The 71,886-nt window shown below is 42.5% G+C and overlaps 1 protein-coding gene across 2 annotated transcripts; it reads left to right on the top strand.

The window, feature by feature from the left end:
- The first annotated feature begins 18,425 nt into the window (after positions 1-18,425).
- On the top strand, positions 18,426-55,009 carry LOC134531102 (breakpoint cluster region protein). Of its 2 annotated transcripts, none has more exons than XM_063366663.1 (16): positions 18,426-19,061; positions 26,866-27,046; positions 27,763-27,931; positions 29,689-29,796; positions 30,550-30,735; positions 30,830-31,036; positions 31,304-31,423; positions 33,690-33,812; positions 34,134-34,307; positions 35,143-35,322; positions 35,975-36,164; positions 40,116-40,312; positions 43,126-43,292; positions 43,761-43,900; positions 45,882-46,119; positions 49,809-55,009. In XM_063366663.1, the coding sequence occupies exons 1-16, from the start codon at positions 18,644-18,646 to the stop codon at positions 50,008-50,010; spliced, it is 3,000 nt and encodes a 999-aa protein (XP_063222733.1). In that variant the 5' UTR covers positions 18,426-18,643; the 3' UTR covers positions 50,011-55,009. The 2 variants fall into 2 exon arrangements, with proteins under 2 accessions (XP_063222733.1, XP_063222724.1); XM_063366654.1 differs by having other exon boundaries at positions 45,882-46,276.
- The last annotated feature ends 16,877 nt before the right edge of the window (positions 55,010-71,886 follow it).

Genomic DNA, 71,886 nt, shown 5'->3' with positions numbered 1-71,886 from the left:
GGTAATGATCCACTAATAGTCAGGCCACAATAAATGTTATGCATTTATCAGTAAGTCAAACATGGGATTATGCACAAAAATATGTAAATAGCACACCATAAAAGAAAGTAGTGAGACGTAAAAAGATTACATTTTTCCCGAAACTGAAAAAAATTCTAATTTATTGTGCCAGGTAAATGCTCATGATGTCCTTTAGATGAATGAATGCCCTCAAACATCGGTGAACATAGCAGTAAAGAAAAGTATCAACAGCACAAATTTTCGTACTCAAATGTTCACAAATTTTTACCAAAAGATTAGATATGTATATCCCAATTACAAAAATTACCGTAAGGGGGGAGAACTCACTGGCTCTAGCACAAAGATTGACGTTAATGAAATTTATGCTATAGGTGGTGATCAAAATTATGAATAAACTGGTGCACAGACTTATTTTTATGCTAATGTGCAGCTAGCATGCTCAAATAAAAGATGTTACTCGCAAAGAATAAACTTAACCATGCTGACCTTGGGTTCTCATTGCACAGGAAAAATTAACACTAATATAAATGATAGAAACATGGCTGCGTGAAAATTTACGTTAAGACTGAAATTAAGTAAACTGTACAGAAAAATAATAGAATATGACAGAGGAACGAGCGCCCAATAATTTAATAGGTTTCGCTCCTACACTGCACATGCGCATTGCAACTGGCAAGACGGGGCTAGCCGTCGCACAGGCGGATTAAATGGTGGAGAAACCACTGCAAACCACCTTCCCTAAACAAGCCCTAACCTGAAAGCAATACTCGGCACACCCTCTGCTAATATTCAATGGATTCATGTTGGAGTTACTTCTGTGCCGAAGTAGGTAAAATCTTGAGGTAAACAGGAACAGTTCATACACCAGATGGAATTGTAAGGCGACAGGCATCTTGAGTCAGCAATCGGCAGCAATGTTCAAAACTGGAAATTGGGATGCAGAAGTTATTTCTTCAGCCAGAACCGAAAGAGCGGGAGCTGCACTCCTAGAAGACAGACCACTGCTTGACCCAGCAAGTCACACAGCAGCCCCAGGCGCGGTAAAGCTGCTCCAAGCTCAGTCAGACCAATGCACGAGTGACAAACTCACGTCACCAGCAGCAAAGGAAGGACAGCTGAACGGTCGTTGAACGGTTGTTCAGTCCGGTTCCAGCGAGAGCGAACACAGTGTTAAGGTTTCTTTCAACTGAGAGGCGAGCTAGTAGTCAACTTGTCATTGGCATTCCAAGGCATGCCACACTGGCGGCCTCCAGCAGTAGTATGACTTCAGATTCAGTGCTGCAAATCCACCCTTCGGTCTCTGGGTGAGCAAACCACTCGCCACTTGAGAGTGCTGCATCACTCGGGACTTGATGGGCAAGTTACTTTGCTACGAGGAGTTCCGACACCAGGGGGTTAGCAATGGCGTCTTCTAAGGCGGGCCCTGCCATAAACACGTCAGCAACCGAATCGGTGCCACGCGTCCAGAAGTCAGTATCAGCAGCGGTCAGCCAGACAAGCAGGTGTACGAGTATCAGCCCATGTCAGAACGCTCGGGGGAGTGTCCGCTATCCGGGACCAGCAATCGGCAGAAAGACGTAGACATCCAGGGCATCGTGCGGCGTAGATCAGCGCCCGTGCGCGACTTCTCAGGAAGTGCAGGGAAGGGAACACCGATACGCTCCAACCGTAAACTATGTACATAACTAGGCGAGCGAAATGGTAAACAATAGACGCACGAACGACTGAAAAAAAAAAATATCGAGATAAAACACGATGACTTATTCACATGACCAGATATAAATATCTAACACCCACAACTAGTGGTGCACCGATGCGGATACCGATGAATCGTAATCGGCGATTATGGGTACTTACCGATTAATCGTAATCGGCGATTATCTTAACGATTACTTTTGACGCCGTCCCCGCTACCTCTGATTATTTAGACGTAATTTTTGTTCGGTTCGTGTTCTCAGGGAAGGTTCGGCCTTGTGGCTAGAGGTAGGGGTCAACGCAGTAGGGCCCCCCGAGTTGTTTTGGCCACTCGGGACGCCTGAATAATAACACAAAGTTTCTGAAGATAGTTGGTGAATTTAATACAGCACAGCCCAATACATGGTGCTGCCCGTTCTGGCCGTAACGGTTTGCCCGACGCGACTAGTCACACGCGCAGCTCACTTCCTCAGTGGCGGCTCACGACTTTTATGCACGTGAGGGGCAGACTCGTACACGTGATGCGATAATTACAAAACACACTCTGGTATGGCACATGATTTCTTGACGTACAATACACTACACTATTCCCTAACTCTACATAAACTGGGCTAGCCGCACGTAGGCCCGTGTCTCCGGCGACTCTACGTGGTGTCTAGGTGTGTCCCAGGGACTGAATCGTTATTAAGTTTGATGGCACGTGTCGCCTGCTGGCTGCCCCGTGCAGGCCAAAACTAAGTAGCCGATAGGCTAGGTTGGGCGTGAAGCGCCGACGTAAAACCACATAATCTCCCCACAGTACTTACGTATGACGTAGAACACTCATCTCGGAGCTCTGATTGAATTAAGTTAAGTACCTCATGGTTAATTTAGGCCGACCGCGGAACTGTACAAAAAGGTTGAAAAGAAATTACACTATTGAAAAACTACATGTCTGTGAATGCAAAGGTTGAAGGTTCCGCGTTGCGCGCAGGCTGCCGGCCTGGGTGAGCTCTCGAAGGACACTGACGGTGTCGCCGCGCGCGACCCTCCTCCCCCGCCCGACCACACGCGGAAACGTGTGAATTTCGCGGGAAACTGAACCGGCCAGGTGAAACATGATTTTGCAAAGACTTAATTATTAATAAATGGAAAATAATGTTTAATAAAACCTGTGGAAAACATAATTAAAATAATTTGTTGTAGTGCGGCGGAGGGACATGCCACACCCGGCCGGATCCTTCCGCCGGCGCAGCACTCGTTGCATGGTGTTCGCCTCGTCGCACGCACTGCACTTTGCTGCGCGCACGATCGCGTTCGGTGCACACGTTTTTACGAGACGTTGATGAGGCATAGCGGTCTATGCGACAGAGGAGCATTGGCGGTCGGCGTCACTTTGCCGATTATTTACGTCCCGGCGTAATTAAGTAGGTTTTTACCGTGTAATATTTTGTTACACATATTAGGACGAAATACCGTAATATTTGTATATATTACAAAATTCATGTAACTCCGTCATATCATAATTGCAGATATTTCGTTAAGTTTAATAAATCTTATTGCCTCGAACAATAAAAAATACGTTTTTCCTGCACGTTTAATTACGTTTCGTCTTTTGTTTGTTTAGTGGCCTTGTTCATTACCTATAGCCAGAGACGTAAAATAGATGTCACACAATCAAAATACCACAAACAGTTGCAGTGGATTCTATGACAATCGATCTTTTCGAGTCGTAGTAGCGGTTCAAAATCGTGGTCCCGATACCTTCTAGAGTTTATCACTGCATTTTACCAACTCGTTATAGGCGTCTTTGGTAACATTATCCGTTGTTGTGTTATTTGTATGTGACGTGAAAAGTGAAAAGTATTTATAATTTTATATATTCAGTCAACATAAATAAAATAACATGTGCTAGAATTGGTTTTTAGTCATTTTTATATAATTATAGTGAGATGGCAAGTAGGGAGAAAAAAAGTGAAGTGTGGAAACATTTTTCTATAAACTCAAGTGAACAAAATAAAGCAGCATGTTTACATTGTTAAACGGTAATTTCTTGATGCAACCTTATGTGATAGTCGATAATAACGCTAGTTTTCCGCAACAAAAACTTACCCATTGTAAATTACAATTATTAGACTGTAGTTCAAGTTGTTTACAATAAATATTTAAATAGAAGTTAATTTAATTTACACTTTGCAATGACTTAATAGTGTATTCTATATATTTTTATACTGTTAATATAACTGTATTCTCAATTTTACCTAATCCTGTTATTAAATTCACATGGGAATAAAAAATTTTGTGTGCAAGCATATTTAAAGACGTATTCACGTCAAAATAAATGCTGCTCACCTGGAATTCATCGGGATTGAACATTCTTGACAAAAAGTCTGCTTCAACATACTCACTTCAATTAACGTGATGCAGTTTGAAACAAAAGTGTGAGAGGCAGAACACTCGGCGCCCAAATTTATCTAGCTGGTCAGGATAGTGGTTATATAAAATAAAATAAAAAAACTTTGCCTGGTTATTAGTAAACATATCAAATTCCACACAATCAGGGTACGAGGCAAATTTCTCTACTCCGAACAGGCACACGAGAGTCTCATAAGTACTAACGGTACCCTTTTCTCCGCATCATACTAGGTGCGAATCGCGAAGGCGATTGGACGTAAGACGACATCCTCTAAGTGGCCTAACAGAGCGCCCAAGGCAATTGAGGACGCATACACTTTCACGGCAATACTCCAAAGTAGGGCAAAAATTAAAACGGGCCTTGACGCCATTAAGGTTTGTTTTTAAGGTTTCAAAGACTTTAATTTGATCGGCTTCCCAAGTGAAAACAGCATTTGTTTTGCGAAGACCATTAAGCAGCGCACTGATTTTTGCAAAAATTTGGGATGAATCTGGTAAAATAATCTGGCATATCAAGCAAATGTTGTATCCCCTTGCCGTCGTCCGGGGTCTCGGGCTCGAGTCCCGATGCGGCTCCTAGCGGGAATGGCTGTTGTCGATGTAGTTTTTCCGGATGGGCGCCAAACTAGCTCTGTTTCTAGTCGATAGGTGGGTCGTGGGATCGATTTCCCCTACGTGGCCCACTAGGACCGTCGGCGGTGTTGCGTGGGATATGAGGAATTCCCTACTTGGTGGTGTTTGGGAGTCGTATGGCTAATTGATTAGGCGCTGAAGTAATGCAACAAATTGACGCCGTCCCCGCTACTTCTGACTATTTAGACGTGATTTTGGTTCAGGTTCGTGATCTCAGGGAAGGTTCGGCCTTGTGGCTAGAGGTAGGGGTCAACGCAGTAGGGCCCCCCGAGCTGTTATGGCCACTCGGGACGCCTGAAGAATAACACAAAGTTTAGTTGGTGAATTTAATACAGCACAGCCCAATACATGGTGCTGCCCGTTCTGGCCGTAACTGTTTGCCCGACGCGACTAGTCACACGCGCAGCTCACTTCCTCAGTGGCGGCTCATGATTTTTATGCACGTGAGGGGCGGACTCGTACACGTGATGCGATAGTTACAAAAAATACACTCTGATATGGCACACGATATCTTGACGCACAATACACTACACTATTACCTAACTCTAAATAAACTGGACTAGCAGCACGTAGGCCCGTGTCTCCGGCGACTCTACGTGGTGTCTAGATGTGTCCCAGGGACTAAATCGTTATTATGTTTGGCGGCGCAATGCCGTACGACGGTGATACATAAGCCCTTACATGACAGATAACACTTGAGCGGACAATTATTTCACTAATACATTACACTTAATAAACTGGGCTAGCGACACGTAGGCCCGTGTCTCCGGCGACTCTACGTGGTGTCTAGATGTGTCCCAGGGACTGAATCGTTATTATGTTCGATGGCACGCGTCGCCTGCTGGCTGCCCCGTGCAGGCCAAAACTAAGTAGCCGGTAGGCTAGGTTGGGCGTGAAGCGCCGATGTAAATCCACATAATCTCCCCACAGTACTTACGTATGATGTAGAACACTCATCTCGGAGCACTGATTGAATTAAGTTAAGTACCTCATGGTAAATTTAGGCCGACCGCGGAACTGTACAAAAAGGTTGAAAAGAAATTACACTATTGAAAAACTACATGTCGGTGAATGCAAAGGTTGAAGGTTACGCGTTGCGCGCAGGCTGCCGGCCTGGGTTAGCTCTCGAAGGACACTGACGGTGTCGCCGCGCACGACCCCCCTCCCCCGCCCGCCCTCCCGCGGAAACGTGTGAATCTCGCGGGAAACTGAACCGGCCAGGTTCGGGACAGATCGCACAGTGAAACATGATTTTGCAAGGACTGAATTATTAATTAATGAAAAATAATATTTAGTAATAACCTGTGGAAAACGTAATTATAATAATCTGTTGTAGTGCGGCGGAAGGATATGCCACACCCGGCCGGATCCTTCCGCCGGCGCAGCACTCGTTGCACGGCGTTCGCCTCGATGCACGCACTACCCTTTGCTGCGCGCACGGGCGCGTTCGGTGCACACGCTTTTTCGAGACGTTGATGAGGCATAGCGGTCTATGCGACAGAGGAGCATTGGCGGTCGGCGTCAAAATGACGTGCGTCGTTTATTCATGCGACTGTGGGTTTGGTGTAATTCCGTTGATTACACACCACGTCGTACAGAGGGTGACGTCACACAATACATAAGTTTCACATTTACACAAAGTTATTCTGAAAAGTTACGTAATGAAGGCGTGGCACAAGTTTACTGAAATGTTACGTGGTGGCGCGTCGCACAAGTTAACTCAAGGATGTTCCAGGTTCAAGGCGTCGCACAAAATTACTAAAATGTTACATATTAGCGTGGCACTAGGCGGTTCTGAGCCTGGTTACACAAAAGAGGGGTGAGGGCGATTGGAGGCGGCCAATCCCGTATATCAATGTCTCGAGGCAGTGTTCGCGTCCACTGTAGTGGAGCGCGGACCGCAGCTAAATTCGTCCAAGTTTCCTTACGGGGTGGTATCAGCGCCGGGGCGACTGGTTTTAGTTCAAGTTCTGTGGTTCGGGAGGCGGCCCGTGCTGTATACTGAAAACTACCCCGCAGACCAAGTGTGGTGCAGGGGGTTTTAAAATTTATGCGGCCGGATTAAGTCCTGGACCGATTATTTTGACTGGGTACGCACGGAGAGATTAATAAAAAGAGGTTTCGAGGAAGTGACTATAATTACAAGAAGTGAGTTCAATGCAGACAATGGATGATGTCTCTCCGTGGGACGTGCGTCCGCCCCAGTCCACGAGTCGCGCTGTACTCCGTTGTGTCATGGCGTCCGGCCGAGGCTCGGTGTCCCTCGCGCCAGGGTTGACCTCATTACGTTATTTAACAATTTAACACGTTAATAAGAGATTTTAAGGGCGCTAAATTCCTACATTAATTATTAAGGCTAAATTAACATTACTCATCCCTTCTACCATTTAGAGTTAGTATGTTTACGAATTATGTCTTTTAAACTATACGTCACACCAGAGACTGTTCGTATCTTGCCGGACTGCTCCGGTGGGGGGTAATAACGAAACACAAGGGGTTAATAATTATGTCACATGAAATACTTAACTAATTTAGGTAGAAGGCCGCCAGGGGAACACTCACACACGTATCGACACATTTTCACATGTGAGTGCCCGGGCACTCCTACTTCGCAATTTCATTTGCCGTCACCCGACCTATGTGAAAGGCCCGGGGGGTACCTGACGGGCGCTACGGGCGTCACGGTGCTCTTGTTGTCCGGAGGGGCGCCAGGCTAGCGGGCTGCTAGGCCGTTGATGTTGGGTCGTGGGAACTCTGCCCCCGCGTGCCCCGCCAGGTACACGGCTTGAATCTACCCTGAATGGCTCTCCCTTGATTGTGAAGGCCGCTCGGCCGTGTGGAGGACGGGAGACTCCAGAAAATTAGTATACACGAGTTGGTGAGAATTACCTTTAATCTAGTCCCGCTACAAAACACTCTCACCAACACTTGGCGACGTCTAGCCGTTACACAATTAACACAGAAAAAACATAACACTACGCGACACTAATGGTTACCGCGGCAGTCTCGCGGGACGCGGGTCTATGCTCGCTGGAGACGGCCAGCGCCGAACATTAACGGGTGCAGGGGGGGCTCTATGAGCGGGCTCCTAAATTCGGCGAAACACTTACGTGAGTGATACGATCTTCAGCGCGGTATCACGATGAAGACGGTCGGGATAGGCCCGGTTCCGTAAAATATGCGCCGAGTCGACGTGGGCAGCTATAAATTAATAAGAGGTTTAAATTTAAATATTTAGTACAGAATAAAATAATCAAAGAGAGAAAACTTGGATGCTGCCCACGGACACACGTCTGTTCCCGGCGCGGAGTGGTTCGAGACTGCCGGACATGGCCGCCTCGCAAGGAAGAGAAACTTTCTCTTCTTTGTTAGTCGGCGTCAAAAAACTTATATTAATTGAATTTACTCTATGACCAGTTAAAACATGTTCCAGGTGCCCAATTAAAATGTAGCACCTGGTAATTGGGTGCTTATAGCTTAACAATGATTGAATGTATTTAATTATTTAAATTGTGACATCAAGTTGGCGACTGTAAATTTACTAACATATTGTCCCACTGTGAATTGTTTTAGAGGGATTTCTCCTATTCTGACTTGATCATAGTCACTGGCATTTTAATTAAGGCCAGTGGCCGCGGTGACTGTTAATGAGGTTTGTTGTCTATTGGGGTCACGCCCGGGGCGCTCGCCTGACTCAATCCGGCTGGGCAAGGGGCGCGCTCCGAAAATGGGATACGGTACTGGCGGTGCGGAGCACGGGCTTAAAGGCCATGGTCGGTACGACGTCACATTAAGCGAACGTTTAATTTATAAGTAATGTTGTTTATATTCTGTGTGCGTTTTATCAAAGTGGTCGACTGTAATGTCGGTCTGTTTATTGTGGGGCCGGATTCTACCTTGTCTGTTGGTGGCTCGCCTGACTCGGGTGGGCCATGGCTAGGGGCGCTTTCCGTTAGCGGGGTCGAATACTGGCGGTTGCAGGTCGGGCTTTAGGGTGGCCTTCGGTTGGACGACGTCACCCTTAAGGCTTTTAGACGGAGGAAAATTTACGATGGGCACAATTTTCTCCAGGTCTATTGTGAGTTTTCCCTGTGCAATGATAAATCCCAAAAATTTTACATTATCCCTCCCCAATTTGATTTTTTTAGAATTGAGAGTTAAATTAGCACCTCATGCAACTAAAAACTTGTGCAAATGTTCGACATGTTCCTCTACTGAGTAACTGTAGACAATATCAGAGTATTTGAAAACATACTGTTCCAATACGCGACTGAGGGTTTTACTTCCAAAGCTGACGCCTGTTTGGACCCGATTAAACTGAAAGTGGCCCCACAGGTCGAAAAGGCAGTGTACTTTCTACGCTCACAGTGAAGTAGTCACTCGTGGAAGCTGGCATTTAAATCAATGACCGAGATAATTTTGGCCTTAACAAGATGTTGCAAGACGACATCTACAGTCGGGAGTGGAAATATATTGACCCCACTCCCGCTGCCTGTCTGAGTTTTTAAATTGATTATTAATGTTGAAAGTGATCTCAGGGGTTTTAACGGGGGTTCGGCCTCGTGGCTGCAGGCAGGAGTGCGTCGCTGTTCGAAACCTACCCGAGCTGTTCAGGCCACCCAGGACGCCTTATAAATAACTGGTAAACTATTTGACACGACACTGCACTTTATTCAGAACCGATACACTTATTGGTCCAGGTACTGGCCGCTTCTGTTGTCTAACCGCTGCGACACGCGTATCTCTCTACGTAAACGGTACGCGCGACCAGGATAGGTTGCCAAGTGGTGTACACGGACTTATACAGTGGCCGATTATAAATGAGAATGGCGTGGCGGATAGCCACAGATCTCCTGCGCTGCAAGAACTTCTACATGCAGTTACGTTAACATGGAAAACAGCACATACAAACGGAAGTACCAAATATATTTGCAATCTAACCTATGGCGAAATATTAAGGTCCCGAAAAGTACGTAACCCGGTACGCTGGAATCATACACGTTACAGTCACTTATTAACCAGAAAATACTCGGTTAGATTGCATATTACAAGTTACACATTTACAGACGATGAAAGTTAAAAGGCGAAAGTTAGCGAGTAAGAACTCGACACACGTTGCTAAGAGTCTTCGATGATAACAATTAAGTGGCTGTGAAGCCGAAACTGCGTAACTCAATTACGCTGTCCTTAATCTCTGGACACGAAATTACGTAGAAAATGTAAAGTTCCCTGTTGGGATAAAATTAATTAATTACGAGTCGCACGAAATATCGTGCGACTGGGTGGGGTCGGCGCAGAACTGGTAAAAGGATTTTAAAACTTACACTATTGCTGATATGTTGATGTAGTGCGAAAGTTGATGGCTCTGCATTCGCGGAGCGTCCGACCCCTGCGAGCTCCCGACGGTAACTGAGTTCGAGACCGCCCTGCGGCCTCGTGCCTAAACGCGTGGAGCGCGGGAAAACTGATCCGGCTAGTTTTGGGCTTAAAAGACATGTTACACAAAATATGATTATAAAACAATTAGACATAATTTCCCTTGGTCTAGTTATCTTTTAATTGTTAAGGTGGGTTTACGATTGAAACTTAAAAATTAAGACTTAAGACTTAGTCGTGTACTTACTATATGACTCTATGTAAACTAGTGGAATGGTTTATGATTGTCGTGTGTGAATTTTGACGGGTCGTGTGCGAACCACATGATGACTTAAGACTTAACAGAAATGGTTAAATTTTATATTTTTCGTTATGACTTAAGGGAAGCGACCAATCACAACAAACCGGAACCTTTCAACCGGAAGTTTATGTCTTATTATTGAACCGAGCGAGGCAGTATTTTGGGTTAGAATTCGTATATTTGTCATTTGTAATCATCATCTATTTCGAAAAATAGATATCCCATTTGTCAATAACCTATTTCAAACCTGCTTCTCCGTTTCGAACAATGGCCGACCATGTGTTTTGTGCTGTTGAAGGACCCTTCAACCTGCTAATCAATATAAAGGGAAGGGGGGGTTCTTCTAGTAGAACCTGTTGCAGCTAGTTTAGAGGTGTACTTAAAAATTGAAGGGATCATAAGGATTATGAGACTCGTATATTAATACGTTGATCCATTTACACACAATGTATATATTCTTTGTTACAAAAGTACAAGTTGAAGGGATCATAAGGAACACGAGACTCGTATATTAATACGTTGATCCATTTACACACAAATGCATATATTCTTTGTTACAAACAAGTGCGCCACAAGCGATATTACTGAGCGAGTTATAAGTTAAATTAAAGTTAAACGTAAAATTAAAGTGAGCACCTACGCTCGGACCAGTTCCTCCTCTAGAATATTGGGATCGGCATGGCATGGCCCAACGTAACGTAACGTAACGTAAGCCCCCTGTACAAGGGCAAGAAACAGTAGAGCCCGCGACCCCATACCGGGTAATCAAATAGGGGAAGGGGTGGCCAGCCAGGAGGCTAATGAAAACCACACTTTACAACGGCACAGAACAAAATTAAACAGAATGTCAATGCAAAACCATCCTGTAACACCCGGGTCGGCAAGCGACGTGTGTTTCCATGCAAGGAGCAAAGGTCAATTTCAAAAGGTGACAGCAAAAAAAAAAAAGTTACAGTTAAAGTATGGAAACACACGCTTAACTTTACGCAGGTTCCACAGTCACCTCGTGGACAATCAAAGCACCCAAATACATTACCGACCAGACGAGAGAGTGGACGACCGCCACACGCATGACCGACCCCAACGAGAGCTAGAGGGGAAAAAGGCCCAGAGGCGATGAGCCTCGGTCGCACCTCGACTTGTCACTGGAGGCGCCACCATCGCAGCGCGGGGAGAAGGGGAAAAGAAGCGCTACGTCACAGACCCAGGAGTGGAAAGAGGGGAGGGGGGGAAGGCGCGAGGCGTGACGTTTAGGTCTAATAACCGAAGAGGTTCTCCGGGCCTCTTCACTGTGATTGGATAGAATTAACGACTTCTATGTCAATCATAAACTGGAAAAAGGTAGTTTTGACTTAATCGTGTGTTCGATGTTAAATTATAATTCTTAAGGAAATCAATCGTAAACCCTGCTTTATTATTAAGTTGTTTTTGATTTAAAAGAAAAATTGCATTTTTAATTCGGCGCATTGCCACACCCGGCCGGGCGCTGTCGTCGCTTTGGTGTTCGTCGCGGCACACTTTTATACACTCGGCGGACATCATGCTCGGGCGTGTTCGATGCACTTAAGAGGTGTTGTTGTGACATAACGGCCTGTGCGAACCAGAGGGAGCACCGGCGGTCGGCGTCAATATCTGGTATGACTTTATCGTTCAGCGGCTTGAAGTTATGGACAATGTGCATGTCACAGGTATCCTTCTTGGGTATTAAAAACGTGGGCCAACTAAAATCGGAATTAGACGGCGTAGTCACATCCGCGTACAACAGTCTATTAATTTATTAATTATGGATTCCGTTGCCTGAAATTTGGGCGGGAAGACTTTATTATATTTGACACATTGACGCCGTCCCCGCTACCTCTGATTATTTAGACGTGATTTTGTTAGGTTCGTGTTCTTAGGGAAGGTTCGGCCTTGTGGCTAGAGGTAGGGGTCAACGCAGTAGGGCCCCCCGAGCTGTTGAGGCCACTCGGGACGCCTGAATAATAACACAAAACTTCTTCAGATAGTTGGTGAATTTAATACAGCACAGCCCAATACATGGTGCTGCCCGTTCTGGCCGTAACGGTTTGCCCGACGCGACTAGTCACACGCGCAGCTCACTTCCTCAGTGGCGGCTCACGATTCTTATGCGTGTGAGGGGCAGACTCGTATACGTGACGCGAAAGTTACAAAAGACACTCTGACATGGCACACGATATTTTGAAGCACAATACACTCAGGGCCGGTGCAAGGAGTTTTTTCGGCACATGCGAGATCTGGATTTGGCACCAATATATATATATATACACACACACACACACACACACATATTAGTGACTTCATATATTGGTGCAAAGGCACACACATATATATATATATATATATATATATATATATATATATATATATATATATACTTATACACACTAGCCTACTGTAGTAATAAAAACAAAGGAAATAAAGACTAAAAATTTATGATACAACTATCTTATTTTATTTACAGTTTCTTGAACAGTCAATAACAAAACAATTAATAAGGTCATCATCATCAACATACTCATAACTTCCTAACTACACTCGTTCATCAGCAGTGTTCTACTTCAGAAAACCTTTCTTTCTTGATTTAGCTTTTGCAAAATCCTTTAAAATCGTATCTGTATCTATTGTGTTCAATATTTCATTTTCAATGGCCAATGTGGCAAGACCACTAAGACGTTCTTGTGAAATGCTAGATCGAAGGTAGTTTTTTATTCTTTTTAGTTTTGAGAAGCTCCTTTCTCCACTGGCCACTGATATTGGTAATGTTAGTAGAATCCTCAACGCGATGAAAACATTTGGAAATATGTCTATTAAACTGTTTGTTGTGAGATAGCTCAGTGTTGTGTGAGGGGAGCTCTCTTCTTGTGACAACATTGGAATTAATATTGATGTTTCCTTAAAAAGATCTTCTGCGTTAATGTCTCTTTCATCACCTGCTGTCAGTACTTCGCTCAAACGTTGACAATTTCCTTTGATAGTTTTTTCTTCACCATTTTCTAATTTTTTCAAGTCATAAAGAAATTGGAAATGTTGGCTATGGTTGTGCATAAGATCAAATCTCTCGGACAATGAACTGATGGCTGTATCGAGAATCACAAAAAATAAATTTATTTTGAAAGAATCTTTTCCTGTCTCTGTCTTTATTGGTTCGTCGACACCTTCATACAAAAATTGACGTTTAACCTTTCTTGCCCTTACTACCGTTTCATTAGGAAACTCAGAGCTGATTCCGAGTTTATCAGCCAACTCCTTTGCGTCTGTAACAACATTATTAAATCCATTTTCTGTTCTCATTTTGATCAAAAACGACTTTACGCTTTCAATTAGGGTCATGGCACTCTGCAGGTTGACTTCTATTGCCTGAAGGGTTTTGCTTACCAAATTTATTTTGAACAAAACCTCATACCATGTGATCAAGCAACAAAGGAACCGAAAATCTGTTATTTTTTTGGCAATACCAGTGGCTGTATTTTTTCCAAAAACATAAATCTTGGCATCAGTAGAGGCTGCGTAAACAGCGTCGTATATTTCATCAATATGGTAGCGCAGAGGTTCAAGAGCGTCAATCCTACTTTCCCATCGGGTTTCACTTAAAGGTTTTACTGTTAAATTTGTTACGTGATGTTTCAATATGTCCCATCTATGGATGGATGCCGAAAAATAGTTATAAATCTCTTGAACGTTACTGCTTGAACGTTACGGCTATAGTACAGGAAAGAGCAGCGTCGTTTACTACTAGGTTTAGTGAGTGATTTCCACAAGGGACAAAGAAGGCTCTTGGGTTGAGGTCTAGGATCCTTTTTTGAACCCCAACATGTTTTCCCTTCATGTTAGACCCGTTATCATACCCCTGGCCTCGCATGTTGTTTAAAGCTATTCCTCTTTTTGACAACTCATCCAACAAAAGAGCTGTTAGTCCTTCTCCAGATGTATCAAACGCTTGCAGAAACCCAAGGAAGTATTCTTTGATTATTGCGTTTTCTCCTGGTATAGCGTGAACAAATCTGACTACTAGAGTCATCTGTTCTTGGTGACTAACGTCAGGTGTACAGTCAAGAATGATGGAATAGTAGGTAGCTTTATGCAATTCACTTAAGATGAATTCATTAACTTTACGAGCAAGTACATCTATGAACTCATTTTGTATCTCTTTGCTTAAATAGTGAACATGAGTTTCTTTCGAAGTTATCCTGCGAAGATGTTCAGAGAGAACAGCGTCAAATCTGGAAATGTGCTCCACTAGTTTCAAAAAGTTTCCGTTATTTTCTTGGAAAATCTTATCATTAGTGCCACGAAAAGCTAATCCTTGAGCTCCAAGGAACTGCACTGTAGTAAGAAGTCGCTTCAAAACTTCACACCAATGCTCTGTTTCTGATTTTATGATGCGTTGGTTTTCGTCGTCAATGGTTTTCCCTGACTTCAATCTCTAGGAAAGTTCTCGATAAGAAATGGCAGCTGTTATATGATGAGGTGACTTTTCGTGTTGGCGTAAGAATGTTGACATGTTTTGCCAATCAGAGTAACCCTCTGTTCCAGAAACAGATATAACTTCATTACTGAAGAGTTTACAAAAGAAACAAAATACTGAATTTTTCGATTTTGAGTACACGAGCCATTCTCTGTCGATTTCTTCTCCATTTGACAATTTTTGTTTATAATTGGCAACTGTGAAGCATCTGCCAGATTTATGGTCAACAGGAAATTTAAAATGTTTAACCTGCACAGGGCCTTTCTCGACAAGAACTTGACGGATGTCATCGGTGATTTTAGCCGGCCATTCTCCACAATCGTCAAGATCGTTCCTGTTTTCCTTGAGATGAAAATCCTGAAAACACATCAACACAGTGGTTAATTTCAGTGGGAACGCAACATAACGGCGTTCCCTTACCTCCCAAGAGTGCCGGAACGCAAGGGAACGCACGTAATTCGTAACTTGTAAAACTACAAATAAAAAAAAGGATATGGTTAGGATCAATTTTAGGCTTTGCTCGCGATCAGGGAGGGAAGTCAGTCATCTCGCCCGCGCTACACAATAACAAAACAAAACCCCCCGCCACTCTATTAAAACAGCTGTTTGTAAATGTTTGTTAGAAGTCTAGTCGGAAACCGAGAGGGTCAAAATCAGCACTTTAAGTATGTGTAATAATATAAAAATTGTTGTGATTTTTTTACATCGTTTTTTGATTTGGATTAACATTAATAATAAAGTTAAAAACGAATTTTGAAAAAATAATTTTTGTTCATCCTCCCTTAATGGTGTGCTATAAGCTACGATTTCATGATCGGCTACTTACCAAATATAGAAACAATTGAACAAAAAGCACCTAAAATATATTCAAATTTACCTGCAGTGGATGTTGTTCGATGTTCTCAGATTCAATTTGAACAGTTGGTCTAGATGATTTGGGTAATGGAATAACCAAAGTTTCCTCGGAATCAGAATCCTGAAACACGTGTAACACATGTTGGATACTAAATCATCCCATAGAAAATGCACAACAAAAGTTGAGAAAATTTGTAAGTAAGATGGAGAAAACTTAATTTTTCGTTTAGTTTAAAAGTACATATAAATATAATAATTGCTCTCTTACCTGCATTGTTTGTTGTTCTGCGGTGTCGTTCTTATGAGACTCAGACTCTACGGAAGAGCCAACTCAGATCTAACAAAAAATTTACTCATTGCTTTCGCCTGTTTTTCGTTTTCTTTTTCCATGTCCTTTTTTCTTTTTCTATAAAAAGTACCCGTAGGTTTCTTCTTGTCCGCCATGATACCACCACAATAATAATATCAAACTGGACAGTGGCGTGTGCATGCACTTGTCGAGTTGACAGATAGCACTAGCACTGAGACTGAGCGGTGCAGTGAGCAGGCACTTACGTTGGGTCGGGGGCAGCGGGAGGAGGGTGGGGAGGGCTTCACGTTGTGACAGGAAAGCAGGGAAGCACCGCGCGGCGCGCACCACCACCACATGAGTCATCGCCATCGCATCACCACCGATGCTCGCATATTGCTGTATTAGCAAACAGAAACACTCTATCTTTTATAAAATTATAATCATGTTCATGGCGTTTATTTATTTATAAAACTATTTTTCTCAAATAAATTAAATTTTTTTTTTCCGATAGCTCCGTTGGCGCCACTGCCCGCGTGGCGCCACATGCGGCCGCATGTGCCGCATGGGCCTGGCGCCGGCCCTGAATACACTACACTAATACCTAGCTCTGGATAAACTGGGCTAGCAACACGTAGGCCCGTGTCTCCGGCGACTCTACGTGGTGTCTAGGTGTGTCCCAGGGACTGAATCGTTATTAAGTTTGGTGGCGCACTGCCGTACGACGGTGATACTTAAGCCCTGACATGACGAATTACACTTAGGCGAACAACTATTCCACTAACATATTACACTTGATAAACTGGGCTAGCAGCACGTAGGCCCGTGTCTCCGGCGACTCTACGTGGTGTCTAGGTGTGTCCCAGGGACTGAATCGTTATTAAGTTTGATGGCACGTGTCGCCTGCTGGCTGCCCCGTGCGGGCCAAAACTAAGTAGCCTGTAGGCTAGGTTGGGCGTGAAGCGCCGACGTAAAACCACATACTCTCCCCACAGTACTTACGTATGACGTGAAACACTCATCTCGGAGCACTGATTGAATTAAGTTAAGTACCTCATGGTAAATTTAGGCCGACCGCGGAACTGTACAAAAGGTTGAAAAGAAATTACACTATGGAAAACTACATGTCGGTGAATGCAAAGGTTGAAGGTTCCGCGTTGCGCGCAGGCTGCCGGCCTGGTTGAGCTCTCGAAGGACACTGACGGTGTCGCCGCGCGCGACCCCCCTCCCCCGCCAGCCCTCCCGCGGAAATGTGTGAATTTCGTGGGAAACTGAACCGGCCAGGTTCGGGACAAATCGCACAGTGAAACATGATTTAGCAAAGACTTAATTATTAATTACTGAAAAATAATGTTTAATAAAAACCTGTGGAAAACATAATCAAAATAATTTGTTGTAGTGCGGCGGAAGGATATGCCACACCCGGCCGGATCCTTCCGCCGGCGCAGCACTCGTTGCACGGCGTTCGCCTCGTCGCACGCACTGCACTTTGCTGCGCGCACGGGCGCGTTCGGTGCACACGCTTCTAGGAGACGTTGATGAGGCATAGCGGTCTATGCGACATAGAGGAGCATTGGCGGTCGGCGTCAACGTACCGGCATTTCATATCTCACAAGAAACCTATACCGCAAAATTCACAATGTTCAATCCTAGCAGTAATGACCTCAGGAAAATCCTTCACTATGTCCACTATCATTTTTTTTACCCTCATCAACGGACATTTCTACATGTGACAACCCAATGGCATCAGCGGACTCATGCGTAAGCATAACTTTAACTCAGGACTGAACCAGAAGCGCAACTCGTGACGTACATTTAAGACACTGCGAGTGCTACTTAGGAAATTCAAACCTAGTATGACTTGAAATGTTACATTGGGAATTTAAAAAAAAAAAAAATTGTCACGTGAAAATCTACCAAACTTCGTATGCAATAATATGGCAGAGTTTTACAACAGATTCACCTACAACACTCAAAAACCAAATTAACGATACATAAATTAACAAACTTTCAACTATTCGCAATGTAATCAAATGGCGAAAACGATGTTATTCACTAAGCAATATGGCGGAACTTTCCCCTCAACCTTCCTAATTGACATCAAACTCCTCAGCAAAACGATGTGTTTATGTTCTATCTGGTCCATTTTCTCTGGTTTGTTTTGTCTGTCACAAACACTTTAAAACAGAAAAGTGCTAGTCCATCGCATAATGGCATTAAAAAATTACTTGAATTTTATATACATAATATGCGAGACCATTCATAGAGTATACCATCCATAGAGGTGATCGAGGTAATATCAGAATTACCGCCATTCAAAATTAGGAAAAACAGAAACTTGACTTGAATACCAGTATATTAAGATGTAATGGAACCTTCTTAACGCACGTATGCATATAAGTCCTAGCTTTGATACGTAAACATTCTGGTATTTACGTTGTGTAATATCTTGCACCCGTTAACAAAGATAATTTAGCGCTGCGCAGTTGGCGGCAAGCGAGTGTGATGTTTACGGCGGAGCGAGGCTTGACGGCTGAAGTAGGGATGGCAGCGGAGCCGGGACGTGCGATGTAGCGGGGCGGGCGCCCGGGAGATGAGCGTGTTCGGCGACTTCCGCGCGGTGTGGGCGCAGCGGTTCCCGGGCAGCGAGCTGCCGGCCGCCTGGGAGCAGGACGTGCGCGCCAACCTGGCCAAGCACCGCCAGCGCGCCGCCGTGCTGCGCGAGGAGCTGGACAAGGAGCAGTTCTACGTGGAGTACCTGGAGCGCCTGCTGGAGGACGTGGAGCGCCACAAGCAGCGCGCCGGGCCGGGCCGCAAGCGCGCCTCCAACTACGTGACGGTCATCGAGGTGAACGGGCTGCGGCGCGCGGAGGAGGAGCCCTTCTACGACTCGGTGCCCGCGGACGAGGACGAAGCGGACCCTGAGGCTGAGCCCGACCCTGACCCTGACCCTGACCCTGACCCCGACGAGCGGGCCGCCTCTCCACCCGCCGACCCGCCGCCTCCTGACGGTACGTCACACACCACGCACTTGCTGTTCACTCGGGTTCGGCTGGAGGGAGACATCCCGTTACAGCTGCACCTATTCCCTGCACTTCAACCGCCACCCGACAATTTCCGGCGGTGCAGAGGAGAGCAGCTAGATGGGTGAAGGGCAAGTGGAGGAGAACGGATAGAGAAGGGAAGGGGGAGTGCAGTACCACAGAGATGATGATAGAAATGAGATGGGAGAGGTTAAAGGACAGAAAACAGGAGAGACTGGTCAAGATGTACCAAGTGCTGAGTGGAGTGGGAGAGCTGGGAATGCCTATAAGTAGGAAGGAAAATACTAGGAAGGTTATCAAAGAGAGGAAGAGGACAGAAAGGGGAAAGCATGCGATAGTCTTGAGGACGGTAGGGGAATGGAATAGGCTGGAGGAGGAGTGTGGATCAGTTCAGAAGAAGAGTGTGGGGGAAGTAGGGAGACTGCTTGCCACCGGGCACTTCAGTACCCAATTGCAGCTAGAATAATAATAATAATAATGATATTGATCACATTGAGCACAGGGGCACATTGAAACAAAGGCTAACCAAAATTTGAAAATGCATTTTTCTATACCCTTACCTTCTACGTAATCACTTTGTGAATTGGTTTGGCATAACTTCAAGTAGTTGATCAGAAATTACCATTTTTAAAGGTTAGGTTAGGTAGAATAATACAGGCACGTTCATCATATCTTGATACTAGCTGCAACTTGATCCTGAGGTTCTCCAAAGATCCTTCGGTATTTAGCCTCGGCTGTTTTAAAAAAATTGCGGGGATTTTTTAATTTCGGTATGTTATGGTCAGGACAAAGACTATTTTCCACCCTAACTGATATTCCATTTCAAGTGAATATTGTTAAATATTTTCAGTATTGACTTGGAATGGAAAACCAAGTAGGGTGGAAATCAAGTCTAGGCCATGGCCGTAATGTACTAACAGCCTCTGCAACACAATATTCCAAGGCTCCCTGGAGAAGCACAGAATCAGGCTGCAAGTTGCAGCTAGTATCCAGGAAACAGTAGGGGAGGTGACAACAATCATAGCGGGGACGCACCACAACGCCGAAATGCCAAATTGACCACAACACAGACAGCTAGAAAACTGCTGTGTATCACAATGCCGAATTAACCACAATGCATAAATACACTAACGCCGAAAAATGTCATTGCAGGACTGCCACAAAGGTTAGGTTAGGCTAGACTAGGTTAGGTTAGACTAGGTTAGGTTAGACTAGGTTAGGTTAGACTAGGTTAGGTTAGACTAGGTTAGGCTAGAATAGGCTGGGTTAGGTTAGGTTATATAATGTTAGGTTAGGTTATATTATGCTAGGTTAGGTTAGATTGTGGTATTTCTGCAGTAAGGTACATTTAAGAAACACACACAAATTCATTGAGTTTTTATTTCGGCGTTGTGGTACACAGCAGTTTTCTAGCTGTCGGCATTGTGGTCAATTTTGACATTCTGCGTTATGATATTTCTGCGTTGTGGTAACGACCCATCACAGCAATCTCTCATGGAAACAGTCTCAGCATTGCTACTAAGCACAACACAGATTTACATCAATATATTTATATTTTGTTACAGACAACAGAATAGTTTGTAATTTAGTCTATATATCCCACTTGAAGTGATAACTTTGTTTTCAGAATAACAAAACATTTTGTGTGAAATAAATTAAAACTAATAATTAAAAAAACATAATAGATAAATTTAAGTTTACATAGCATTGTTTATCAGTTGCCTTATGTTACCTTGTGGCACAAATATGCCAACAGTTGGAATAATTGCTTCCAACTAGTAAACAACAGTACAATTACCTGCTTTTATAGAGTCTATTTAGTGTTCTGGTAAAATGGTAATCTACTAGTAAACTATAATCACAATTACGTAGTATGTTGTATATAATAATTAGAAAAAAACATTAGGAACGGTAAATAAAATGCATTTACGATTTTAAAACAACATGCAAATGTCTTTTACCAATAATTCAGCATGGCAAAAATCATATCCTTATATGAACATGCTACTTTCTGCATAGCTAATGGAATAATAGAAATATAATAACATTGCAGGTTCACACAGTAATTAGCAACAAGGTAAGTAAGGATATATATAAAAAAGCATTTTCAAAGTTTTGTTTGTCCTTAAATAGTTAGAAGTACAAACTTGTAAGTATGTCAGCGTGATCACAACAGGTCAGTAGAGTGCGTGAGAGGTAAGCGGGTGGAAAAGTAGACATTTTAAAGATTGGAAAAATAAATGGCTGCGAAAAGGTATGAGTGAACAGGGTGAGTTTATCTGGATTTAGAAAAAGTTAAGTATTAGAAAAATTAATTGGTTGAAAATTGTTTGGCTTGGAATTACTTGTGAGAAAGAGATAACTCGTGTGAAAATGTTTTTAAAATGGTAGGTAAGCCAATCTTTAGGTTATCAAATTTTGGTTCTAATATCCAGGATGAGAGTTCTTCATACAAGCCTTCAACATTGTTTAAAAGTATGTTGGATGACTAACCAAGGATGGGAGGTGATCATAACCTGGTGAATTGAATTTACAATAATATTTTAAAATAATTGTTTACCTTACTTAATTTACACATTGGTAAATGTGAAAACGGTTCATGTTACATGTCCTTCGTGTATAAATTTAAAAGGAATCTTAACTGAACTGAACTGAACTTAACTGAAGCTACTCAGGTGAAACATAGAGGATCAAGCTGTGATGATTGAACCACAGTTGAACATTGCTACCCTTACCTTGCCATCTCTGTAAATCTCATGCATCCAAAGAATTGTACCTAACCTAGTCGCAATAAATAATAGCCAAGTGACCACTGTTACATAAAATATATATATATTTTTTTTGCTAATTGGATATTTTTTTTCCCGATGAAATAGTTTATTTATAAAAGATTACAGTAGCAGTAGTAGTGAAACCCGGGAAGAGAACTGCTAGTGTTGGACCACTGTGCGTTAGTTAGGCAATATGCTAGTGGTAAGTGTACAATGTTACGGAGCGTCTGAGTACGTGGGTGCTGCATTCGCGCCATGGGGATGAGTACAACCGATCTGTACCAAAGGTGTTATTTATTTATTTTTATTTATTTATTTATTTATTTAATATTTGTTGCATGCCTACCTACAGCTTATGGCCTTGGGTGGTAGGCACGATACAGCAACACAGATACATGCAGACAGAACAAAACAATACAAAATACAAGACAACACAACAAAAACAATAGACACAACATGCAACATTTAACAATTAGTAAATAATTTCTTTACAAATTTATAATGTAGGAAATAAGAATAACACAAAAAAAAACTAATTTGAAACAATATGATTACTAACCACAAAAGAAATTAAGTTAGGAATAGTTGTATTTTAAAAAGAAATTTTTTTTTGGTTTCTAATACAGGAAAGAATCTTGCATATTTATTGTAATTTTTATTGATTCTGAATAATAGATCATTTGTTTTACTTAACGTACGTAAATGAAAGAATGCTTACGACTATTGAAAGTAGGTATTTCTAATTCCAGTATTGTGAAGAAAATAATTATAATTATAATTAATTGTATTTTTGTTTACAAATAATGCATCTAATATTTCTCTTCTAAATAATACGGAACCAAGAAGGGAGTGTAAATCTACATTTAGATTAATGTTACTTTTTAGGTTTATAATTTTGGTCAGTTTGATTTGTATTTATCTATGAGCTCATGTTCTGCTGCACATCACAGGCAGAATATCCACACACTAGTTCAAATACCGTTCCAGGTTCCTAGACCAAGTTATTTCTGTACAACAAGATTTTGTAACCACAAAATTTGCTCATGTTTTCAAAATTACTGTTTAGTTGTATCTTGGCATCGTAGCAGGTATAAGTCTCCAGCAAGGAAATGTTAGATGACGTGGCATCCAGGATTCGTAGAGCCCTACCATCAACATCAAGATTGGCTGTGACATTGCGTTTGTTAGCTGCTGGCAACTCGTAAGATCTCTCTGTGTCAATAATATCAACAGTCATTTTATGACTGCCCCAACATTGGGCAGGTCTAGTAGTCTTCCACAAAATATGGAGTCCCCCCCTCCCCCTGTAGCCATCCTAACAATATCTAGTACTATGGAATTACAGAGGATTGTTACAAACATAATGTAACCTTTTGAGAGCAATTACAGGTGACTCCTTCTAACTTAGATAATAACAAGATTGTTGAATCATATGCCTAGGAATGTGTTCAAATGTTAGCACAGCCATTCAATTGTACAAACTTCACATTATCAAACTGTCACATTAGGTGAGTTCGATGGCAAATGATATTGACACGCCCCTCATACGACATTCGCCTTGGAGACAGTCGAAAGTGAAGGTCCATTGCAACTAGTCGTGTGTGCCGTGTGGCGCCCTCCGCCCTAACAACGCTCGACACGGACTTCGCTGGCTCGGACCGGGTGTAGAACAGCAACCTCCAAAGACAACTCAACAGCTGGGCGAAAGAGCAGCCACACTTCGCTCCTCTGACCCGTCTGCGCTCGTGACCTGTCACATTCATAAAGGATGATCACTATAGAGCCTACTTCTCCACGTTGTTCCCGTTGCGATGTTCTGTCAGGAACTCAGACTCCTCACAATCCAGTCTTTCCCACTTTGTCGAACGCCAGAGTCCGGTGTTGGTAGTCTGTGTCGGGTGATTATTGCTATTCCTTGATATGTGAGCCACTGCTCCAGTCACACTCGTTAAGTCCTCTGTGTAGCCTCCGACGACATGTGCCCTTCTGGCAGCGATGCTCTCTTCCACTTGCCCGCTCGCACTCGCTCGGCGAGTAAACAAAACAAAGTCGTCTGCGAGTATTTTTAACCTTGGTGGCAACTTCCCCGTATCCAAAGGTCCTAAATCAGCCGATTGTTTTTTCACAATTCACTTGCTCAGCGAGTTCCCACTCGCTCTGTGAGTGGCGTCGATGAGTAACTGGACGAGTTACCTCTTCTCCGGCTATCTGCTGGTTCCTCGGCGCTGACAGGGCTAGGTCCGAGCTCACTTGGGGTCTTAGCTCACTCCTGAGTGCACAGGTCGTGCTGTCGGGAGAGTGACGCTGCTAGATGACGTGGTGACGGGCAGCGTGACGGCAGGATGACGTAGTCGGGGGTGAGAGCTTCCTCCTATGCTCCCCGAAGACTGAAGACTGAAGACTGAAGACTGAAGACTGAAGACTGAAGACTGAAGACTCTAGGCCAAACCTGGGCCTTGTGTACTCCCTCGGCTGGAACCCTCCACAAACATGGGGTTACTTCCCCGCCCCCGGGGGAGGGTGTAGGGGTGACTGGTCACGTGGTTCCCCCTCCACTTCTGAACCTCGCTGGCTGTGAAGGGTAGTGGAGGGTTAGCAACCAGAAGTGTCTCGCTGTTCTGCCGGCGATTTCACGCGTAGGGGCAGACTCACAACACATCGGTATTATGTTGCGGACAATAAACCAACCACGACAAGACAAGACAAGTATGTACCCACACAAGATGTTCAGAGTCCAGTACTATATATATATATGTATATATGTATGTGTGTGTGTGTGTATATATATATATATAATTTAATTTTAACTTATTTATGTTTTCAGATGGACAAACACATTCAAAAATAATATATTGTGTTTAAAACATCGCACAAATCTTTCAAACATAATGATATATTGTGTATCATAAATGTAACACAGCTCATATGTTACTGCAGTTTGGCAAAATTCTATTACAAATGCTTAGAAATAATAATCTGTTGTTTATTTTCATGTAAAAACCACCTATTATTAAAACAAGGCATTAGAAAATGAGTAGTTGCATGATTAGATAATAAAACTTTCATCAGGGCATTTAATTCAATGTATTATCAATGTTAAAAACATGTATGTACTATATAAGTGAGAGAAAATTAACAGCAGGACAAATAATTTAATCATAAGAATCCCAATCATGCAGCAGATGTTAAATTGTTAATAAGTTTCCAACCTCATTTAGCCTTCTCTGTAAATTGTCACACTAGTATGGAAAAATTGTTTCACATTGAAGGACTGGTCTTTGGAAATCAAGACTGACTTTTTTTTGTATAGGATTTCACAAAATTCCAGGCAAATGCATGGTTGGTCCCTTCTCACAAGCCACACCATAAAACTCTGAAATGCAAGTTAATTCACCATAAAGCACTAAAATGCAGCTATGTAATTTCATGAAATGAACCAGCATTTTTAGTTAAAACTGTAAACTAAACTCACAAAACCATAATCATAAATATATTAAATACAAAGAATAATTTATTGAGCATGATGTTTGTACCAAAATGTATGTACTAAATAAATTGCAAAATTTTTAAATTTTTATTTTATTTTGCAATTGTTATTAGTAAATCATTTTTACATTACGGCATTGGTACATTTTTCCAAACACAAAATTACTTTTCTATTTATTTTTATGGTTCAAAATAGTTCGACAACCTTATTACAAATTCATTATTATATATTATTTATAAATATTATAATTATAGCAAAAGTGTGTGATATGTCAATGACACGGTTTTGGTGGAATAAGGATAATGAAACATTTGAGTGACTGATTAGTTTATTATTATGCTATCTTTAAAAATAAAAAAATTCATAAAAAAATAAAAACAACACCGAAATCTCCTGTTTTAAGAACGTAATTGGCATAGACATAAAAACATAAAATCTTGTCTCTTAGTATGGCATCGCTGTCCAGACATAAAACTTGATGAAATATTAGCCTACTTGTGTGTTTGGAAATAGGTTCCGGACAGCCAGTAATTTAAAAAAAAAAAATAGTCAGTCATGGAGACTGTCAACAGAAGTGAAATCTCAAAACTTTGTTTTTAAATGTGTAATATGACATCATTTCTACGTCAAATATACGTAAGAAAATGATTTTGGTATTATATCAGTACGATGTAAGCATGATATCATTTATCCTTACATCATTTTTTTAGTCACAACAGATGTCAGAGGTATGTAAAAATTACGTAAAAATTCATTACCTAGCTATGACTTACCAGTGATGTCAGACCTAGGTCATGCATTCACGTGGTCAAATTAACTTCACTTACTGCTACTACAGCATGTCGGTGACGCGAACTCACAAGATTTCACCCATCCAAAAAGAGTCCAACACGCACATGATACAGTCGAGTATATACAATGTATCAGCATGGGTGTCGCAACCGGGGGGGACGGGGGGGGACATGTCCCCCCCAATAATAAAAGTCTTCAATTTCGTCCCCTCCAATAATATATTTAGTTTCGTAGTTTCGTAGTTTCTCCTGATGTTTAAATTAATGATTTTGTGTGGATATAGCACCAGCAGATATGTCAACTGTGTTTTTTACAAATTTGTTCTCTGAAAATATTTTTTTATAAAAAATAAACTATATATTGCAACCAACTATAATTAGAATATTTAAGAAAGAAAAACGCCTAAAAACCACCTTTTTGCACCTTCAAACCCCAAATTTTCCCGGGAGAGGACCCCCGGACCCCCCGCTTTTTTTTCCCAAGGGATGGATATTCCTGAAACAACTAAATCATTTGAAGTCCCCCCCCCCCCCCCCCCAAAATATATCCTTGCGACACCCATGGTATCAGTATATATGCGTGTGTGCATGTACGCTGCCAGTCTGGCGCGACACGTCACTAGCATGTCGGTGACGTGAACCCATGAGTTTTGCTCCTACCGAAGGTCGCTCAGCGCGGCTAAAGAAGTGGTTGTGGTTCAGGGAAGTTACGGTCTGCGCAGGTGGGGCGGACGAGGAAGCACGCGTCGCGGGGTCCGACACGGCCCGGAGCGCGGCCAGCTCGGCCACCACCGACACGGACACGGAGGGGGGCGTGCCCACGCTGCCCTCCTGCAGTCCCCTGGGGCCGGCCGCGTCGCCCGCCAAGAGGAGCAACTACGTCAACATCGAGTACTTCATCAAGTGAGCGGCCCCGTCTGGCTGTGGAACCCCTGAACACATACCTTCAATTTGGTTAACATTCAATCTATCTTGAATTAGAGAGTTGCAGTTGTTCCAAATACTTAACATAGCTAGTATAGTATGTTGAGTTTGGTTTAAGAAGAACAGCTGTTGTGCAATCTGGAACCCCTGAATGCATACCTTCAATTTGGTTACCGTTCAATTTATTTTGAATTAGAGAGTTGCAGTTGTTCAAAATACTTTATTTATTTATTTATTTGTTAAATGACAACAGTTTCAAGGTAGGCATAACAAATTACAAAACACGTGTTGGTAGGACGACAGATGAATGAGTAACGATCAGGGACAGTTAAAAATAAAGATTGAGGTCACGGTATGGTACTAAAAAAACTTGATAAAATTTGGTATAAGACATAGATAAGTTATTTTAAAGTGAATATTAAAGAGTATTAATTATAAATAATGTGTTAATTAATTAATTAGTTTAAGCCTGATAGTAAATTTATTCTTTACAAATAGGGCTCGGTTGTTTCAATCCAATTTTACTGTCGAGAAAATTTACATGTTTGTGTAGATTGTTGTAATAAATGGTTAGTAGTTAGTGTATAAAGAAGGTAGTTGTTGCTGAGGAGAGCACAACGCACAGCCTGCAGCTGGACCAAGGTGAAGGAACGGCTGAAACGCAGTGTTCGAGAGCCAGTGGCTGTGCGTGGCAGGCAGGGGACGGAGATGCGCAGCAGCTCGCTGGACTCGGAGGAGGACGAGGTGCCCCCGCTGCTCAGGACCATCTCGGTGGACACCGAGGCGGGCGACGACCTGCTGAGCAACCTGTCCTACGCCAGCAGCTCCTCGCTGGAGTCGGCCCCCGCGCCCCCCCGCCCCCAGGTGCGTGCCCCTCCATCCATGCTACAAGGAGACCACTCCTCCTTCAGATCGCTTTCAAAAAATTGGTTTGTCTGTAAAGTCGGTTTACGGACGATAGTTTAACGTGACAACGTCATAACAAAACATTGATGAAATCATTGCATACTTTTATGAATAAAATTGAATCATTTTTATTGAATTATCACCATTTTGTATGGATACAAAGAAGGAGTGAAATGAAATCTACAATTTAATTGATAAATTTACTTTTATTTGCACTCATTAATTCAAATATGTTTATTACTTTAACGAAGAGATTATTTTAACTATAACTTTTATACATGTTTGCTATTTAACTTCTTCCAATCTGTGTTATTCTGTTAAGGATAGGACAATGATAGGAAAAGTAGGAAACGAATGGGAGTGTTTCAAGTTTAATGTGCCTCGAAAAAGTCAGATTGAGTGAAAGAGATAGATGCGGCGCAAGCGTACAATAAGCATAACGAGACACAGCGTAATGGGACAATGTGCATAACGGGACACTTTTTCGTGCGTGCAGCCGGCGTTCATCGATTTATTAGACGTCACGTCAAAAATCAAGTAATTATTAGTGTGGTGAGGTTGCCTTGGAGAGTTGTGACATGGGAGAGTGTCTGCCACACTGTCTGGGCTGGAGGTTGGTTCTTGAGGAACAGGTGATTTCATACTTCCAGATGTAGCCACCTGTGCCTGGCCTTTGGGCTTCGGGAAGGGCAAGTGTCTAAAATGGCTACACATTTTTGGATATGCCATTTCCCAACTGAGTTTACAGCATTGTTCAGGATTGTCTGTTCATAAAGTTTATCCTAACTGCCAACAACCAATGTGAACACTTGCCTAATGTCCTCTTGACATTGTGTTTTCACTGGCTCGTTGCATAAATTACGTAAAACACCAAACCTTTACATAAATTGGCTGCAGTAAAGTTCATGCAATGGTGGTTCTAAGTCTCCTGTTAAGAGGATCGGTCGTCCCTAGGGCCTCTGAAGAGTGACGTGATCCGTGGCCTGCCTTCCTTCCCCGTGTGGAACAAGCTCTCGGCTCCTTGTCTGTAAAGCCTCTGATAACACCTTTATCGTGTGACTCATCCCTCCGACCTCATTCAGACTCCTTATCTGGCACGCGTCAACAAACAAGAACACGCTCCAAGCAAACTTTGGTGTTGAACTAGTAACTGAACATTTGCTGGAGTCGTTTGGGGACAGGGACTGGGTGTAACGTGCCCTACCACCCTTGTAAACACCCTTCTGGGTCGGCACAGACGTGGCCCGCGCCGTGTCTGGTTGACGGGGGCACTCCCTGGCTCCAGTGGCAGGACACACAAACTGGAACTAGAGGAATCCTTTTTCCGGTCATCTGGGGAGGCAGCTGAATTGAATGATGATCAGGTGCGATGCTTGTTAGCTGCACAGCACCCGAGATGGCATCAGCAGCATGTCATTGTCTCCCGAGACGGCGTGAAGCCTCAACAGTCCTGCACCCAGTACAGTCTGGCATCCCGACTGTCCTGTCCAAGCAGTCGGCGAATGTCTTGCATCCCGCTTGCCTCGTTCTCATGTTTTCAATCATCTGCTTGCACTCCTCTCAAGTCAGTCTTTAATTCTCATGTGTTTGCTTCTGAACGGTGCCATTCGAGCAGCATGTGCTATGGTCATCGTTCTGGTTTCCTTTGCCACTTGTCGGTAGCGTGTCGACCGCCGAGCTGCGAAGCGTCGTGCACGGCCGTGGGTGTGTTGCAGGACCCCAACAAGGCGGAGGCCGAGAGGATGACCATGTACCGCTGCATCATCGCCAGCATCATCGAGAGCGAGACAGTGTACGTGGAGTGCCTCAACGTCATGCTGCAGGTAGTCCTCCCTCGCTCCGTCCCAGTGATCACCAGCATCAGAGGTGCAACAACAGGGGGGGGGGGGGGGCCAAGGGTATTTTGCACCCCCCCCCCCCCCTCCCTCCCTCTGAAACCTTGAAGTGGGGGCAAACGGGGGCAAAGAAAGTGCTGTGTAATCAATTTTTAGATAATAAAACTGCTTAAATAGCACCATTTTCCACCTTGAAATACAAATTTTCTCGGAGGAGGACCCCCGGACCCCCCGCTTCAATAGGGGGGGATCGATGATTCTTTATAAAAAGGTATATTGCCCCCCCTCCCTCCCCTTTGGAAATTTAGTTGTTGCGCCCCTGACCAGCATGGTCACCTCTCATTTTAATGAACATTCACACATTCACTATTTGACTTCTGTTTCACTTCTTCTCAGATATTAAAGTAGCCCGATGGCTACTGGATTGTTTGGAATGTGAGAGAGGGTTCGGCCCAGTGCGCTGATGGGCGGTCACATGATCTGCACAGTATTCCACTCTTCAATAATACTAAACATTTTGGAGGTGGTTGTTTTTTCTCAATAGGCCATGGATATGGCATTTATATGGAGGGAATAGTTTGTGAAAGATGATTTAAAACTGGTGATGTAAAACAGTCTTGAATGTTGCATGAAAATAAAAATGTGATCTTTGTCAGTTCATTGCTTGTAGCATGATATTGACTGTGTCGTGGTGGCTAGTCGAAGTGCGTGTTTGAGCGGGGAGCCGTGCTGTGCCTGCAGTACATGAAGGCCATCAAGGCGACTCTGACGACGTCGCAGCCAGTCATCTCGGAGGAGGAGTTCAACTCCATGTTCTACAAGATCCCGGAGCTGCACGCCCTGCACCTCGGCTTCCTGGAGGGCCTCAAGAAGCGCACGCACAACTGGGACGGCCGCCTCACCATCGGCGACCACTTCAGGATCATGGTGAGTCCACGGGTTGCGGCCCGACACCCCAGTGTGCTCGATGTTCGTCTCGGTCCTCCTCGACGGTGACCCCGGGCGGGGAGTGTGGTTGCAGGCCAGCAACATCAACGTGTACGGGGCGTTCCTGCACAACTACGGGCGCGCCACGGACACGGTGCGCAAGTGCAGCGCCAACAGCCAGCAGTTTGCGGACATCACGCGCGAGATACGCCTCAAGTCGCTGGCCAACCAGACGCTCTCGCTGGAGGACCTGCTGCACAAGCCGGTGGCGCGCGTGCAGAAGAACGCCCTCGTGCTGCACGTGAGTCGCCCCCATTCCCCCTCCCTCCTCTCCTCCCCGCTACCGTCGTGGCGTTGTACCGTGCGTTGTTTCTGACAATTTAGCGGTACCTTATAGAAAATTTAATTTATTTTTTGTTTTGTGGATATTTTACTAAAATGAAGTTGAAGTCAAATTTTTCCAAAATTATGTATAGTTAAACCGGCGATCGTATCTGTAGTCCGCTCCACTGCATATAGAACGGTGTGTGGGTTATTGAACCAGGCAGGCGGGGCGGGGTTGTTGCAGGATCTGCTCAAGTACACCCCGGAGTCGCACCCCGACCACGCCACGCTCACCGAGGCCCTGAAGATGACGCAGCACTTCCTCGACGAGTTCAACATGATCCAGACCAAGACCATGTTCCCGGTGAGTAACAGATTAGTGCACCTTTCATCCAAGCTCCACCCATTCAAGGGAATAATTATTTGACATTTAGTGGCAATTTTATAATGGAAATTAAATAATTTGGTATAGTATACAGCTATCAAAATATAACAGTAGTTATATTTCTCAATAAGTGAAAACTGGATATTTGAAAAATTTATAATTTTGTTTTAACTGCAAGTAGGCAAAACAATAACTCTCATTGAAAACTCCCCCCCCCCCCCCCCCCCCCTCCCCCTTCAAAATTCAGACAAGTTTTAAATATAAAGGGAGTTACCTATATTGCAATATTGTTTATCATACAGGCACATGTAAAAGTACAGGATTAAGGAAAGTAAGAAAGTTAAGCCAATCTCATTATTGGTGTAACGTGACAAGAAACAAGAGAGCCTTCTCCCCGCCACTGCGAGAAGGAGGTCTTCACTAGCAGCAACGGTGGAACTCATGAATTTCATATCATTATTTTGCCACTCTCCTGCTCACTCGATCACTTCCCAGAATTTGAAACCGGTGACGAAGTCAGTCCAACAGGTTGTGTTCCTCTTGATATAGTGTTAATTATTTTATTCCATTTTTATGTTTGATTTTATTATGTTGATTTTATTCAGAATTCATGTGTTGATTCGTTGTTTAAACCTCAAATATTTAAAAGTTTTAATCAATATCTAAATTTAAAGGTGTTGTCTTTACCCTTAACCTGTGCCACAACCAACAACTTCCGCATCCTCCCGGGAGTCTCAACAGATACGCCAGACATAAACATGATTTAAAAAAAAATTTTTTTTGCACATCTGTCTGACCATATTAAACTCTGTTTCTCCTGAAGAAGGATGCAGGCAAAAACAGCAAATCACTATCAACATTATGACAGATACGTAAACACATGGGAAATATTTAAGGAGTAACTGAAAGAATAAAAATTTGAAAAAGTTAAATGGCAATTTTGTTGCTCCACCAAAAAAATGAAATATTTTTTTAACACTTTGTATAGTAAATCGTGAGCGATAGCCCCCACAGCAAAACTGATTATCTTACACCTCAACCAATCAGATTACAAAATAATTAAAAACTACAATCATCAAAAATAACCAATATAAGAAAGGCCTTAACATTATTACTTTGATCCATATAAAATTACAAAAAAAAAATTTAAACAGCAAATTGAGTAAAGTTGGCATACACATTTACATTTAAAAAATTTATATTATTCTTGTCATAATAATCCTGTCGATTGCAATAACATTTTTATTTGAGAGGTCGAAATGTGCTTCTTCAGCAAATTCGCTATTTATTTTGTTTTTAATCTTTGTAACTTAGTATTGATTTCAGTCCTTTGTGGCCGAAGTGTTACTACAGGAAAACAGCTGCGGTCTGTATGCTATTTACCATTCAAGATGCCTCTTTCCTCGCATCTTGATAAGCATGTTATCATTCACAGTTAATCCATAAACAAACTGTTTACTATCTGATATCTCTAGTATCTTTTTGAATGACTAAAGAGTGCAAAAAAAAAAAAAACTGGCCAAGAATGCTGTTACTTTTACAGTATATCTTAAAGGCATTGTTTAATTTACAATATTTACAGAAGTTCAGAATGAACATTTAATAGAAACATAAAACATGGCTTAAAGTTTGGTGTGATATTTTTGGTCATGGTCTAGACCAGTGGTTCCCAAACTTTTTCACCTGGCGACCCACCTTTCCTTATAGGAATAACTCCACGGTCTATCGGTCCATGGTGGAGTAAAAAACCTTATTTGTATCCTATCCCTTCCTTATGTATATATAAATTACCATCAAATATTGCAAATACATACATATATATGCTTTTTTTAAGATACCAATGGATTATTGATAAACAATTTGTGTTCTGATTTGAAAATGGTTGACAAAATATAAGCACTCTGTAGCAAAACATTTATTTATTAAACAATATATCATGTGTAATCACAAAATTCGATTTGTTTCGATTTTTCTTATCTTTTCGATTGTTTCTGATAGTTTTATGGATCGAGTCGCGACTGACCAGTAACCCTTCCGTGACCCACTCGTGGGTCGCGACCCACCGTTTGGGAATCGCTGGTCTAGACTCTTGACATTAGGGGCGCAAGGCTTATTCGAGGGCGTGGCATAGTCAGGTGAACACGGTAAAACCCTAAGCTACGTCGGCCGTGCGTGATGTCGGTGCTCTGCGCCGGCCGCCAGCCACGAGGCACGTGTGTTGTGAGGCTGCGTGTGGTTCGTGCAGGCGGCCGACCGGGCCCAGCGCCGACTGGTCAAGAACTCCTTCATCGTGGAGCTGGTGGACGGACACCGCAAGCTGCGACACCTCTTCCTCTTCAACGACGTGCTGGCGTGCGCCAAGTACAAGGTGCGACTGCTCCCTTTACTTCCCTGGCCCGCAACAGACACGTGAGCCGAGCTTATGCAATACCGTCAGCTCTTCTGTATTTAATAACGTAACCACATTTGCAAGTACGCTTTAAGGATACCGCAGACATCACTCAAATAAATTAAACCTGATCCTCAATACCAATGTGTTGTGACCGGCCTTGTGGAGTGCGGTTATTTTAGTCTTCTAGAACCTTTAAACGTGCTTTCAATATTTTTTTTTAGAAGAACAAGGGTCACAGTTTACATTTTAATTTTCACTGTGTAGAAAATGCTGTGTGTGTACATGTGCCTGGGACAGGCGTCGGGGAGAGACAAGTTCACGTTCGAGCTGAAGTGGTACATCGCGCTGAGCGACATTGTCATCTTCGAAGAGCCTGCGGTGGAGCCCCGAGAGACCAGTCCTGCCAACATCGTGTCCCTCAAGTCGCAGGCATGCACGGTGCGCGACCAGATCCTGTGGGAGGAGCGCGAGGTGAGCTTCTTTCCGTGTTCCCATCGCTCCCTTACCCCTCCGCCTTCTCGCGTGCCTCTCTACCGCTCCCTTGTGTTCCTCTCGCCACTTGTTTTGTGTCTCATCTCTATGTTTTGGAATTATTTAAATTTTGTTCATTTGGTTTACAGGATAACTATTCTATGTTGGTCCTCTATACTTGTCCTTTCAGTTTTTTCAGATCAATGTTTTTTTTAACAACTCAAGAAAATGCTTTGGCATCAATTCATTATTCATCTACATTTCAGTTTTTTTCCTTAGAGATAATTATATACTTGAATCGCAACTATTAAAATTATTTCATATAAAATAAATTAAAATCAGTAAAACAAAGTAACCACCGACTATCTTACATGGGTGACTGCAGACGACTTAGTAGTTACACTAGGTCACAAATTTTGTGTTTTCAAGGATGGTTTATGAAAAAAAAAAATGAATTTTTAGTTGGATGTGTACTGGGAACCTTGGATAATATTTTGTATTTTAGGATTCTAAGATAGTAAGGACTAGTAAATTGTATGATAACCAGTTAATACTAGCTTAATTGCATGTGGTAGTGAATGATTAATTTTTAAGTTTTTATGAAATTGAATATGAGTTGATAATGAAAAATGGTAACAATTTTTGATGTAAAACCCTAAAATGTGTAAAATTTGTAAAAGTGTATATTTTGCATGTAGAACACCGTGGGAAACAATAAACCGGCCTGCAGTCAGATGGTTACCTGGGACGCGCTGAGAGGTTGCTATGCCCGTGTGGGAGGAGCGTGGCTGGAGGAGAGCCGAGGTAACCGTCCTGTGTTGTGTTGGTTGCGCAGCGACCGCGCAGCAAGTCGGAGAAGCAGCGCAAGAAGTTGGCGGACCTGGAGGCACAGCTGGTGCTGGCCTCGCCCAACCTCGTGTTCCGTGTCGGCAACCGCAGCTCGCGCGCCTACACGTTCTTCCTGTCGTCGGAGTTTGAGCGCACGCAGTGGATCGAGGCCATCCACGCCCTGCAGGTGACTGCGAGCTCGCTGACCTGCGTCAGGCGTCGCCGTGGGTTTCATAGCAGGGAGGTTCCATGTGCGAGGCAGAGATGGGGAAACTAAAAGTTCACAGCCGGGAAACCTCAGAAGCCCAACACAAACAGTTTTACTCTTTATGTTCTCTATAAATACATACCGTGCTTTATCACATAATCAATATATACATTGTATGCTAAAATCTTGTTTGAAAATTAGGAGAGCAATTTTTATGCTAGAAAAACATTTTTGTGGGTTTTAGTTTTTCATTAAAACAAAACATGCTGCGTGGAAAGTATGTTAAATTAAAAAAAGCAAAGTATACAGAAGCATGCCAAACAATTAAAAATTATTAGTCATCCAAAAAAAATCACATTTCGTTCAAATTAACATATAAAACGGTCATATTTACTGTGTATACAAAGCGCTAGAAATCTTAACTGCAGAACCATAAAAACATCTTGCAAATTTGTGAGAATTTTTATTCTCTATTTTGATGACATAAAATAACAGTGCGACGATTTTGCGAGTGCGCCAGTTATGCGGTGAAACACAGTCTAACTGAGGCCTGAGGTTCGTCACACGTTCAGAATGTATCTAGTTGTTTAGAAAGAATACATAATGCAGTAGAGTATGTGACATGTCGCAGTCGAGCCAGCCGCCTGGGCCCGGCAGCACGGTCACCATGTACGAGCTGCAGGCGTGGATCACGGCGTGCCGCACCTTCCTGAAGACCAACATGGGCTCCTACCTGCTGCGCTCCGGCCGGGACGAGAGCCTGCTGGTGGGCGACCTGCACCTGCACCTGCGCGACCTGCGCGGCCTCACGCAGCCCGCGGGTACGTCGCTCCCACCTCCACGGTAGTTCTCCCCCTACCACGGAGCTCTTGGAGTAGTTCTCCCCCTACCACGGGGCACTTGGAGTAGTTCTCCCCCTACCACGGGGCTCTTGGAGTAGTTCTCCCCCTACCACGAGGGTCTTGGAGTAGTTCTCCCCCCACCACGGGGCTCTTGGAGTAGTTCTCCCCCTACCACGGGGCACTTGGAGAAGTTCTCCCCCTACCACGGGGCTCTTGGAGTAGTTCTCCCCCTACCACGGGGCTCTTGGAGTAGTTCTCCCCCTACCACGGGGCTCTTGGAGTAGTTCTCCCCCTACCACGGGGCACTTGGAGTAGTTCTCCCCCTACCACGGGGCTCTAGGAGTAGTTCTCCCCCTACCACGGGGCTCTTGGAGTAGTTCTCCCCCTACCACGGGGCTCTTGGAGTAGTTCTCCCCCTACCACGGGGCTCTTGGAGTAGTTCTCCCCCTACCACGGGGCTCTTGGAGTAGTTCTCCCCCTACCACGAGGGTCTTGAAGTAGTTCTCCCCCCACCACGGGGCTCTTGGAGTAGTTCTCCCCCTACCACAGGGCACTTGGAGAAGTTCTCCCCCTACCACGGGGCTCTTGGAGTAGTTCTCCCCCTACCACGGGGCTCTTGGAGTAGTTCTCCCCCTACCACGGGGCTCTTGGAGTAGTTCTCCCCCTACCACGGGGCACTTGGAGTAGTTCTCCCCCTACCACGGGGCTCTAGGAGTAGTTCTCCCCCTACCACGGGGCTCTTGGAGTAGTTCTCCCCCTACCACGGGGCTCTTGGAGTAGTTCTCCCCCTACCACGGGGCTCTTGGAGTAGTTCTCCCCCTACCACGGGGCTCTTGGAGTAGTTCTCCCCCTACCACGGGGCTCTTGGAGTAGTTCTCCCCCTACCACGGGGCTCTTGGAGTAGTTCTCCCCCTACCACGGGGCTCTTGGAGTAGTTCTCCCCCTACCACGGGGCACTTGGAGTAGTTCTCCCCCTACCACGGGGCTCTTGGAGTAGTTCTCCCCCTACCACGGGGCTCTTGGAGTAGTTATCCCCCTACCACGGGGCTCTTGGAGTAGTTCTCCCCCTACCACGGGGCTCTTGGAGTAGTTCTCCCCCTATCACGGGGCTCTTGGAGTAGTTCTCCCCCTACCACGGGGCACTTGGAGTAGTTCTCCCCCTACCAAGAGGGTCTTGAAGTAGTTCTCCCTCCCACCACGGGGCTCTTGGAGTAGTTCTCCCCCTACCACGGGGCACTTGGAGTAGTTTTCCCCCTACCACGGGGCACTTGGAGTAGTTCTCCTCCTACCACGGGGCTCTTGGAGTAGTTCTCCCCCTACCACGGGGCTCTTGGAGTAGTTCTCCCCCTACCACGGGGCTCTTGGAGTAGTTCTCCCCCTACCACAGGGCACTTGGAGTAGTTCTCCCCCTACCACGGGGCTCTTGGAGTAGTTCTCCCCCTACCACGGGGCTCTTGGAGTAGTTCTCCCCCTACCACGGGGCACTTGGAGTAGTTCTCCCCCTACCAAGAGGGTCTTGAAGTAGTTCTCCCTCCCACCACGGGGCTCTTGGAGTAGTTCTCCCCCTACCACAGGGCACTTGGAGTAGTTCTCCCCCTACCACGGGGCACTTGGAGTAGTTCTCCTCCTACCACGGGTTCTCTCGGAGTAGTTCTCCCCCTACCACGAGGGTCTTGAAGTAGTTTTCCCCCCCACCACGGGGCTCTTGGAGTAGTTCTCCCCCCACCACGGGGCTCTTGAAGTAGTTCTCCCCCTACCACGGGGCTCTCGGAGTAGTTCTCCCCCTACCACGAGGGTCTTGAAGTAGTTCTCCCCCCACCACGGGGCATTTGGAGTAGTTCTCCCCCTACCACGGGGCACTTGGAGTAGTTCTCCCCCTACCATAGGGTCTTGAAGTAGTTCTCCCCCCCACCACGGGGCTCTTGGAGTAGTTCTCCCCCCAACATGGGGCTCTTGAAGTAGTTCTCCCCCCACCACGGGGCTCTTGGAGTAGTTCTCCCCCTACCACGGGGCTCTTGGAGTAGTTCTCCCCCTACCACGGGGCACTTGGAGTAGTTCTCCCCCTACCACGAGGGTCTTGAAGTAGTTCTCTCCCCCTGGCACGGGGCTATTGAAGCAGTTCTCCCCCTACCACGGGGCTCTTGAAAGCCAAGCTTCTTTCATCTCACAAGTGCATCTGTACTAGAGCTGGGCTGATACTTATTTCCAAACAATTATTCAGCATGTATTGCCATTATACCTATTGTTGCGATTGGGATTATGCTCGCATATATTTCACCGTCCATTAGCTACCTTATTTATTTTATTCACAGAAGGTTCGTCCCTGCTTATGAGTCTTATCTATAGTTTTTGACGTAAAAGATGGACTTTTATTCTTCGTTCAGTAAATTTGTGTGAACATTTTATTTCGTTAATTATCTTCGATTCAAGTGAAATATTCTCTGTTGTGTTTGTTAATGGCGACAAACCTAATACTAAAGTGAAAGTTAATTTAAAACTTAATTTTTTTCCAGTTTTATTTTTTGTTAATTTTATTTTGTGTTATTTTTATTTTCTAACCAGTATCACCACATTAGTATGTTAAAACATTGGTTTGCATGGCTCAAGTTCTTTTTAAAGATATTATAAAGACATGAAACCAACATGATTCATGGTGTATTACTGTTTATTTTTTTTTTTAAAATGATTGGTATCAGTTTTAGAACAGATCGAGAACAAGCAATCTGTGTCTGTATGATCAGCAGGTTCCCTCATCACTCCAGCTCTAATATTGTTACGACTGGGTTTGTAATTTTTAACCCAATTAAATTTTCCAATTAAGATTTATTAAAGTTTTTTTTAATTACTAATATTTACATTACCACTAAATAATTGTACTTAAATATGTCCGATCACCAATCACTGGCACTTGAAAAAGGTTTATTCTCAAGTCACTCAATGTCTGTCATGTTCTGCAGTTCGCCCCTTACCTCGCGCCTGTCCACACACACAGTCTCGCACCAATCAGTCGCAGCACTCTCACGATCCAGTCGAACTCCGCGTCACACTACATTCGGGAGGGTCTCTCACCCTCTTTGCTGATGTTGCACTTCCTATCACCTACGGAACTCTTGCGAAGGCCGGCGTCGCCCTTTTATACTAGTGGGTCGTCTTTCCAGAACCTGCGATAACGGCTGTGACAACTCGTGTCATCCCGGGCCGACCCGACGCCCGAAAAGTCCAGAAAGGCGGTGCCTAATCACCCCACTCCATGCGGCGGCCCGCAAAATTTCCAAGGCCGCTCAGCGATAGATAACAGCACAGAGGCACGACTATGCGCAGGGAGTGGAAGTAGGGAGGGGGGGGTAGCGAGGACCCTTGTAATCCGGCCAGGCGCGCGTGGCATGCCTTACGTCAGTGGACGGCACTTGACGTGGCGTGTGACGCCAGTGGCCGTGCAGGGCCTCTAGCCAGCTCTGAATGGCACATGTCGCGGGCCTGTCTCGCGTTCGTAACACTGTATGGCTACTTCCATCCTGCAGGTTCATAGGTACAGTTTCTTCCATCACACGGGTTCATGTGCATGGCTTCTTCCGTCGCACAGGTCTCGCAGGGGCATTGTGTATACCGTCTCTCTGACCCTCTCCCAGCCTATGAGTTCATGTTGGGGTCATTTCATGTCCTACGGGCATGTGTGTCGACTTTCAGTTCTAATTGTGTGCACGTCTGCCTCCACATATTTGCAGTTACAATCTTTTGGAGCATTTGTGTACTGCTCGTCTCTTGCCTCTGAAGGTCATCATCCAGACCTATTCTCTGATGTACGGCTGACAGTATCTTTGCGGAGTGTATGTAGCCTCGTGGTGAAGTGTGGGATGCTGTCTCGGTGAGCCATCAGGGTGTCGTCGTGTGACACCTCAGAGAGCGTGCAGACACGACCGGCTGTTGCAGACCTGTTTGTGTGCGTGGAGGTGGACTCGTACGGCCACTACTTCCGCAAGGTCAAGTCGAAGCTGGTGTGCGGGAGCGCGGCGCCGCGCTGGAACGAGGAGTTCATCGTGGAGCTGGAGGGGTCGCAGAACATGCGCGTGCTGCTGTACGAGGAGAGCCAGGACCGCGCCCTGCTGCGCGCACGGCACACGCAGAAGGTACGGCGCAGCGTGTGGTGGCTGGTGCCTCTGCTTTCTATATGCTTTCAAACCTGTACACACCCTCTTTCATCGCGTGATCGTCACACCCATGTTTTAGGCCATCAAAATTTGGATTTAAAAAAACCTCTCGCGTAAACGTCACATGAGGTTTTTAGTCCCGCTATTAGATTCCGAGCGCTTTGTGTGGGTATCTTTTCCGTATAAAACAATGTATTTAAAAATATAAATCTAATATTTATTCGGACATTACCACTTACTTATTTAATTAACGGAAATACAAAGTTGTCTGACGTGTAAATTATCTTTTAAACACGTTTTTAAACGTTGTAACCTTGATCTGTTCGTCGGCTTCGCCGCGGCGTACCGCTTACAAAAATGTAGCAAGCGCTCGTTGCAATCATTAATGTTTGGTTATGTTTGCTTCCCGTATAGATAGGGCCTGGAAAAATTAGCATCTATTTATTACATAATTAGCATTTATGATGTTGAAAATTAGCATCTATTTTCCAGAAATTAGCATCTATTTTTGAGAAATTTGCATAAGATATTAAAGTTACATAACAATACAAGAAGTTGTAATAGTGTTTATACCCATTATGACGAATTTTAACACAAACCAAAATCATTAAACGGTATTTGTAAACAAACGTTTGACCACTAGTAATTTCAGATGGAAACAAACTGACGATTCGAGTTGAACAACTTCAGTACGCTAAATGTGCACCACAAAATGTATGATTTGTCCCTATGTAAAATATTGATCAGAAAAAAAATTTGAAGACTAAAGTGATTATCAACGAATGTAAAAAACCGCGTACTAAAATATTTGTAGTAGTTTTCAGCATTTAAAATATTTTCATTTTTATCTTTGCAAGTTCACTACGATCCCGTCAACGACCTAGATATTTTCTAGGTTGTTGGTTTCCGTGATGCGCTTCCCGGGAAATTTTGTTTTGTTAGGTTAGATACTCTTCATGAACAGGCAACACACGATGCAATGGCGAACGTAGGCGAACGTGATGTGATCTAACAAAACAAAATAACTGCGTCGATAAGTAGTGTGAACATTCTTTTCTAAACAACATTCAACGGTATCTTGAGTAAATCGTAAAGAATAAATTTACAAAATTACTTATTCTATACTATCATGCGTGATATTTGGTTAAGGAATGTTTTATAAATAAAGGTTAGGATTCGGATTTTATTCCTTCAACAAGCCTTGTCAGAAGCTATTGTTTACGGTAATTGTGTTATGGTGGCTATTTTCAAAAAAAATACTTTGAGGAATGTGTGTTCAAGCCATTTTGTTGCATTCTATAGTGGTTTTTCGCCCGATAATGGCAATTTTACCGCGATTTCGCAAATATAGCATTTATAACAACAATTAGTAAAAAATCGCATCTAACCTCAAAATTCGCAAAAAAATCGCATCTATCGCAAATTGCGAATTTTTCCGGCCCCTACGTATAGAGCGCGCACACACGTAGCATACAACACGTGCTCTCTGTCAGGTGCTGAGTTAACTACATTTGATAGCCTGCACTCTTTCGTGTTGTGTACTACGGTAGTTACGCGTTCGTTTGGCTTGCATTTGTATCACAGATGGTTTTTTTTTTGTATGACTTATTTATTTTAATTGTTTGGATTGCTCTTCTATACTTCACTTTTTAAATAAACGTACTTTCCGTGAATGGGTTTTGTTTTTATGAATAACTTTATCTAACAAAAAATTTTTTTTTCACATAATCGTCGCACCCCTACTTTTCAAACTTGATTTTAGAATAAATTGTGTGACGATTATGCAAGAAAAAAAGGTAGTAATTAATTAGTTTTATTTAGAGCTGTACCGATTCACAAAATTTTGTCAATCTGCCGATATGCCGATTAAACTGTTGCTGATTCACCGATTCCTTACCAATACTGGGGGAAACACATTTTGGTTAAAACAATTTTTAAAATTTTCTTAATTACTAAAAATGTCTCATTCTTAGAAAAGCATGTGCAAATGCACATGTATTTTAGTTTTAGAAGGCAAAAGTTAATTAAAAAGAAAGATAACATAAGATGAACTAAATGGGATTTCGTTTTTTTAATCCAGCAGAAATATAATTACAAAAACAAAGTGAGTGCTTGCCTAAAGTCCGCTGTTGTTTAACATTTTACAATAAACAATTCAAACCTATAATTTACATAGCCATACATCGGCTCACTATAAAAAACATTTAGCTAAACTAGCACCGATTACAGAATTTCTAGATTTTTATTAAGAAAACCTTCTTAATATTTCAATGAATGACTTCTATTACCATAAAAAATACCATATTCGCTGAAAAGTCTCTCAGATGTAACAGTAGTAGGAGGTACTCACAGGTATTTTGCAGCTGAAATAATTTCTGTTGTTCAGAAATTAATTATTTATTGCATTTAATTCTCTGAAACTGATATCCACAACTGCATAATTGTGTCTAGTCTAGTCACAAAACAAACTTTCTCCTTCTTCAGTTTATAAACAGAAAATAATGCAATTTAATTATTTTATACATAACTATGTAAATCAAGATAATTTAATAATAGGTAATTATAAAAAAATTATTCATGACATATTAAATTTAAAAGAAAATTTATAATGTGCAAGATTGCGAGACTTTTTACATGTTTACAATTATAGAACAGTATTTCTATTACCAAATTAACAAGTGCGGCGGTGAAAATTCACAGTACCGAACATTTATAAGGAAAAGTGTTTCATGTGGGTGTGTAATTTTGGTTTGCATAAAACGTTTATCTGTTGCTTGGTGTGTGGTGCGCAGCTGAGCCGCCTGTGGCTGGGCGACCAGCCCGTGGACAGGGCCGTGCCCCTGCAGGGCTGCTCGCTGAACGTGACCCTGAGGTTCGTGGCCAGCGAGGTGACGCTGCGCAGGGTGCCCACGGCGCGGGCCGCCGGCCTCTTCGGGGCCAAGATCCAGCAGGTCTGCAAGTACGTGCGCCCCCTTGTCCACCTAGTGTTCACTGTTTGAATCACCTGCATTCATTAGGAAGCTTTTGAATTGTCCTTTACCTAAAGTACTGTACATTCTTTATAGATTAACACTTGTTATAAAATAGGAAGCCATTCACAATCATATTTCTTGTAATAAAAACAAAACCAACTGAAATATATAATTGTAAATAGTAAAATCTTATCTTTGGAATTTTACGATGTGGTTTAAAATGGTAGAAAATAAAAATCACAAAAATTTCTTGTAGCTGTTGCACTGCCTACCATATTTATAAATACATATAGATAGTCCGTGGTGTGTGTTTCATGAGAGTTGTCACGCAGAAGCCAGTAGATGCTGTAAGGGATTGCCGCCTGGCCTCGTCGGTGGTGTTTGGGACAGGCGAGGCCCGGCCGGCGAGTGTGTCTCTGGGGCGTGCGGACGGTGGCTAGCTGCGCGTGTTGCAGGCGCCAGAAGAGGGAGGTGCCCTTCATCGTCACGGCGTGCGTGCGCGAGGTGGAGCGGCGCGGCATGAACGAGGTGGGCGTGTACCGCGTGTCCGGCTCCGCCTCCGACCTCGGCCGCCTCAAGAAGTCCTTCGAGACCAGTGAGTCCCTGCGACCACGTCTGCAACTGTTACTGTCACATAGGCTGGTGTTTATACCATTTTTAAATCTTGCCGTAAGGGTCCCCTTCGAATATGGGTTGCACCGTATATCTGTCTACAGTAGAATACACGTGAAGTCTATGGTCCGTGTCTCGGCTTATTGTTGCGTAAGAAACGTGGCACTGGTCCTCTTTTTGGCTGCTTTCTGTGCCACTTTATTACTATAGATGGAATGAGGGCCTCTCCCCTTTTGCTTTTACGACCCCTCCTAACAACAAAAGACAAACCTGTATTCCTTCACCTCATTGTATTGTTTTAAACAAGCCCTCTTCCGGAATTGAATAAAAGGCAGCAAGCTATCCTTTGTCAGTTTGTTTTATAAAAACCAGCACACACGTTTCAGTCAGCGAGCTGAAGGCACGTGAAAAGCCGGGCTTTGAAGTGCGGCTTTCAAAGCACCAACGATGGCTGCAGTTTTGTCATGGATTGTTTCATTTCAAAGCCGAGAAATCTCACGCAAAGAAAATAGAACAATGTTGGGTTACAGTTGCATTTTCAAAACTTGTCTAAATAGACCGGTGGAGATAGTGGCTGTTCACGGACATTTACAAGTGCGTGGTAGGGAGGGAGAGGCGTCACCACCACATGCACTCACAGCACGCACATTCGCACAAACTGGCTGGTTTAATTTTATATTCCCTCCTCCCGCCAAATGCCAGTCCAGCAAGTCACGTCACTCGCGACCGGGCAGACGAGTGCAATGGTGCCTTTCATAATGCTCTTCATGCTCTAAACAATATATACTTACCCGTAGCATACTTATTAAAAACCAACACAGGATAGTTATTTACACACATACTCAAAGACACAGTACACTTAAATTTTTTTTGCTAACCAAAGTTTTAAATTTACATAATAATAGCACCACATTTTTTAAAACTAAAAATCTGCATTAAATGTGTGATCCATATGCGGGTAAATATGGTATTCTTTTACGGGCCTATAAACTGCGAACAGGTTGATGGCCAATTAATGACTATCAGAATTCACATACAATGACTGTTCAGAATAAAATAGAGTTCTGTAACATCCCGTAACTTTGCTTATGTTCACCTTTTTAATGTCGCCTACAAAAAAGTTTTACGTTTTTGTGATCCAACAATAGGAAAATATTATAATGTACCTAGAGCTGTTCCTTCCAACCAGAGACACTGCTATTCTTCCTAACTGTGTGTGGCGGGGGGTTGTCCCAGCCGGGGGGCGAGGAGGAGGGGTCAGCCACGTGGCGTGCGGTGCGGCGGGACTGGGAACAGCGATCAGGGGTCCAACTCTGAAGTCAGAGTTGCTGGCCACCCAGGTCGCCGTGCTAAATCACTTCTCAAAAACACCATTTTCGGGCTACAAATGACTTAAGTTTATTTAGAGAGATACAATCGTGCAAGGTAAGATTAGTTTTTGTAACTTGTTTATAGTGAGTGAAATGATTACCTACATTAATGAAGTTAGAATATATATATATAGTAATGTCTAGAGACCTGCAAAATTCGCGGATTCATTGACCTCTAGGGTAGACTCCACAGTCCTTTAAATACTCGCGGAAATGACATCTGTTCACTGGCTACTGACGCGTGAGACGTCTCAACTAGGCTGTCCGTAATTCAGCACTTTCTTGGTTTTAGTGTTTCCCATTGGCTCACAGTTCCCCGGTTAAAATGTGGTGGGCCAACCGCAGAGAAGCGGTACGAAGGTATAGTAGTTGTTTTGATGCTAGCCTATCGAAAATGAATCCTGCGAATTTTGCACGTCTCTAGTGAAATGTCTTTGTGGCGCTTCACCTCATTCGAAGAACCTGCTGCAAGAAAATCTGTTGACTGAAATTGTAATGTGATATAGGCGTGTGTACGGGTATATAGAGGCCAGGCTGTCGTGCGTGAGGGTTGAGGGTGTGACGTGGGTGACTGAGAGTGAGGAACATGCGCAGACTCGTATGAGGCGGAGCAGCTGCTGAAGGAGGTGGACATCCACTCGGTGACGGGCGTGCTGAAGCTGTACCTGCGCGAGCTCCCGGAGGCGCTCTTCACGGACGAGCTGTACCGCAGCTTCCTGGGCGCGCACAACGGGCCCGGCGCAGACAAGGAGCGCGCGCTGCTGCACTGCTTCTCGCTGCTGCCGCCCCACAACCAGCGCATCATCTCCGCGCTGCTGGCCCACCTCGTCAGGTGCGCACGCCCCCCCTCCCTGCCTTCCTTCCTTCCTTCCTCCCCGTGGCACGGCCGGTCCCGGCGCAGACAAGGAGCGCGCGCTGCTGCACTGCTTCTCGCTGCTGCCGCCCCACAACCAGCGCATCATCTCCGCGCTGCTGGCCCACCTCGTCAGGTGCGCGTGCTCCCCCCTTCCTTCCTTCCTCCCTTCCTTCCTCCCCGTGGCACGGCCGGTCCCACGGGACGGTACTTGTGTTTGTTGGGGAATGAATTATCGTCTGTAGTGACAGACAGGGTGCATTACTTTGCCGCGCTAGAAGGCAGGTGTGAGCGGAGATGTGCATGTTGAGCTGGGGATGTTTAAGGTTTCACAATGTTAAAATAAAATGAACAGAAACAAGGTGTGATTCCGTCTGAATATAATTACGTCAAATTTAGTAAAGGAAAATTTATAACAGATATTAAAGAAATATACCGTATTTACTCGCATATAGGTCGCACCCATAATTTGAGGTCTTGAACTTGGTATTTAAGATTCCTTACATATAGGTCGCACCGGTAATTTAATGACTCGAACGGCCGGCGCGCCATGCACGAAATAATAAAATAATAACAAAATATTAATAAAAGTTGTAGTAAATTTAATTACGAATAAAAAAGGCCTGTTATGATTTTTTTATATCTACAGCGGTTTTCATTATGGGTTCCGATAAATACTCACGCTAAGTGAATTCACGTCACGCGAGTTCGGCTATGCTAGCCGGCTGGTTATTTTCGTTCAAAACGTGGCAAAGGAACTTGTGTAGATCAGGTAGAAAACATTCTGCTATAAACGAAAGATATAAGAACAATGCTATCTGAAATGCTGTGACATGTTTTTGGAGTAGATAATCACAGCGACAGACCGACAGGATGCGCTCCCGCCCTTGCCGTCAGCAATGTTTATTTTGACAGCTCAAGCAATTATCTTTTACACGACCCTTCACAGCGTAAAAAAAAAAAAGACAAAAAAACACGTTTGAATGCAGATGGAAAAGTAACTAAGCAGTAAAATAAATATATTTACGGCCTTGCTCAATTTTTCTATTCAATAAAATTCGAGGTATTAGTGATTTTTCAGCAGAAACTGCTGTGTGACTAATAAACAAATTGTACCATAATAACTTAAACTTAAGTATTTATTAACGGCGAAGGACAGTCGTATAAGCCCATAAAAATATTTATTTTACCGAGAATGGACTATACAACCTGGCTTTTGTCGCACGCGGTGTGGGAGGGGAGGAGGAAGCTGAGAGTTACTCACGCAGAAGGTTGAAATAAGGGAGGGAATGTGTTGAAATGTTAGTTGGTAAAAGGGGGGGGGGGATGTTTTTACATGGTTTGTGGCTCTGGGAGGGATGAGCCTTGAACAATTAGCAGGGGATGGGAGAGGTAAGCGTCACGTAACGTATGACGTCAAGCCGCCGCTACCGCCAGCCTGGCCGGACGAGTTTCTTATGATCTCGCAGAAGCTACCACAGTGGATTTTCGTGCGGGCGGATAAGATAACATGACAGCTGAGACGGCTTTTCGTGCGAGTGGACGCGCCGAGCTCGGCTAGACACTGCCGCGTGAACAGTCTAGAGGGGTGGTATCTATTTTTAGCCGTCTTTTGTATGCCTGCCTGCTTACAGTACAGCTCTCGCCAACGTGAACACATAGCGCCCAACAAAGTGTAACAGACTTGTTTTTCAGCCGATTTTACTCAAATTTTCAACTTTCTCTGCTCAAATTTTTCACTGTTTCTCAAAAAAACGGTCGTATAAACGGAATGGATGCATTAGAGGGGGGTCGCATCGGTGGGATTCTACTGTATTGCAAAAAAAAATTCCTCAAAAATTTTAAAAAATTTTCTTCTCATATAGGTCGCACTTCATTTTTCCCCCATCAAATCTGGTAAAATTGCCGCGACCTATATGCGAGTAAATACGATATTAACATACAATATCAATTACGTACTTAAACAGCTTTCAGGTATATTCAGAAAGAAGAAATAAAAATATGGGTCGACCCGAAATTAAATTATAAACAGGTTTCATTTAAAAAAATACATAAACCAATAAAAAAATACAAATATATTTAAACCATCCCAGTATATATACTTAAAGTCCAGAAATGATGTTTATCTGATGAACTTCGTCTGACGGCGTAGTTTAAGAAAGTTCAGAAATGGTTAAAACATACAGAAGCACCGGAGGTCGGGCTGCGTTTCCCAGAGATAAATCGGGATCATGATGCCAGGGCGCCTGTGAGTTGTTTAGGAAGGGAGATGAAAATGCCAATTCGGCGTCCGGCTCTCGGACCCTGTCTGGAACAGTCCGAATCAAAACTGATCAGAACTAGAACACAGACAGTATAAACGGGGCAGAGAATGCCCGCAAAAGTTAAGGGGAGGTTGGGGAAAGTCACGGATCGTCACTCACCAGACAGGGAAGTTGGCTTCTATTTTCCGATGCGTCGCCAGCCAGGAACTGGATCCCGTGAATATGCGACTTAGCGCGGACGTTTCCACCATTTCAAAAGAAATAATTTAAACGAAAACTACTTATTACACTTTGTACTATGCAGACGGACTAAACTACTTAAAGCAGATTACAAGGATAGCAACCCTTATTTAATGGACTACATCGTCGGTTGCGGGCGGATGGAAGTCTTGTAGTGTCTCGTCGACTCGCCGATAATCGCAAACGGTCCGTCTGCAGTCGCGACGCGAAGTGTCTCGCGAAGAACCGCGTCTCTTAATTAAAAGTAAATGTTCTATCAAAAGTGGAGGGGAGGACTAGGACGTCCGGACCGAAAGGTTCCGAAGTTCCCCGAGTGGGCATTATAAAAAACTCTGACTTTGATGTCTCGAAGTTGTTAGCACTGGCCGACTTTAGCGCTACCTGTTGAGGGGTGTCTGAAATAAAAAAGAATCGACTCGCCCAAGACGTCTGCTATAACAAGGGGATAAAGGGATAGTCAGGTGCTGCACTCTGGCGGCCTATAGGGGAAGTTAGCTGAGAGGTTAGCGAGTTTGCCACTAGATGTCGTGGGGGTCAGCTCCACGGGCTCGCCACAAGAGAAGAAGTTACTATGTCCGCCGCTAGATGTCGTGTGTGGTCCATCTTTGCACACACATTTTATATGCCAGTCGTCCTTGGATTCGCTCGCTGCCTGGCGAGGTGTTACGACCGGTCAATGATCTTAGACACATTCTTAGAACCGAGAGGGGAGGGGGGTGGACAAAAACCACAACGACGCTGGGAACGAGCGTCCATGACATGACTTTCGAGGAGTGAACCTAAGATGTATTTGTGACGGTAAAGGCTATGGTCAGCTCGTCTCTGAGAAATGGTAACAACTCGTCCAGAGCTGGTGTATGCAGTTTTAGCCATGAAGTGAAGTAATATTACAGACCTGGGACGTGCCTGCAAGCGAGGGAAATGTCAAACGGGCTGCCAACGAAGTCTTAGATTTGCAAAAGATCCGATAGGTCTCTGGGAAAGGTGCCTCAGTCTACTGGCACAAAGTTTTAACTAAGGGGGGTACACCAGCCTAACAAAGAGTAAATCACCCAAAGTAACCAAATTATAAAGAAAAATAAAATTTCCAAAAATAATTCAAAATTATATAAACAATAAAAGAAAAACGTGTCGAAATACCAAATTTCCGGCACACTGTGACAGGGTGAACGCGCACGAGGCACAGAACAAGATGTCACTGCACAACCTGGCCACGGTGTTCGGGCCCACACTGCTGCGTCCGGGCTCGGGCAAGCTGGACCCGCGCGGCACGGACTGCCTCGCCGCCAGCACGGTCGACGTCATGGCGCAGGCCGGCATCCTCTACTTCTTCCTGTCGCGCGCTGCGCAGGGCGTGCGCAGCTAGGCGCGGCCACACTGGCCCACGCTGCTGCGTCTGTGCTCGGGCAAGCTGGACCCGCGCGGCACGGACTGCCTCGCCGCCAGCACGGTCGACGTCATGGCGCAGGCCGGCATCCTCTACTTCTTCCTGTCGCGCGCTGCGCAGGGCGTGCGCAGCTAGGCGCGGCCACACTGGCCCACGCTGCTGCGTCTGTGCTCGGGCAAGCTGGACCCGCGCGGCACGGACTGCCTCGCCGCCAGCACTGTCGACTAGGCGCGGCCACACTGGCCCACTGTGCGTGGGCACAAACCTCTATCAAATGAAACTTTCTTTAAAATGGTCAGAGATTTAGTTGTCACTTTGATATTTCAGTTAGTGCTCTTTTGCTATAAAATATCAAGTTTTTATGTAACTGTTGCAAATACATCAGGAATGCCTAATTTTTTTAGATTTTTATATGGAAATTGGAGATACAATTTTGATGTAAATAACAATTGACAAATTTTTTTTATCCTACAAATGATAATCCTAAAGAAATATAACCCATACTAAAATGATATAGTGCATAAATCTGGCAAACCCAACTCTTGTTTGTGCGGAAATTAGACTGAATTTGATCAGAGTACGAATAAGCAGGAGCCTGCCTGTTTGGCTGAGGGGCTGCAGAATGATCTCATCTCACCTGGTGTAGACGTAGGAACACATTGTAGTGGCATAGCTCGTCACACTCTAAGCAGAAACAATGTTTATTGGCTGAAGCATCACACATTGCATTCACCCAATGAAAAATACATCACATGAATCAATATGCTGTTAAATGATGTAGGGCCATCATTTAGTTTAAATGTTAATATATGGTTGCTTTAATTTAAAAATGAACACACACTCATTGTCATTTACTTGATTCTAGGACTCAATTAAGTGTGATTTACAGAGTCCTAAAATAAAGAGTATCTTGCAATCAGTGGCATCTTAGATTTGAGTATATACTGTATGTAGTGGAACCTCATTCATAAACACTTGAAGGGACCATAATTTTGATAATTTTTAGTAATGAGATTTATGCTAACCAACTCTTTGGAACAATTATTTTTCTTCTCGAGCATAATTAACGAAGCACAAATTCACAATAGGATCACAGATTTTTAAATAATAATGATGATGATGATAATCATGTTTGAGTGCAATGTTATATATTTTATAGGATTGTACGTACTTTGTATAAATTTATAAATGAGACTTAACTGGTTTCTAACTGTAAATTAAAGCTCACCAAACTGTAAACATACACATGTTGTTTTATGTAGTATATATGGTATAATATGTGCTTTAAGGATGTGTGTTGATGTGTGGATTCCTTGTCGTGTTGGTAAAGTGTCGGTTGCCTTGTCACCTAGCGGTATAACCGCGTGTGGACAGACAGGGTGTATGCTCTCTTTCTTGTGTTGTGTTTAATTTTCTGTGGTCTTGTGTTTCTATCACGTAGCTCTACGTAGTTGCTTAACTTAGTTCCATTGTCGTGACAAAGAACGGCTCTTTTTACATTCAAAAAATGTTTTATCTTATGAAATCAAAATAAGTGTGTGGAACGCTCCTGAACTCATAATGGAACTTCCTGCCAGCAGAGTTTAATCTACTGTTAACTGAACGTCAGTTTAGGATTTTGCCTTTCATGTAAATTACTTAATTTATGTTCAATGAACACAAAATTAATGAATACCTAGTTAAATAATAATGCAAAAACTGTGAAACTAAAATGATTCACCCAATACGTAAATTAAAAATGCTCACGGATATTTTGAATTTAAAAATTAATTTTCAAGGTTTTCCTATATTTGAGGCTGTTGTAAATTCTCTATATATTTTTTAATTTCATATGAAATAGGTTAGATATTTAGTAATTGGAATTGAAGTCATAAGATTTTGATCCTATTTGTTTATGGAGGACAAAGAAGTGGTATCAAAGAATTATATGACTGGACTTACCACTAATTTCGTGTTATGAATGTAAAATCAGTATTTGTGTTTTGTGCATGCATCTACTTTCAAGCAATAATTTCAGGTACAGATGTGAAATGTCTGTGATAATTTCCACATCACTTTTTCTTTGATAACTCATGTTATTTATTGTTAAACGAATTTATGTTACATATTGAGTAAAATGTTGAAACTTGATTAAATAGAGATATAGGCAATATTAAAAACTATAAAACAAGAATATAATACCATATATGCAATTAAATTATTTATTTCAGTATGTTGTGTGTAAGCAATTAGCCTGAAACTAAAGTTTTAACTTGTGCCTCAACATATAACTTTCTATTACTATTTTATTCAATTCTAAGACAATTGATTATTGATTTTTTAAAATTAAAAAATATAATTATTTACTTAAGAATGTTCTTTGTAAGTAACTGCTTCACACAAATATTTTAACTAATGCTTTAATATAACATAATATATCCTTGATTTTAATCAATTCTATAAATCGACTATCGATTGGGTTTAGAGCTTCACAGATTATAATATTTCAGGCGAGCTCATCTGAATTTGGAATGATGAATGTAGAACAATAGTGTTCAGGATGTGGCACAAGGAACAAACAGGGGTGACTAGCAACTGCCACATAAGACAAATGCTGATGATTGCAGGTACATCAAGCAAGTGAGCACGTAACAAGTCCCTTCTTAAAGTTGAAGCAGCCAAACAAATGCAATTTCGACCATCACAGCCTTTGCACGAAACCTAAATGTGTTACGTAAAGAGAACCACCTCTTATGTTTTAAGGCAAACGTTTTCTTTTAGATAGATGTGAAGATCAAAGAATGCATTTTAAAATCGAGGGTATCTTATATTTGAGTAGATACGTTAGTTAAAATGTGGGCAATAAAGGTCCAAGAACTAAGTCCAGTAGAACTCCTTCCTTCCTCTCTCAGGTTTGGACTATACAACAGTTGAGTTTATGATAATATATGTTTGTTCCTGTTTATCCGATGGAAATGAAATTATAAGTTTGTTTGTATTTTCTTAGAACTTATGTTTATTTACACGTACATCATGATTTACAGTTAAAAGAGTGCTTGGCTTGATTACAAAAATAATTAATGTAGGTTTCATTTTGTAATGGTTATTAAAAATGGTGCCACCTAATTATTTGATGACAAAAGGAAAAATTTATATTGCAATCTGTATTGTGAAATATTTTAAACACTTTAGTGAGTTGTAGTTTTGCGAGTCACTGGTCCCCAGTAAAAGCAGAGAGCATGGGAGAGTTCCACACGTTCACAGCATTTCATTCCAACTCGCTCTGCTGCTACAGGAAGAACAATGTTAGTTCTGCCATTCCTTGAATGCAATTGGTAATTTTTGCATCTGTTTCTTAACCTAACGTGTGTTTCCTCATATTGAGTTAGAACGAAAATGTTTCTTGCGTACCAAGTCTTTGCATGGTTGTGTTTGAGTGATGATCTTTGCATTGGAATTGCTGACTTTGACATTTTTGTGCTGATTGCAAATGGTGCAGCTGGAATCAAGGCAACTCGCTATAGTAGTGGCATAGCCACCAAACATTATGTGCGGGCGCAAGAGAAGAGAGAGTATGTATGCACAGCTATTGTAAAATGTTCTATGTACTGATCTAGTCATGTTGTTAAACCTGTATGTGTATATATATGAATGTGTAGTGTGTGTCCCATGTCTGAACCTTGCCTAGTTTCCACACCTAAACATTTCTGTCTTTCCTGTTTCGTACATCGGCTTATGAGCTGTCACTGGGAAATTTCTACTAAAAAAAAGCATACATGCTGAGTAGTTTACATTTTTTTTATGTATTTTATGTAATGTTTTTTACAAACATTCCCCACAATTTTCTATAATATACATTTATGGTGGTGGGAGCTAACTCAAAGCCAGCCTTCAATTACAAAGTTTTGCACAAATTAAATGTATACTGCATGCGTAAGAGTTACGAATGTTAAATAAAAAAAAATTGTCTGGAAATATAAGTGTAAGAGCTTTTGATGTTTGTTGGAGTGTGTGTTGACATTTGCAGAGAGAAGGTCAACACTTGGTGGCTTCAGTGAGCTCTCTGCTCAGTCTTCCACAGTTGAGATTTTAAGTTTACTTCTGTTGTAGATGTAAACATTTTTATGAAATTATCTGTCTGTATTTAAATGTTAAGAAAAAAAAGTTAGGTAACGTGTATGTTGTAAAAGTATAACATTTAAGTAATGTCAGGCAAATGTGCTGAGTGCTGTTCAGAGGAGTAAAACTGGGGTACGAGTTCATGCCTCATACAGTACAGGTGGTTGTACCGAGAGGAATGTAGGATCTCACGTGACTAGCTAGCTGTTGAGGTCCATAACCATACTCTTCATTACTTTGCAGGGGCGTTAATGTCTTGTCAGAAAATTCATTTCTGTGTAACTGACTTGGCTTACTTGTTTTCACTGTCACTTTTTAACTTCCTGTCACGTAAGTGGGTCTTTATTGCAATTTTTTTTTGCGTACACAAGTCTGAAATGTAAATGCTGAAATCTTCTTCAAGTTATCCTTTTGTCTTATTGTATTTTTGTTTAACTTTAGTTGGCTTGTGTTATGTTGGTGACAGTGCTACACATCTTGGTTATGTCATAAATACTAATATTTAGTTTTAACTTATTCTCATGTGTAAATTGTGAATTATTTCTCCTGTCTTGTAATAATGCAAGTGACAATTCCTGCTTAGTGTTGGAGATAGCTGTATCTATCACCAACCCATCATATCTTTAGACATGTTTACTTGCGAGAGAAAATCATTTTGTTACTGGAAGGTTCCGTGTTATTTCCCTTTGGTGGCTGGCATGAGGCAGAGTTGCAGTGGTTGGTATTACTTGTGGCAGCACTGTTTTTACCAGACTGTAAATTTATAAGTTAACAGTAATCTACATGATGTCAAGAGCATTTGTTACCAGTGAAACTGGTTTTTTTAAACCATTGTATTTGTACAATTTTATATTTACAAAAATATATACTACGTATCTTATTAATTGTGCTTGTTATTGACCCAGCAAACACTTCCACACGCCCCGCTGACCTCGCGTACTGAACAGTCCCACGAAGCTCGTCAGAGAGCAGCACTAGGCTCGGCTGCAATGTCTCGCTAGTTTGTGTTTTGGTAGCACTTTCTAGATGTTACGTGTGGCCACACAGTTCACTAGTTCACTGCCAGTGTGAAGTAGCCCATCAGTAAACTGGTAGTTATTTTTACTTGGCTCTTGAGCGCTGGTATTCAAAAATGTATTTGAAATACAAATCAGTGTTACTCTCGCAGTGAATAGATAACTAAATACCTGGTATTTTTTAAAACTACATTTATCGTTAAGTTTTTGTGTTATAAGGGAAAATGATGTCTGGTTGATGTATTTATAAAATTTTGAATGTATTGACAGAAAAAGCTCCCTGAGTAAGTGAAACAGAGATGAAAGTACAAGGTGAATTAACATTACATCTCGTGAACACACTGTTCTGGCCTGCCTTAATTACATAGACTGTTGCACATTTAATGTATTTAAATTTTTTATTAAATTAATTTACCAAATGTTGCTAATAATTTATTATTCAAAGTTAATAAGATCTTTTCGAGATAGGTGCATATTAATAAGTACCACAGAATCATGAATGAAACCGTTGTGATTTGAAACAACTAAATAATTTGTAATGGTCTTAAGAGTTATGATTTGTTGTCAAAAGTCATGAACTCGCTTCCTTCCAGCTACGTACATAAGGAAAACTCAACAGGCATTGTGCCAGCACTGTGTATTAAGACTCATTCGCACAACTCAGTTTCACGATCATAAACAAGAACCATTAATGAGTACATATGTTTGGCACTTTTGCTTATGCTAGTACCATTTCTTTCTAAACTTTGCATTAGACCATCAACATTTATGATAGCAGAGCATGAAACATGAGAGAAGCAAATGCGTGAAGAATCCTCATATGAAGTGTCGTGATAAGTGTCATGTTTAGTTTACGCGTATTGACAGTTTGAGAGGACATGCGAAAAACTGTATAGGTGAAGTCCGTTCACCTGCTGCGGAACTATCTGCAGACATTTCGACTCCTTGCTTTAGACTGGAGACTTGTATGCATACAAGCAGGGGCGCAACAACTAAATTTCAAAAGGGGGGGGGGGGGGGGGGGGCAATATACCTTTTTATAAAGAATCATCGATCCCCCCTATTGAAGCGGGGGGACCGGGGATCCTCCCCCGGGAAAATTTGTATTTCAAGGTGGAAAATTATGCTATTTAAGCAGTTTTATTATCTAAAAATTTATTACACAGCACTTTCTTTGCCCCTGTTTTCCCCCACTTCAAGGTTTTAGAGGGGGGGCAAAATACCCTTGCTCCCCCTGTTGTTGCGCCCCTGCATACAAGCACAAAAACAGACGTTCAGCAACCAATTACGATGATGCTTGACACGAATCCAAACGTAAGACTGTGCTTGGTGCATTACAGGTAAATGATAACAGATTTAACTTGGCGAAATCTGCATTGCATGGAATGTTAAAAGACTAATATTATCTAAATACATTTAGTGAGCCAAAAGACATTGGTACTTTTTCTTGATATCAAGCAGAACATAATCAGCTTTCAGATGAAGTAGCAACGTACGGATCCATAGAGTAAAATATAACTTGTGGCTTGTTTGTGTATGTGGCAAACCATTTCCGTTCGAGGACAAAGTGAAGAATTGCGTATCCAAGACAGTGAATACTCCCATTTACAATTCCGACGATGTGAAGCAGTCTGTTAAACACGGTAATCGAGAAACACTGTCGGGAAGAAAAAGACTAATTAGGAAAAGGATACAGCTGATCTCTGACTTCAGTAAACTGTTTAGAGCTGAGAATCAGCCAGTTAAAGGCGGTGCATAACTAAAAGTTTATTAGACTGCTAACTTTCACAAGTATTCCTGTAGTAGAGTAGAAATTATGTAATAAGTATTTATTTGTAAAATAAGCGTGAGTTTTTATTTAACTGCCATTTTTAAGGTAAATTGAAGTGATATTTAATTAAATTTGTATTTTTTGCATTGGGCAAGAATCTAAGCAAGGACAGTTTTCTGTCGAATCATTCAGTAAATTAGGTAAGGACTGATTTTTTGATGTCTTTTGGTTTTTTTTCTCAGAATTTTTAACTTAATAATTACAAATTTCCAAGATGGCGGACAATATGTCATCATCGGCTTACTGGAAGCTGGTAGTAGAGGAGTTTAAGCTTCTTTTATTACTTTCCACTAAATTTATTGAAATCAATATTTTTTACTAAAATTAATTTTTTTTGTGTAGGTGAAGTATCGAACCAAAGACAGGAAGCGATCGAATTAATCGGTATATTGAGTGATTTTTTTGACGAATTTTGGAATTTTATTCGAATTTATAGCTTAATAAATACAGATTTCCAAGATGGCCGATAAATGTTGGGTGTACTGGCAATAAATAATTACTGCACTCTATGAGGTGAAAATTAAACTAATATGGCAACAGTATCTTCCAGCAGACTAAAATATATGGTGGCCTCCAGCAGATGAAAACACGACGGCGGACATGACATCAAACTAGCCAGCGATATATACACCTTGGCATTAGTGATGGGAGGTCAGTCTGTTTGTGGCTTCTGTGGAGGAAGGATCTGTTGTCATTTTTATTTTGACCTCACCAGGTTCGAACTGAAAACTCCATGATAAAGTGCATTTTAAATTAAATTTTTATTAAAATTATAATTAATCAATTTTTTATTAATTTAAAATATTCTTTATGTATTTCTCAGCATAAAAAATATGAATTTTCAAGATGGTGGCCATGACATAATCCAAGTTGCTGGAATGTTTTTATATAAATGTTTAATAGTTATTTTTTTATAATATTTAAAATTTTCTTTAATTTCGTAGCATAAAAAATACATATTTTCAAGATGGTCGCCATAACGAAAAGTGCAATGGCGTCATAATTCAAAATGGCTGCCATGGCATCCTAATTGTCAAGGTGAGGCTTATGGTGGCTTGTCACCGGGGAATTTAGGCCACTTTTAGTAATTTTCAAGCCGTTGGAATTTTTGAGGACTAAAACAGAAAATTTTCCCTTTGAAATAGGGAAATTTTTTATTTTTCAAATTTTTGAGATATATTGGTGGAATATCTTCCTAAAAAAAAACTGGAAATTTTGGTGGATTTTAGCAAATTTTGGGGAAATGTTGAGTCTTTTTTGGCATATTTTGAATGTTAATGTTATCCAAATGGCTCCCGTGACATCACAATCTATGATGGCGTCAACAATCTTCAATCCTAATCCACAATCCACTGCACTCGGAGCCACTATTTCTAACTACTGACCTATAGTAATCTCTGTATACCTACTGAATGCCATTTAAAATAGTCCGAGAGGCCTTGTTCGCCAGTGACTTGTCCACAGTGCTGACAAGTGCAGACACCACCTGCAGTCCCTGTGATCCTGCTCCATGTTGCTATCGAGGACATCAATTCCGATTTAGAATATCTACATCGATGGTCACTTGGGAATTTGTTGAATGCTCCGAATTAATCTCAGTCTATATTGTTAAGATCAAAACATATGTTGGGCGGACTGGATTATGCCTTACTGACAGAAATATCTTTAGCGGGATTTCCTATAAAATTACAAAGACAAGTAAAGAATTTAGGCATTTTCCTCAACAACACATTGATTTGGTCAGGGCATGCTAGAATTGTATGCAAAAAATCATTATCTGTACTACACTCGATTCGCAGACAATTTTTTTTCTTCCATGTTTCGTGCGATGGTGATTTTATTGGAGTCTTTTGTACTTCCCATGATTGACTAATGAGATGTGGAGTAAAATAATTTAACTGAAAATTTGGCACCAAAGTTACAAACGATTAGTACAGAATACATGTTAGTAGTATATAATAGGGGCGCCGAGCGCAGGCCTCAGGCGGTGGATTGAAGATTGTCGGTCCGCCATCTTGGATTTGTGACGTCACGGCGGCAAAAATTCCTCAAAATTCCTCAAAAATGCCTCAAAATGACTCAAAATTTCCCATTTTAAGAAAAAATTTCCCGTTTTCGAGGGAAAAATTCCCGTTTCGAGGGAAAATTTCCCGTTTTATTCCTCAAAAATTTCAACGGCTAGAAATGTCCTGATAGAGGCTTAAGCATCCTTAACTCAAGCCTCAGTTAAGCCTCTATCAGGATGTGACCTTGACCTTTGACCTTGACCCCGACGGCCATCTTGGATCCGCCATTTTGGATGACATCATTTCGTTTTCTAGAAAATTCCGGCATTGTGTTATCCGCCATTTTGAATTATGACGTCATCGCTGCAATTTCCGTTACGGCCGCCATCTTTAAATTTATTATCCGATTTTAATGAAAAAAAATTTTAAAATTATAAAAAATTAAATAATAAAAAATTTAATAAAATATTTAAAAAACAAACATTTACGACACGGAGCTCGGAGTCCTCGGTTCAAACCCGACGAGTGCAAAAAAAATAAAAATGGCGACCGATCCTTCCCCCGCGGTGGCTGCAGGCATACTGACTCCCACCACTTTTTTTTCAAAGCATATATATCGTCAGGTAGTATGACGTCATGTCCGACATCTTGAAATTTGGACGCCATCTTGAAAATCTTTATTTATTATCCGATTTTAATGAAAAAAATTCCAAAATTCATTAAAAAATTAACGTATTTGAATTCTGTTTGATTATATCGATGTACGTCCTTGGTTCGATTCCCGACGAGAGTAAACAGTCGATCCTTCCTCCATGAAAGCTACCTAGACTGATCTATCACCACCAATACCAAGGTATATATCGTCAACTGGTATGACATCATGTCCGCCATCTTGTCTTCATCCACTGGAGACCACCATCTTGTTTTCATCTGCTAGAGTGTGCCGATATCATGTAGTATAATTATCTGGTCACCACACCTTTGACCTTGACCTTGAACTTTGAACCTTGACCTTGAAATTTGACCTTGACCTTGAAATTTGGCCTTGACCTTGAACTTTGACCTTGACCTTGAAATTTGACCTTGACCTTGGAATTTGACCTTGACCTTGAAATTTGACCTTGACCTTGAAATTTAACTTTGACCTTGAAATTTTACTTTGTCCTTGAAATTTGACTTTGTCCTAGTCGACCATCATGGATCCGACATTTTATGTTCAGTACATGCTACCAGGAGCGACCACCTGCTGGAGTACACCATCTTGTGCGTGTACTCGTATTATAGAGTAAATTTCCATCTGGTTAATTTTATTCTAACCCGCTACATTGCAGTAATCATTTATTACCGAGGTGCCACCGCCATCCTGAAATTTGGGCGACATCTTGGAATAGTGTAATTATTTAGCTAGAAATGCGGGAAAAATTCCAATAGTCTCCGAAAAAAAAATCAATTAATTCACAAATTGAATCGATGGATCCCTGTCCACGGTTCGATTCTTTACCAGAGACAGTTGTAACTAATTATTAAATAAATGTTAGGTTCTGTTTTCCATTACCTTTCGCGGAGTTTATTAATCATTCACTCTACGAAAATCAACTCAAGTCATTATACCGAACCAACGAATTAAATCAGTGCCGATTAGCCTATTATGAAAGTCTAATTTTTCAATAATCTGAATAACATATAAGCCGTTCATGTACAAAGCCACACATATAGATCATTTGCCTTCAGTCCATGAGACCGAGTCATGTCATTATCAGACATATAGGCTAGTCATTTCAGGACCACATGACCTTCGTAATCCATCGTGACATTTTTATACATTCTAAAGGACCAAGTAACCTTGTAAAGTATTTTAGTAACACCAAGAGGTGATAAACTAGTAAATATTCAATCACTACATTTTGTACTACGCGCAATCAACAAAAAAGGAAGCACCAACAACGAAAAGACAGCACCACCAACGAAAAGACAGCTCATTTGGAAGCACCGACAACGAAAAGGCAGCACCGCCAACGTAAATACATCACAGATTATCTTGTAGCTTTATAGAAAATAATCATATTATAGATTATGTATGTTTACTTAAAGACTACTCTGGATATAATCCTTTTTATAAGGTTTGCAAGAGTAGTTTATTTATATTTATTGCACACATGATTATATTTTTAACACACATATATATATATATTATATAATATAATACAGTTTATATTATATAATAATTCATATCCTTTTAGCTTGCTTATACAGGTTTCCAGGGCGTTATTCTGTCATAATTCTTATTCTTATTTTCAAAGAGAGATCTGGTGTATATTTTTAATTCTCTTATTCTTAATTAATTCTTTTCAGTTCATTTATCTAATTTGATATAATATTCCGGCTGTTCGATTACACTATACACAAGAAGAACAGCCAAAGAAACTTGTGTAGGAGATTCAAAGAGTTATTTTATTTTTCTGTAGTAAGTTATTCCGTATCGGAAAGCAGATCTTCCATCAGAGATTGTTCGTGCATCCAACTATCGAAACGCTCCAGTCTCTTGGATACTTCAAAGGTGTAATTTCTCCATATGTCATAAGTCTTCTTATCTCTCACAATTTGATTAATATCCTTAATATCAACATCCTCCATAGCCATCTTCCTTGTGTACTTGTTTCGTATGTCTTCTATTTTAACGCAATCATTTAGAACATGCTCTACTGTGTCTTCTTCCATGCACACAGGGCACATAGGGCTTTCCACTAAGTTAAAAGAGTTTAATTTGTGTTTAAAATTCCCGTGACCTGTTAGGAATTGTGAAGTGTAGTGGTCAGTACTTATCCATGAAAATTTCATCCGTTCTTCTATTGAAGGGAATATATTGTGTGTATGCCTTCCCTTGTCAGAGTTTCGCCACCTTTCTTGCCAGATTTCAATATTTTCTATGTGAATTCTGCGATATTTTGAAGCAGTGTATTCCTTGTTCATCTTTAATATCACAACTTTTGCTCTTTCTTGTATTAGTAGGTCTATAGGTAAGGCTCCAGCGATAACCTGCAGTGCTTCTAAAGACGTAGTTCTGTAGCTTTTTGTTACAGCAATTAGAGCTGTTCGTTGGGATGAGTTTAACCTTCTTCTTACATGTGAATTGCGTAGTAGTTCATACCAGACTGAGCAAGCATAGGTAAGTATGCCCAGGTATACTCCATTGTACAGTGTTGTCATAGTATTAGTGCTCAATCCTACATTTGTAGGTTTATGACTCCTTATTTTTTGCATTAACAGTAGGGCCTTTTGTGATGCTTCTTGTATGTGTTCTTGGTATCCTGTTCCCGTTGTGATTTGTACCCCTAGATACTTAACTTTTTGTTTTATCTTCACTATTCGTTCTTGAAATCTTATTAAAGGTGGTCTGTCTTTATGTAATTTTCCCTTTAGTAATACGCCTTCAGTTTTTTCAGATGATATAAGAAGTCGGACACTGCTTGCCCAGGTGTTGATAGAGCGTAGAATAATTTCTGCTGTCTGCTCTAATTCGTAGCGTGAAGTAGCGGGTATAATGAGCAAGCCATCATCTGCATAGCCATATATAATGTTATTTACTGGTAACTCAATTTTCAGAAGCTCATCAAATATTATATTCCATAGTAGCGGACCAAGGACTGAACCCTGAGGACAGCCCATGGAGAGCTTCTTTTCCACAACTATGTGGCCCAATCGACATTCACACTTTCTATCTTGCAGAAAGCCCCTTATGGCGGCATACAGGTTCTTAGGTGTGTTAAGATTCTTTAAGCGCCATAATACTTGAGGCCACCAAGCGTGGTCGAATGCTCCTGCTATATCTATCGTCACTCCAAGCACATATTTTTCTTGTAGGTTTTTAATATATTGATTTACATCGTATAGCGCTTTTTCTGTACTATACCCTCTTCTGAAGCCATACTGCTGTTTATCTATTCCCTGTATTACTTCCAAATAAGCTGTTAGTCTTGCATTAATGAGCCGCTCATAAATTTTTCCCATGTTAGGCAGCATAGTTAAAGGCCGGTATGACTTAGTTAATTTCGGGTCCTTAGCATTTCCCTTGTATATGATTTTGAGAACTCCTTCCTTCCATATTTTTGGAAATGTTCCTGAAGATAAGCATAAATTATACAGATGTAACAGTACTTCCTTGATTCGAGGGTAAGCTCGCCAAATTAACTCAGTTGTTATATTATCTTTACCTGGTGCTTTTCGTGGTTTTAACTCTTTAATGATCTTGTCAAGCTCTTGGATGGTGAAAGAAACTGTGTCTTCTGTATCAGGCAGTTCTTTCATCGCTTCTCTCTTCATCTTTTGAATATTCGTATCTTCATCTGGGTTGTCATTAGGTAGTAAATCATGTAGAATAGTTTCCAAATTTTCTGTAATGTCAGTAATTTGTCTATTTGCCATCATCATCCCAGGGATTTCAAAAGAACTTCGTACTTTGCCAGCCATCACCTTGTACACATATCCCCAAGGGTCCATATTCCCCTTGTTAAGGACAAGTTTTTCCCAGTATACCTTCTTCTTTAATAAAATATCTTTCTTATATTTCTTTCTCCTTATTCTGTACTGTTGTAAAATTAAAAGTTTATAAAATCCATTTGCCGCTCTCTTCATGATTCTTCTTAGTCTTTCCAGATCTCTTCTAGTTTCTTCTAATTCAACATCCCACCAGGGATTTCCAGGAATAATTTTCGTTTGTTTCCTAAAGCATTTCTCACAGATATTCTGTAATATAATTGTTAATCTCATGGCGAGTGCTTCTGCGGAGTTATATACATCTTCTTCATGTGATAATTCATTTATTTTGCTTGTTATTAATTCATCAAACTTCTTCCAATCCGCGTTCTTATGTATGTACCGTGGACTTATTATTATGGGAGGCATCTCAGTTCTTTGCAATTGGATTTCATAAGTCATCAATCTGTGGTCACTTGAACTGTCCAGATGAATCTTCCATTCATTGACTCTTTCTTTCATGTTGTTATCAGTCAATGTCACATCACATTTGGAAGCACCGACAACGAAAAGACAGCAGTGACAACGAAAAGGCACCACATTTGGAAGCACCAACATCTAAAAGACAACACCGCCATCGAAAAGGCAGCCCATTTTGGAAGCACCGACAACGAAAAGGCAGCACCGCCAACGTAAATACAGCACATTTGGAAGCACCGACAACGAAAAGACAGCAGTGACAACGAAAAGACAGAACATTTGTAAGCACCGACAACGAAAAGGCACCACATTTGGAAGCACCAACATCTAAAAGACAGCACCGCCATCGAAAAGGCAGCACATTTTGAAAGCACCAACAACGAAAAGACAGCAGTGACAACGAAAAGACAGAACATTTGGAAGCACCGACAACGAAAAGGCACCACATTTGGAAGCACCAACATCAAAAAGACAGCACCGCCATCGAAAAGGCAGCCCATTTTGGAAGCACCGACAACGAAAAGGCAGCACCGCCAACGTAAATACAGCACATTTGGAAGCACCGACAACGAAAAGACAGCAGTGACAACGAAAAGACAGAACATTTGGAAGCACCAACAACGAAAAGGCAGCACCGTCATCGTAAAGGCACGGACCGCAAGACCGGGTCATGTCAATATCAGACATATAGTACATGAACTCAGTACACACAGGGAAAAGGAATGTACACGTAGAAAAACGGAACGTACACGCTGGAAAACGGAATATACACACAGGAAAACGGAATTTACACTCAGGAAAATGGAACGTACATGCAGGAAAAACGGAATGTACGCGCAGGAAAACGGTAGGTACACGCAGTAAAACGGAACGTACACGCAGGAAAAACGGAACGTACACGCAGGAAAAACGGAACGTACACGCTGGAAAACGGAATATACACACAGGAAAACGGAATTTACACTCAGGAAAACTGAACGTACACGCAGGAAAAACGGAATGTACGCGCAGGAAAACGGTAGGTACACGCAGTAAAACGGAACGTACACGCAGGAAAAACGGAACGTACACGCTGGAAAACGGAATATACACGCTGGAAAACGGAATATACACTCAGGAAAATGGAACGTACACGCAGGAAAAACGGAATGTACGCGCAGGAAAACGGTAGGTACACGCAGTAAAACGGAACGTACACGCAGGAAAAACGGAACGTACACGCAGGAAAAACGGAACGTACACGCAGGAAAAACGGAACGTACACGCAGGAAAACGGAAGGTACACGCAGGAAAACGGAAGGTACACGCAGGAAAACGGAAGGTACACGCAGTAAAACGGAACGTACACGCAGGAAAAACGGAAGGTACACGCAGGAAAACGGAACGTACACGCAGGAAAACGGAAGGTACACGCAGGAAAACGGAACGTACACGCAGGAAAAACGGAAGGTACACGCAGAAAAACGGAACATACACGCAGGAAAACGGAATTTACACACAGGAAAACGGAATGTACACGCAGGAAAACGGAATTTACACGCAGGAAACCGGAACGTACACGCAGGAAAATTGGAACGTACACGCAGGAAAAACCGAACGTACACGCAGGAAAACGGAAGGTACACACAGGAAAACGGAAGGTACACGCAGTAAAACGGAACGTACACGCAGGAAAAACGGAAGGTACACGCAGGAAAACGGAACGTACACGCAGGAAAACGGAAGGTACACGCAGGAAAATGGAACGTACACGCAGGAAAACGGAAGGTACACGCAGGAAAACGGAACGTACACGCAGGAAAAACGGAAGGTACACGCAGGAAAACGGAACGTACACGCAGGAAAACGGAATTTACACGCAGGAAAACGGAATGTACACGCAGGAAAACGGAATTTACACGCAGGAAAACGGAACGTACACGCAGGAAAAACGGATTGTACACGCAGGAAAAACGGAAAGTACACGCAGGAAAACGGAAGGTACACGCAGGAAAACGGAAGGTACACGCAGTAAAACGGAACGTACACGCAGGAAAAACGGAAGGTACACGCAGGAAAACGGAACGTACACGCAGGAAAACGGAAGGTACACGCAGGAAAACGGAACGTACACGCAGGAAAAACGGAAGGTACACGCAGGAAAACGGAACGTACACGCAGGAAAACGGAATTTACACGCAGGAAAACAGATCGTACACGCAGGAAAACGGAACGTATACGCAGGAAAACGTAACGTACACGCAGGAAAAACGGAACGTACACGCAGGAAAAACGGAACATACACGCAGGAAAACGGAAGGTACACGCAGGAAAACAGAACGTACACGCAGGAAAAAGGAACGTACACGCAGGAAAACGGAATGTACACGCAGGAAAACGGAACGTACACGCAGGAAAACAGATCGTACACGCAGGAAAACGGAACGTATACGCAGGAAAACGGAATTTACACGCAGGAAAACAGAAAGTACACGCAGGAAAACGGAACGTACACGCAGGAAAACGGAACGTACACGCAGGAAAAACGGAACGTACACACAGGAAACGGAACGTACACGCAGGAAACGGAACGTACACACAGGCTCCAATATTCATTGGCTTCAATATTCATTGGCTCCATCAGTCATTGTCACCAACAGTCTTTTGGTTCCAAAAGTCTTTTGGCTCTAAATATATTTGGCTAGAATTCTTCGAGTCTAAGAGACTATGAGGCCACATGGCTACGAGTCTAAAATGATCTAGATATTTTACGAGTTATACACGGCTTGCGAGGCTAGAGCTACGAAGCTTCTAGTTCACAAGTTTACGTGACTGCGAGGATACAGAACTACTAGTCTACATGAGTACTTGACTACGAAGCTACTCGTCTTCAAGGCTCCAATTGCAGCATCTGTCTTCGTCAGAATTTTCTCTCTTGCTCCAACTGCACCGTGACCATTATGTTATAAGATTACATGGATACTTGCTTACGTAGCTTCAAGTCTACGAGACTCCATTACATCATGTCTACGCGACTACGAGCCATGGGGTTACGAGACTACGTGACTACGAATCTTCAAGTTGACGAGACTGCGAGGCTACAGATCTACGAAGCCTCTAGAAAACGAGTTTACGTGTCTGCATGGATACAGGAATACAAGTCTGCATGAGTTCTTGACTACGAAGCTACTCGTCTACAAGGCTACAATTACTACATTTGTCTTCGACGGAATTTTCTCTTTTACTACATCTGCTCCATCACCATTATGTTATAAGATTACAAGGCTACTTGCTTACGTAGCTTCAAGTCTACGAGGCTCCAATGCATCATGACTACGAGACTACGTGCCATGAGGTTACGAGACTATGCGATTGCAAGTCTTCAAGGTTACGTGATCCTGAGGCTATAGGACTACCAAGCTTCCAGAACGTACGGTTACGAGACTGCATGACTAATTGGCGGCGCGGCTACGAAACTTCATGTCTCTAACTGACTACAATAGCACTATTCAGTGGTGAGAGTTAATTTATCTCATGCAAAGGTACTTGCTGCAAGTAGTTCCGCTTTTCAACATCAGATGGCGTCACGTGTTGCTTGCAGGTAAATAATATTTATTTCTTATATGCGGGATGCTCACTATCGATCGCATAAGAAGGATGGCTTCGTTAGTCTCCAAGGAGAAGGAAGTTCGTCCTTCCTGCTAGTGCTTCTCAGATTTCTCACGGTCCACCATCTTGGATTGCGACGTTACGGCGACCATCTTTGATGGGTGTGACCTTGACCTTTGACCGAAACCGCAGGAATGATCGCAAGCACTCGGATTAATCATCAAAATATTGATAAGAATAATCAGGAGCACACGGAGAAAACCATCACAATATTGATAAGAATAATCAGAAGCACACGGAGAAAAACGACACATGTTTTCTTTGATATCATAAAATTACAGGAAAAAAAATTTAAAAATAAAAATAAATTAATAAAAAATTTAAAAAAATTAAAAAATACATAAACTGATTCTGCTAGCTTGTAAACTTATCATTGTTGAGCAAAGATAGAGTTTTAGTACAAGCCAGAATTTTATGTATTTTTTAATTTTTTTAAATTTTTTATTAATTTATTTTTATTTTTAAATTTTTTTTCCTGTAATTTTATGATATCAAAGAAAACATGTGTCGTTTTTCTCCGTGTGCTTCTGATTATTCTTATCAATATTGTGATGGTTTTCTCCGTGTGCTCCTGATTATTCTTATCAATATTTTGATGATTAATCCGAGTGCTTGCGATCATTCCTGCGGTTTCGGTCAAAGGTCAAGGTCACACCCATCAAAGATGGTCGCCGTAACGTCGCAATCCAAGATGGTGGACCGTGAGAAATCTGAGAAGCACTAGCAGGAAGGACGAACTTCATTCTCCTTGGAGACTAACGAAGCCATCCTTCTTATGCGATCGATAGTGAGCATTCCGCATATAAGAAATAAATATTATTTACCTGCAAGCAACACGTGACGCCATCTGATGTTGAAAAGCGGAACTACTTGCAGCAAGTACCTTTGCATGAGATAAATTAACTCTCACCACTGAATAGTGCTATTGTAGTCAGTTAGAGACATGAAGTTTCGTAGCCGCGCCGCCAATTAGTCATGCAGTCTCGTAACCGTACGTTCTGGAAGCTTGGTAGTCCTATAGCCTCAGGATCACGTAACCTTGAAGACTTGCAATCGCATAGTCTCGTATCCTCATGGCACGTAGTCTGGTAGTCATGATGCATTGGAGCCTCGTAGACTTGAAGCTACGTAAGCAAGTAGCCTTGTAATCTTATAACATAATGGTGATGGAGCAGATGTAGTAAAAGAGAAAATTCCGTCGAAGACAAATGTAGTATTTGTAGCCTTGTAGACGAGTAGCTTCGTAGTCAAGAACTCATGCAGACTTGTATTCCTGTATCCATGCAGACACGTAAACTCGTTTTCTAGAGGCTTCGTAGATCTGTAGCCTCGCAGTCTCGTCAACTTGAAGATTCGTAGTCACGTAGTCTCGTAACCCCATGGCTCGTAGTCGCGTAGACATGATGTAATGGAGTCTCGTAGACTTAAAGCTACGTAAGCAAGTATCCATGTAATCTTATAACATAATGGTGGCGGTGCAGTTGGAGCAAGAGAGAAAATTCTGACGAAGACAGATGCTGCAATTGGAGCCTTGTAGACGAGTAGCTTCGTAGTCAAGTACTCATGTAGACTAGTAGTTCTGTATCCTCGCAGTCACGTAAACTTGTGAACTAGAAGCTTCGTAGCTCTAGCCTCGCAAGCCGTGTATAACTCGTAAAATATCTAGATCATTTTAGACTCGTAGCCATGTGGCCTCATAGTCTCTTAGACTCGAAGAATTCTAGCCAAATATATTTAGAGCCAAAAGACTTTTGGAACCAAAAGACTGTTGGTGACAATGACTGATGGAGCCAATGAATATTGAAGCCAATGAATATTGGAGCCTGTGTGTACGTTCCGTTTCCTGCGTGTACGTTCCGTTTCCTGTGTGTACGTTCCGTTTTTCCTGCGTGTACGTTCCGTTTTCCTGCGTGTACGTTCCGTTTTCCTGCGTGTACTTTCTGTTTTACTGCGTGTAAATTCCGTTTTCCTGCGTATACGTTCCGTTTTCCTGCGTGTACGATCTGTTTTCCTGCGTGTACGTTCCGTTTTCCTGCGTGTACATTCCGTTTTCCTGCGTGTACGTTCCTTTTTCCTGCGTGTACGTTCTGTTTTCCTGCGTGTACCTTCCGTTTTCCTGCGTGTATGTTCCGTTTTTCCTGCGTGTACGTTCCGTTTTTCCTGCGTGTACGTTCCGTTTTCCTGCGTATACGTTCCGTTTTCCTGCGTGTACGATCTGTTTTCCTGCGTGTAAATTCCGTTTTCCTGTGTGTACGTTCCGTTTTCCTGCGTGTACCTTCCGTTTTCCTGCGTGTACGTTCCGTTTTCCTGCGTGTACCTTCCGTTTTTCCTGCGTGTACGTTCCGTTTTACTGCGTGTACCTTCCATTTTCCTGCGTGTACCTTCTGTTTTCTGCGTGTACGTTCCGTTTTTCCTGCGTGTACAATCCGTTTTTCCTGCGTGTACGTTCCGTTTTCCTGCGTGTAAATTCCGTTTTCCTGCGTGTACATTCCGTTTTCCTGGGTGTAAATTCCGTTTTCCTGCGTGTACGTTCCGTTTTCCTGCGTGTACCTTCCGTTTTTCCTGCGTGTACGTTCCGTTTTCCTGCGTGTACCTTCCGTTTTCCTGCGTGTACATTCCGTTTTCCTGCGTGTATGTTCCATTTTCCTGCGTGTACGTTCCGTTTTCCTGCGTGTAGCTTCCGTTTTTCCTGCGTGTACGTTGCGTTTTACTGCGTGTACCTTCCGTTTTCCTGTGTGTACCTTCCGTTTTCCTGCGTGTACGTTCCGTTTTTCCTGCGTGTACATTCCAATTTTCCTGCGTGTACGTTCCGTTTTCCTGCGTGTAAATTCCGTTTTCCTGCGTGTACATTCCGTTTTCCTGCGTGTAAATTCCGTTTTCCTGCGTGTATGTTCCGTTTTTCTGCGTGTATCTTCCGTTTTTCCTGCGTGTACGTTCCGTTTTCCTGCGTGTACCTTCCGTGTTCCTGCGTGTACGATCCGTTTTCCTGCGTGTACCTTCCGTTTTTCCTGCGTGTACGTTCCGTTTTTCCTGCGTGTACGTTCCGTTTTTCCTGCGTGTACGTTCCGTTTTACTGCGTGTACCTACCGTTTTCCTGCGTGTACCTTCCGTTTTCCTGCGTGTACGTTCCGTTTTTCCTGCGTGTACGTTCCGTTTTTCCTGCGTGTACGTTCCGTTTTACTGCGTGTACCTACCGTTTTCCTGCGTGTACGTTCCGTTTTTCCTGCGTGTACGTTCCGTTTTTCTGCGTGTACGTTCCGTTTTTCCTGCGTGTACGTTCCATTTTACTGCGTGTACCTACCGTTTTCCTGCGCGTACATTCCGTTTTTCCTGCGTGTACGTTCCGTTTTCCTGAGTGTAAATTCCGTTTTCCTGTGTGTATATTCCGTTTTCCAGCGTGTACGTTCCGTTTTCCTACGTGTACATTCCTTTTCCCTGTGTGTACTGAGTTCATGGTCTATATGTCTGATATTGACATGACCCGGTCTTGTGGTCCGTGCCTTTACGATGACGGTGCTGCCTTTTCGTTGTTGGTGCTTCCAAATGTTCTGTCTTTTCGTTGTCACTGCTGTCTTTTCGTTGTCGGTGCTTCCAAATGTGCTGTATTTACGTTGGCGGTGCTGCCTTTTCGTTGTCGGTGCTTCCAAAATGGGCTGCCTTTTCGATGGCGGTGTTGTCTTTTAGATGTTGGTGCTTCCAAATGTGGTGCCTTTTCGTTGTCACTGCTGTCTTTTCGTTGTCGGTGCTTCCAAATGTGATGTATTTACGTTGGCGGTGCTGCCTTTTCGTTGTCGGTGCTTCCAAATGAGCTGTCTTTTCGTTGGTGGTGCTGTCTTTTCGTTGTTGGTGCTTCCTTTTTTGTTGATTGCGCGTAGTACAAAATGTAGTGATTGAATATTTACTAGTTTATCACCTCTTGGTGTTACTAAAATACTTTACAAGGTTACTTGGTCCTTTAGAATGTATAAAAATGTCACGATGGATTACGAAGGTCATGTGGTCCTGAAATGACTAGCCTATATGTCTGATAATGACATGACTCGGTCTCATGGACTGAAGGCAAATGATCTATATGTGTGGCTTTGTACATGAACGGCTTATATGTTATTCAGATTATTGAAAAATTAGACTTTCATAATAGGCTAATCGGCACTGATTTAATTCGTTGGTTCGGTATAATGACTTGAGTTGATTTTCGTAGAGTGAATGATTAATAAACTCCGCGAAAGGTAATGGAAAACAGAACCTAACATTTATTTAATAATTAGTTACAACTGTCTCTGGTAAAGAATCGAACCGTGGA

This window comes from Bacillus rossius, chromosome 1 (genome assembly GCF_032445375.1).
Source record: "Bacillus rossius redtenbacheri isolate Brsri chromosome 1, Brsri_v3, whole genome shotgun sequence".
Classification (NCBI taxonomy): Eukaryota; Metazoa; Arthropoda; class Insecta; order Phasmatodea; family Bacillidae; genus Bacillus; species Bacillus rossius.
The sequence above is the reverse complement of the archived record's forward strand: the minus strand, read 5'-3'. Positions and strand labels throughout refer to the sequence as shown.

Bases quoted from the DNA above. Each gene is read 5' to 3' on its own strand.
- LOC134531102 (XM_063366654.1), top strand. From the start codon at position 18,644: ATGAGCGTGTTCGGCGACTTCCGCGCGGTGTGGGCGCAGCGGTTCCCG. The intron at 27,047-27,762 runs GTGAGCGGCCCC...TGTGCGTGGCAG, and splicing joins AACATCGAGTACTTCATCAA to GCAGGGGACGGAGATGCGCA. The intron at 31,424-33,689 runs GTGAGTAACAGA...TGGTTCGTGCAG, and splicing joins AGACCAAGACCATGTTCCCG to GCGGCCGACCGGGCCCAGCG.